This window comes from Venturia canescens, chromosome 1, assembly GCF_019457755.1.
Source record: "Venturia canescens isolate UGA chromosome 1, ASM1945775v1, whole genome shotgun sequence".
Lineage (NCBI taxonomy): Eukaryota > Metazoa > Arthropoda > Insecta > Hymenoptera > Ichneumonidae > Venturia > Venturia canescens.
This window is the reverse complement of record NC_057421.1, coordinates 38,792,565-38,860,168: the sequence shown is the minus strand read 5'-3', so window position 1 is coordinate 38,860,168 and position 67,604 is coordinate 38,792,565. Positions and strand designations below refer to the sequence as shown.

At 38.3% G+C, this 67,604-nt stretch overlaps 3 protein-coding genes across 3 annotated transcripts in view; 1 reads left to right on the top strand and 2 right to left on the bottom strand.

Annotated features, from left to right (window-relative positions):
* The window catches only part of LOC122412556 (uncharacterized), a 3,249-nt gene extending 3,153 nt beyond the window's left edge, over positions 1 to 96 (bottom strand). Inside the window, exon 1 of the mRNA XM_043422230.1 lies at positions 1 to 96. This exon is cut by the window's left edge and continues 3,153 nt beyond it. Coding sequence (XP_043278165.1) covers positions 1 to 96 — 96 coding nt within the window.
* Positions 97 to 27,385: 27,289 nt separating this feature from the next.
* LOC122412499 (uncharacterized protein K02A2.6-like) lies at positions 27,386 to 32,580 on the top strand. Its single transcript, XM_043422103.1, has 5 exons — positions 27,386 to 27,775; positions 28,771 to 29,137; positions 29,393 to 29,517; positions 29,860 to 30,265; positions 30,308 to 32,580. Exons 1-5 carry the CDS (start codon positions 27,386 to 27,388, stop codon positions 32,578 to 32,580), a joined length of 3,561 nt encoding a protein of 1,186 aa, XP_043278038.1.
* A 16,148-nt stretch (positions 32,581 to 48,728) lies between these two features.
* Positions 48,729 to 50,803, bottom strand: LOC122411280 (uncharacterized). The gene is made up of 3 exons (XM_043419997.1): positions 49,777 to 50,803; positions 49,597 to 49,697; positions 48,729 to 49,524 (listed from the first exon to the last, which is right to left on the bottom strand). The coding sequence occupies exons 1-3, from the start codon at positions 50,306 to 50,308 to the stop codon at positions 49,114 to 49,116; spliced, it is 1,044 nt and encodes a 347-aa protein (XP_043275932.1). The 5' UTR covers positions 50,309 to 50,803; the 3' UTR covers positions 48,729 to 49,113.
* Between the last annotated feature and the right edge of the window lie 16,801 nt (positions 50,804 to 67,604).

Sequence of the window (67,604 nt, the reverse complement as noted above, 5' to 3'; positions counted from 1 at the left end):
GATGATCGGTATTACCGATGCTTCCCGGTGAAGCTTGAGTTGCTGCACGAGAGAAGCAGTGATGAATGTGATCTCCGCGCCCGTGTCGATCAACATTCGTACCCGGTGAGAAGCCCCGTGTGGTGTGATGAGGTTAGCTTGACCCGTTGCGAGAAGAACTGCCGGCCTGGCAGCTCCCGAGGCGGACAAAGTTAATGCCCCGTTGTCTCATGCGGAGCTTGATGAGGATGGTCCCGCCGTAGAGGCTCCCGATGCCTCGCCCGACTTGACCGAACGTGATGGTGCAGGAGTGCTCCCGTCCCGACTCCACCCGACGTGGATCATGGTGTGATGCTTCCGTTCGCACTCCTTGCACTTCGTCGTCGTCTGGCACGACGACACGTTGTGCCGACCCAAGCAATTAAAGCACAGCCGCAAGGACTGCACCTTTTCCCGCCGTTGCTCGTTGGTGAGCTCCCGAAATTTGGGGCAGGCGACGATGAAGTGCGCCTGCTGGCAGAGCGAGCATGATTGCTGGCTCCCCGTTGTTGCCGCATGAGCCCTTGCTGACGGCCTTGAGGATGTACCCGGTGCTGATTTGCCCGATCCCGTGTTGCTTCCGCTCCGAGAGTGAGGAGGACCCGTGGAGACAGCAGAGCCCTCAAGAGCCCGAGCCCGATTGGTGAGGAACGCCCGTAATTCTGCCAATTTTGGCTGATTTGGTGATTGGCCCGCTTTTGTTTCCCAGGCGACGCGACTCGAGGTGTCGAGACGTCGCGTGATCGCATACTCGAGAACCCAGTCCCAGTAGTCGATAGGTGCCCCCAGAACCCGGAGTGAGTTGTACGCCTCCGAGACGTCGTGGATGAGAGTGCGAAGATCCCGTGCAGAGTTTGGTGAGATGACCGTTGTGCGAAAAATGCTGTCCAGGTGAGAGCGGATGAGCACCCGTGTGTCGTTGTACCGATCCGAGAGAATCTCCCAAGCCGTTGCGAAAGATTCGGCTTCTATTGCGAGGCTGGCAATGAGTTTGGCCGCCTCTCCCGATGTGGCCGTCCGCAAATAGTGCATACGCTCGACATCAGTGAGTGATGCGTTGTCCCGAACCAAAGATGTGAATAGATCCCGAAATGAAATCCAGGCTGAGAAGTCCCCGGTGAATGTGGGTAGAGAGATCTTCGGAAGATTCTCCCTCCCGATGGCTGCAGCGCCGCCCGATGTGGAAGCTCCCGTTGAGGAAGGCTGAATCTCGTCCCGAAACCGAGAAAGGATTGAGGTGATGCGCTGGTGCAGGTGGAACGCCTGCGAATATACGTCCCCGGTGACGTATGCTCCCGATAAGAACGCTGGCGTGCACGACTCCGAGATCGCGTCGTGCACCTGTGAGAATTTGCTCCACAGCTCCGTCGACTGCACCCGCAAATTGTCGAGCTGCGAAGGGGTGAAATCCCGTGCGACCGCCTGAGTCACCGTAGTGAGCAGTGACTCCAGGAGTTTTACCCGAGCGTTCTGTGTAGCCACCTTGAGCTCGAGCGGTCCCGTTGCCCGATTACCCGCTCGAGGTGGGTTCCGTGTGCCCGGTGACGGTTCCCGGCTGCCCGATCGAGAATTATCCCGTGAGCGTGAGGCCAAATCCCGATTGCCCGCGTCCAGCTCCTGGAGTGAGGCTGCGGGGGAGACGTCCCGCCGCGGTGAGGAGGATTCCGGTGGTCCCGTTGGAGGAGCGACCCCGTGTCCCGTGGGGACGAGGAGAACCCGCTGCTCTTCGCCCGGCTCCGCTTTTGGGTGTGAGGATTCCCCGTCCGACATGTTACCTGTTGAGCGCAACCGAATGATAGAACCGTCCGAAAATGCGAGGTATCCGATCCAAATGAGAAAGGGACCCAATTGCTCCCAAAGAATTGCGTGGAGCCCAATAACCGACAAAAATCCCCAAAAAACCGGAGGATATTGTCCCGTAGTATGAATGCTGCAGCCCGTAATTTTTGTACAAGCCCGAAATGCTTGAAGAGACGAGGTGGCCCCGAACCCGCCCGACCCGCGCCACCTGTCACCGTTAATCCCGAAAGTGCACAGAATACCGATAAAGCACCCGCGAATTTGTCCAAAATTCGATAACGGAACGTCACTGTAAACCCGAATGCGAAGTGTCACTAATCACTGATAGAACCCGTGAGAAATGTCCGTTGATTTTGCCCGAAGTCACTGGCCACTCCCGAAAAGTACCCAAGATTGCCCAAAAAGGTGTGAAAAACCGAGTAATTGCCCGTAACGGTCGTGAGAATTGTCCATGCATTGAGTTTAGCCGATGAGTTGCCGCCGAATGTCCGAATCCCGTGGAAAACCGATAAATTACCGGTGCGCGGTAATGTGACCGTTACTTTACCGCCCGTGACCCGACGCCAGTGACTGATTACCGACTGCGCAGCGCCGCGCCGCGCCGCGCGGTGAGCGTCCCGAGAATGAGAGCCGAGATCGACGCCAATGTTCCCGCGCGCCGAGAGTGAGAGAGAAAGCGCTACCGCTGAGCCCGCGACCGCACACTTGCTTCACTTCCCGCACTGATGTCCATTTTCCCAAATAAATTGATGAATAAAGTTTGCGAAAAAACTCACCCGATGTGAAGACTCACTGAGAACAAACCCGTTGAGATCGAAGAATCGATGAGAGTGCACGGTCGATGACCAAGATGGCCGCCCGTTGAGCTCGAACCACGTGCGAACCACGCCGTGGAGACGAGAATGTTCGAAGTCCCGTTGAGATGCGATGCGCCGTGAAAAACCCGTTGAAACCGTTCTCACTGAATTTTCACTCACCTTTTACACCCACTCCGCGCGCACTTACCACCAGATCCGGCTCGAAGGACCAAAATGTTTTTGCAAGGAGTCTGGTGTAGGTGGTAAACGAATAATAAGTACGCCGGTGGTGCGAGAAAAATAGTGAGGAATTTATTGTTCCGCTGTTCTATCGTAAGTACAGTATTTGCCCGACAATTAGTGCGATTAAGCCCGATGATGGAAATGGCGAGTTGACCCGGTGTTCGTCGAGCACGTGCGAGACGAACAAGATGGACGATCGAAGCGTGCTCGTGAGAAAGAACCCGATGATTTTTTGAGATATTCCGTTAAAAATGAGTCCGAGAGAATGTTCCGTTAAATGCGCAGAGTCCGTGTAATGATTTGAACCGAAAATGAATAAGAGAACCCGAATTTGATACCGAAAACTGGTAAGAAGGTGAGATGCAGTGATTAGCCGTATTGCACGCTTCAGCGACCGGATCAAGACTGAGGCATCAATCATGGAGATCGATGATGAAGCCCCGCGCACATGCGCGGTGTGCTTCCCCGGTCCCGTGCTAATTACTGCCCAGGAGGTGGCGACGCCCCCCGTGAGCGCGTGAAACGAGCACCCGGCTGCTCTAATTGCACGCGCCCAAAAATGTCCGAACCCGCGAACTGGCGACGCCAGCGGCGGAGCGCGAGAGCCCGGCCCGAATTCTCTCGCGCTACCGTCGAGGCCCCGCTCAATCCTGAACAGTCGGTGAAAACTGTTACATTCGCGATCTTTCTTTTACATCACGGAAATATATAGATATATACTTGTACTACAGAGAACTGTCAAACGCGATCTTTATAACCTCATTCATTTAACAACACACCATACGTCATATCACTAAATATATATAAGTATATACTTGTATTATGGCACCAGAAAAAAAATATATAGGTATATAAAATGTATTATGGCACCAGATTTGTCACTAAAAAAAAACAAATAAACATCAAAAATGTGTGCGAAAATCCGACCCATTTTTTGATGCTATTAAAAAATAAATAATTAATATCTCTTCAACGCGTTAAGCTACAGAGTTCGAAGAGGTCGCGATCGAAAGAAAAAAAAAATAAAAAATACGTTAACTTATAATATTCTCTGGAATACTATAGTTAATTAATTATTAAAGAAACAAATTTTGAAAATTTTCGAAAACAATTGGAAACGCTATCGCTCCGGTAAAGAGTCTCTGGCAGCAACTCGTCATGTCATGTTGTTGTTATAAATGTACTTGTCTCAGAGTCGCTGCCGCGACTCTAGATTACGGACCTCGGCCAAGCGAGGGCCCCACTCGTGGCCACCATACAGGCACACGTTATTATACACCTGTAAAAGAACAAAAAGGTACATGAGAGCATTATTATGGGATATACTTACCATAGTCGCTCCAGGGAATCCAAGCGGTACTCGCTGCCTTATATGCTCGGTCAGCCGTGACTCCGCACACGAGATCTCCACTAGCCAGATCGCCATCTATCGGCGCGCGGGACTTTGAATGTTTGAGCTCAGTTTGGGTTTGAGCTCAGTTCGATGTTTGGGTTTGAGTAGGCGTCCTTTTTTACCCACGTTTGGGTTGTAAACAATGAACCAGTCAACCGCGTTGACTATTCCGATTTTTTAACTATCCTAACTTTTTCGCTAGTTAACGATTCCGATAGTCGACTCGAAGTATTTCAATAGTTTACCGAATTCCATCGGGTTGCCGGTAATGCAGAACCGCCGCACGTTCGAGAATCTGCAGCTCTTTGAAAATCTGCATTACCGACTGTTTAGGTTTGAGCACTCGGTTTGAATCGCCATTGCGGCTGCAACTCCCGACAATTGGCCATCCTGATAGTTGCCAGCGGCTATCCTGACGCCCGTCGAAGCGGTCTCGCGAGTGTGTTTGGGAAAACTGCCTTAATGACTGTTTGGGAAAACTGCCTTAATGACTGTTTGGGAAAACTGCCTTAATCACTCATTGGGTTTGTTTGGGTTTGAGCTCAATTCGATTACATGTTTCGGTTTGTTTGGGTTTGAGCTCAGTTCGATTACATGTTTGGGTTTGTTTGGGTTTGTTTGGGTTTGAGCTCAGTTCGATTCTATGTTTGGGTTTGTTTGGGTTATAGGGGCCATTTTTATTACCGACCGTTTGGGAGGCCATCTTGATTACCGACCGTTTGGGTTTGAGCTCAGTTCGATTACATGTTTGGGTTTGTTTGGGTTTGTTTGGGTTTGACCTCAGTTCGATCACATGTTTGGGTTTGTTTGGGTTTGAGCTCAGTTTGATCACATGTTTGGGCTTGTTTGGGTTTGTTTGGGTTTGGGAGGTCATCCTTTTTACCGACCGTTTGGGAGGCCATCTTTATTACCGACCGTTTGGGTTTGGGCGGCCATCTTTATTACCGACCGTTTGGGTTTGTTTGGGTTTGTGTGGGTTTGGAAGGCCATCTTTATTACCGACCGTTTGGGTTTGTTTGGGTTAGAGAGGTCATCCTTTTTACCGACCGTTTGGGTTTGGGCGGCCATCTTTATTACCGACCGTTTGGGAGGTCATCTTTATTACCGGCCGTTTGGGTTTGTTTGGGTTTGAGCTCAGTTCGATCACATGTTTGGGTTTGTTCGGGTTTGGGAGGCCATCTTTATTACCGACCGTTTGGGTTTGTTTGGATTAGAGCAGGGAATCTACTTTACCGCCGGTCGGTAAGGTGCATTCCTACATGGTGGGGAACCGGCCTAGCTGTACTACTCATCTGACCCAACATTACATCGACTGTAAAGATTTTCTGTGCGTTATTTCATGTTTTCAATTGTCAAATCGTTTGAATCCAATTCGGTTTGTACGAAAATCAATAAATGCGGATTTGATGAAAGCTTCATCAAATTACACCGGCATACAAAAAAAAAGTTGTCTGCGGATAGAACCGGACTCAACAGTCTCTACGTATTTGGGCCCGCTGAATCCGCATCCGGTGTTAGATTGGCCAATACACCTCCAAAATTTTGAGTTAATTTCAAAAAACCGCAAAAATGGCGAAAAATCGCTGTTAAAAGCATGATAAAAGTTGTCTTTGACCTCACTCGGGGGGTGATTTTTATGAAATTTGATGCGCTGAATCTAAATCCAAGGTTAAATGCGCCGATACATCCCTAAAATTTTGAGTAAATTTTAAAAAACCGCAAACATTGCGGAAAATCACTGTTAAAAGCATAATAAAAGTTGTCTTCGACCTTACTCGGGGGTGTTTTTTATGTAATTTGACGCGCCGAGTCTGAATCTAGAGTCAGATTGGCATACCCGCAAAATTTTCAATAAACTGCAAAAATCGCTAAAACTGGGTCAAAATCGCTACCATGGGTATGTGAGAGTTTCATTAATCTAAATTGAGTACGCTGTTTTTCTATTTTGATGCGCTGAAACCGAAACCGGGCGTCTATTTTAACTCGTACATCTATAAAATATTGCTTCCCTGGAAAAAACCGGCTAAATTTGTTCTTTACGAATTTCGAGCAGCTCAGTCCGAATCTGGTAGCTAGTAGTCCCGAGCATGCATACTTCCGTCGAAGATCGTGAAAAATAACAAAAAATAGAAAAAAAACGCCAAAAAATATCGAAAAATACTATAGCGACAAATAATATAAGAGATAGTCATGGATGTTGACGAGATCTATCAAGCGTAAAGTTCCGAGGATGACGATTACCTCCCTGAGTATGAAAGCAAAGCTCCCCAAACCTTCAACCAAGAAGAATTTAATGATCCTATACGAGATGTAGGACTGCCGAAAAATGGAGCTGAATAGTTGGCGGCAACATTGAAAAAGAAATACTAGCTATCAAAAGCAACATCAACTTACTTTTATCGTGACAGGAAAAATGCATAAAATACATAAAAATTACATAAAAAACACCCCCAAGTAAGGTCGAAGACAACTTTTATTATGCTTTTAACAGTGATTTTCCGCAATGTTTGTGGTTTTTTGAAATTTACTCAAAATTTTGGGGATGTATCGGCGCATTTAACCTTGGATTTAGATTCAGCGCATCAAATTTCATAAAAAACACCCCCCGAGTAAGGTCAAAGACAACTTTTATCATGCTATTAACAGCGATTTTTCGCCATTTTTGCGGTTTTTCGAAATTAACTCAAAATTTTGGAGGTGTATTGGCCAATCTAACACCGGATGCGGATTCAGCGGGCCAAAATACGTAGAGACTGTTGAGTTCGGTTATATCCGCAGACAACTTTTTTTTTGTATGCCGGTGTAATTTGATGAAGCTTTCATCAAATCCGCATTTATTGATTTTCGTACAAACCGAATTGGATTCAAACGATTTGACAATTGAAAACATGAAATAACGCACAGAAAATCTTTACGGTCGATGTAATGTTGGGTCAGATGAAACTGATCCATCGGGTCGTATAGAATGGAAAAAATTAAGCGTTCTTTCTTCATCTAAATTGTGTCCATTCGTTGCATAGCAATGTTCTGTTACGATTAATTTGAACCAGGAAAAAAATTCTATAGAAATAATAAACGCAAATTGAAAAGTTCACAAAAATTCAACAAAAATAAAAAACAATCGAAAAAATTCTGTAAAGAAAAATAAAAAATTTTCAAAAAAAATCATAAATATTGAACAAATTGAAAAATGTACTATCCAAGTTACATGCAGTATAAAAATGTATGATATCAATTGGAGGCCAAGTTTTTATTGATAATTTGGAATATTTATCGAAAAAATTGGAAACTGTAATGAAATTCATGATAATTATTTTCACGAAAAAAGTTAATGAAAAAAAGTCATAACGTAAGTTACGTGCAGTACTAAAGTGTATTATATCAATTCGAGGTCAAGTATTCATCAGTTATTCGAAATATAATCTCCGGCGACAAATGAGCGTTGAGAATCCTTGTCGGGCTCACAACGTTTTATCAAAATTACTAAAAAATTAATGGAAATAAAAACATTGAAAATTCACATGAAAGTCATTCGTTACTTCAACAAGGTACACACTTTAAAGAATCGATTCCCCTCCGACTTTCAGGATCCCCTGGTATTATTCACAACATTCAACTTCGATTGGATCGGTACGAATTATGTTCAAATACGTCTTAAACGTACTTGTCCGGCCCATCACTTTTTATTCAAATGGCTCATTCGAAAATAAATCAGGGCTATAATGACAAATATAAGAAAATGGAAAGAAATAAAAATAATATCTCCAAGTAATTTGAACTTGATTGTTCGCAAGTCCGTATAGCAATATCCACTTCTCATTTTCTTCAGTGAACACATACCATTCGGTAAGAACCAATGAAAATGAGAAATAATCAAGCACATTACTAGAAATTTTCGAACCTACTTAGCCATGCAATGTTTTTTCTTCTATAGTCACGTACACATTTTGATAAATATCACTAGTCGAGTACGACACGTGGATTCCTGGAATTTGGGGAAAAATGATTTTGTTTTGAATTATGACTCCATATAATATAAATAGATTAATCAACTTCATCTTTCATTTTCGTTTCATTTTGACAAGAGCGATTCAAAGGAAAATTATTTTCTCGGGAATTACTGTTCCTTAATATTAACACATGCATTAACTTCGTTTTTGATTTGTTTTCGAATGAGCAATTTGAATAAAAAGTGATGGGCCGGACAAGTACGTTTAAGACGTATTTGAACATAATTTGTACTGATCCAATCGAAGTTGAATGTTGTGAATAATACCAGGGGATCCTGAAAGTCGGAGGGGAATCGATTCTTTAAAGTGTGTAACTTGTTGAAGTAACGAATGACTTTCATGTGAATTTTCAATGATTTTATGTCCATTAATTTTTTAGTAATTTTGATAAAACGTTGTGAGCCCGACAAGGATTCTCAACGCTCATTTGTCGCCGGAGATTATATTTCGAATAACTGATGAATACTTGACCTCGAATTGATATAATACATTTTAGTACTGCACGTTACTTCCGTTATGACTTTTTTTCATTAACTTTTTTCGTGAAAATAATTATCATGAATTTCATTAGAGTTTCCAATTTTTTCGATAAATATTCCAAATTATCAATAAAAACTTGGCCTCCAATTGATATCATACATTTTTATACTGCATGTAACTTGGATAGTACATTTTTCAATTTGTTCAATATTTATGATTTTTTTGAAAATTTTTTATTTTTCTTTACAGAATTTTTTTCGATTGTTTTTTATTTTTGTTGAATTTTTTTGAACTTTTCAATTTGCGTTTAATATTTCTATAGAATTTTTTTCCTGGTTCTGAATCTTTTTTCTATGTCATCCAGAAACAAGAGACCATCAATGTACTTATCCCAACCTTTTTTTCCTTAGGGCAAGTTTATGGTTTAATATCACGCCTTTTTTCTCAAAAGTTCCTCATTTATGTTATGACAGTTATAGGATTTTAGTATAAATTTCTATGAATTATTTGCTTAGTACATTTTTATAGATTCCATTCTCATACGAACATTTTTTATGGGATAATCTTTTTCATGAAATTATCAGCAAATAAGGGACCATCAATGGATATTTCCCAATCTTATTTTTCCTGGGTATGATGTTCGGCTTATAAAGTTGGTTTCCACCACAAACGACCACTTTTTCGTAAAAATTGCAGTGAAAATATTTCGTCACAAGTCTGCCTTTGAACTTTGGCGATTTTCTTCTTTATACTTTAATATGTTATGCCTATTAGGAACTCAACAGCATGGAGGAATCCGGGATGAGGCCCGAGAAATGAATTAATTTCGGTTTATAATGTTGGTTTCCACGTAAAAAACCAATTTTTCTTCAAAATTGTACTAAAAATATTTCGGCACTGGTTTGGTCTTGGACTTTGATGATTTTTCTCCTTGTCTTATAACATGTTTTGTGTAATAGGAACCCAAGAGAGTGAAGAAATGCGTCTCGTGGGCTGTAATATGATTTTCGGCTTATAACGTTGGTTTCCGCGATAAAAGATCTGTTTTTCGTCAAAATTGTACTGGAAATATTTCGTCACCTGTTTGTCCTTGGCTTTTGGCGATTTTTTCCAAGTCTTCATACTAAAAGAAAGGACTGACGTAAAGATTTCCTTAATAGAACAGATTTTATTTATCCCTTTTCTTCAAAATTCAAATGAAAGATAGATCAAATTCAAGACACGAAAAATTCAACAGATTTGCCCACTTTAAATGTCGCTTTTGCATTCTGAATCTAGAGATTTCATTTCATCCAAAACGTGCCCCCAATGAAATATATTTCCAAAGTTTGCAAGTGGCCGCAGAGGTCCAATTATCCACAGTTTGATAGTTGCTGAAAAAAAGTACCCGAAAACTTCTAACATCAAGAGACTCGGTAGAGTCTCGGGACAGGTACATTGACAGCCCTGTCGTCTGCTGGCCTGAGGCTCTCGCCGAGACTATACTTTCTCTGAATAAAACGATTCGCGGTGGTGGGGGTAAAATTCGCTTGTGATTTTCTTAAATTACGAAACTCATGAGTTATGTACGGCTTTGAAAATTAAACTTTTAGCTAATTAAGAAGTTCTCTGTCGAATGAACCCAAAATCAGCATGATCAGTATTGTAATTTCTGAGAAAAAACTTTGCACGGGCTTAAGATTATGCAAAAGTTACTAACACATTCATGATTTGACGCATCTGTATACGCGTACTCCAACCGCTACAAACATAGGCCCCTTGGCCCCCATGATCACCAATCCCTGGTGAGAGAAATTTTGCTGCAACCAATGAAGGGTGAGAGAATTTTTGAGCCAATGACATTCAATAAAAAGAGCAAGGAAGTTTGGCGGAAAGCTGAGGAGCTCGAGAGCTCGAAATCACTAATCACTCGAAAGTCACCAGCCGAAGTTTCACGTCGTGTTGACGTTTGGGGTTATGATGTTAAAAAGTGCGTGCGGGAAAATAAAATAATTTTCGCGTCATCTAACAAATCTATACTAATATTTATTTTGTCAAAATTTATGGTATACTAAACTGGTATAAAAGCGGCCGCGTAAATGTAGACTGTGATCTGTGTGTGAAAATGAAAAATATAAAAAAATGCGCGATGCTTATGTCAACGAAACTTTTAAATATTTCATTATTTCGTTCGATTGGAAATAAGTGTCAACTGAGATAATCTTTCAATTAAACCAGAATGCGCGGAATATTTTCAAGTGTAAATATATCGCGGTTGCGTGATTATATATCATGTGTAATAATGTAGGTTATATATGCGAGTTCCCATTGATAGCTGTGTCGTAGCGAACCGGCCGGAGTCTGACGTTACGAATAGTGCGGGACAAATGTAACAAACGTTCGCACAGTTAGTGAATAATAATATAAATAAGGCAAATCAGTTTATCCAAAATAGGTCTGGAAGTTGTAAGGACAAATGGTAAATATTATGGTTGATAATTAATAAAACAAGAACACACGGAACTGTTAGTATATAATGTAAGAAACTCCAATTGAATAAATGTTTTCTAATTTATTTCTTGTGTCATCATTATTTTTGAATATTCCCATATTTTGCTTCCTATTGAGTTTGGCTCTGCTCTTTCCAATCCTTGTTTTTTACTCCATTGTTTGCAGCGGATCGATACATATTATTAATTCGTTGCTTGAGATGTGTCCTCTGATTTTCTACTACTTCTTCATGCTGATTGTGGTAACGTGATTCAGGAGGTTTCCAACTATGATCATCAATCGCACATTTTTTATATCAGATTCTCAAAACAGTTTCTGGTCTTGATATAAGTGTAGTTATTCTTTTTCCACCTGGTCTGTCGAGTAATAAAGTTTGAAACTTGTTCCAAAAAGTCTTTTGATGCTTTTTTTGCTGATGATATGAAAAGTCGTATCTTAGGAATGTGGTATGCAAACACAAATTTTGATAACAAAACTTATAGAATGACATGTATGTTGAGTATTTCCACTTTGCAAACTACAAATATGGAATTATTATAATAAAAATTCATTTCGATAAGTCTACTGTTGCTCAGTTTTGGATGCGATCAAATATAAATCCATAAAAAAAACTTTAAAAATATTTTCTTTTTAAATTGTCAAAAAAATGATTTTATAAAAAAAAATACAGAACAATTCGAAAAAATTTGCACAAATCTTGAAAAAACATTATCTGTAAAAAAAACTAATCTGTATCTATTTTTTAAAGTGTCAAAAGAATCAAATAACAAGTAAAAAATAAAAAACCGAAAAATCGCGCTTGAAATCATTTTGGAAACCGATGCCTCATTCTTCTTATTTGATTCGAACAGCTAAATCAATTGAAAAAAATTCCATCTATTTTACGTGCAGCATTAAAATTTATTATATCAATTCGAGGCCAAGTATTTTCTAATGAATTGAAAAAAGTTACCACTTGAGTTACATGCAGCACTAAAATTTATGATATCAATCGAAGGACAAGTAATTTATGAGTAACTCCAAATTTCAACATTATGGAATTGTTCTAAGAAGCTTTTAAATCCAAAAAAATCACATGCAAGCTAGTCATTTCTTACTCTATGGTGGCAAAGACTTATAAGAAAATCGATTCTTTTCAGACTTTCAGGAGCTTCTGATATTATTCACAATATTCGACGTCGATTGGATCGATACAAATTATGTTTAAATATGAGTTAAAAGTACTTGTCCGGCCCATCACTATTCATTCAAATAAAAATCAATCATAAAAAAACGAAATTGTACGGCAGAATCCGGTTAAAAATTTATTGACATGCGATTTATTATTAGTTTAATGTTCTTAATAATAGTATAGGTTAGTTATACCGAATGAAATTCGTTCGCTGGATAAAGTGAGAAGTAAAAATTGCCGTCATTCCAATACCAACTGGGGAGTTATTTTTGGAAGCTTGAACATATTTAATGTGCAAAATGTTTTTTATTTATCGATGCACAATAACATCCCTTGTATAGTACAGGACAATTCGTTTCCACTCTTATTCAATTAGTGCAATTAAGGGAATATTACTTGAAGATAACTCTCTAAATTCGCTCTGCATGAATATTTGTGCTCGATCAGTTCTAGAGAAGCCCTGATTTTTATTTGAATAAACAATTTTAATGGAATGTGATGGGCCGGACAAGTACTTTTAACTCATATTTAAACATAATTTGTATCGATCCAATCGACGTCGAATATTGTGAATAATATCAGAAGCTCCTGAAAGTCTGAAAAGAATCGATTTTCTTATAAGTCTTTGCCACCATAGAGTAAGAAATGACTAGCTTGCATGTGATTTTTTTGGATTTAAAAGCTTCTTAGAACAATTCCATAATGTTGAAATTTGGAGTTACTCATAAATTACTTGTCCTTCGATTGATATCATAAATTTTAGTGCTGCATGTAACTCAAGTGGTAACTTTTTTCAATTCATTAGAAAATACTTGGCCTCGAATTGATATAATAAATTTTAATGCTGCACGTAAAATAGATGGAATTTTTTTCAATTGATTTAGCTGTTCGAATCAAATAAGAAGAATGAGGCATCGGTTTCCAAAATGATTTCAAGCGCGATTTTTCGGTTTTTTATTTTTTACTTGTTATTTGATTCTTTTGACACTTTAAAAAATAGATACAGATTAGTTTTTTTTACAGATACTGTTTTTTCAAGATTTGTGCAAATTTTTTCGAATTGTTCTGTATTTTTTTTTATAAAATCATTTTTTTGACAATTTAAAAAGAAAATATTTTTAAAGTTTTTTTTATGGATGGAATTATCAGCAAACGAGGGACCATCAATGTACTTGTCCCAACCTTTTTTTTCCTAGGGGAAGTTTATGGTTTGATATCACATCTTTTTTCTCAAAAGTTCCTTATTTATGTTCAGTTGACTATAGGATTTTAGTTTAAATTTCTATGAATTATTTATGATTTTCGTCTTATAACGTTGGTTTCTACGAAAAAAGACCTAATTTTCGTCCAAATTGTACTGAAAATATTTCGTCACAGGTCTGTCCTTGGACTTTGGCAATTTTTTTCTTCGTACTCTAATATGTTTTGACAATTAGGAACCAAAGAGCACGGTCGAAAGCGGGTTGGAGGCCGGGATATGATTTTCGGTTTATAACGTTGGTTTCCACGAAAAAAGACCTAAATTTCGTCGAAATTGTACTGGAAATATTTCGTCACAGATCTATTCTTGGACTTTGGCGATTTTTCCCCTTGTCTTCTAATATGTTTTGTCCATTGGGAACTCAAGAGCATGTAGCAATGCGTGTTGCGGGCTGAGATATGATTTCCGGCTTATAACGTTAGAAAAAAGAAAGGAAAAGAGGAAAACAGATCAAATTCAAGACACAACAAATCCAACAGAATTGGCCATTTTTAAATGTCGCTTTTGCATTTGGAATCTAGACGTTTTCGTGTCATCCAAACATGCCCCTGATGAAATATATTTCCAAAGTTTGCAAGTGGCCGCTGAGATCCAATTATCTACAGTTTGATAGTTGCAGATAAAAGGCACTCGGAAACATTTATTATGTCAGAACTTAAAGAAGCAAAAAAAACTGAGCGCACTTAATTCAACAGAGCAACGGAAATCAAAGACGATTAAGGTACCTGCATTGGTTGTGGAGGAAAACAATTTCATTTCAGGATAATTTAGAAATAAATTTAGAAAATCAGAAATTTAGCATGGAATTTAGGAAAAGGAAAATTAAGTTAAATAATAAAGATGAAAACTTTTGTGATGAATTTTTGAAATTACATGTTACGTTGGAGTAAAAAATTAAAATGATTGGCACACATGCTGCGACACAAAAATATCAAAATTTGAAGGTATTCGCTCCATACCGCAGTAATACAAACTTCAATACTATTTGAAAAGAAACACTTTAAAACTTGCTGAATCAAGTTCCATTACATATTACCATAATTAAAGATAGGAAGTGATAATTAGCACATATATTTATCCACAGAAATTTTAAAGTTCGCAGCTATCTGCTGCAATTCAATGTATCTGCGCAATGAGTTTCGAAAACAGCAATTTCAAATCATTTTCATTCAATTTCAAATCAAATTTCAAAGCATTAATGAGCAACTGAAGACTTTTCTAATGAATTTTTCACTTCATATTTATGTTGCAGTGAGAGTCAAAAAGTAAAATGAATGGCAAAGTATATAAATTTTATAGTTTGCAGATTTTTGCTGTATTTCAATGGTCCAAATCTATATAGTATTATAGTGAAAAGTTGTTCAAAGTCATGATGTTACATTAAAATGACATAGCGCACATAACATTCAGAAATTCTGTAGGTTTCCATAATGTTGGCAGGCATTATACTCAATCGCATCCAAAACTGAGCAACTGTAGACATATCGTAATGAATGTTTTCACCAATAATTCCACATTTGCAGTTTGCGGAATAGGAATACTCAACATACACGTTATTTCATAAGTATTGTTGTCAAAATTTGTGTTTGCCTACCGCATTCCGAAGATTCAACTTTTCATACTATCAGCAAAAAAACATCCAAAGACTTTTTGGAACAAGTTTCAAAATTTATTACTCGACAGATCAGATGTAAAAAGTATAACTACACTTATATCAACACCCGAAACTGTTTTGAGAATCTGATATACAAAATGTGCGATTGGTGATCATAGTCGGAAACCTCTTGAATTACGTTACCACAATCAGCATGAAGAAATATTAGAAAATCATAGGACACATATTAGGAAACCAATTAATAATATGTATCCATCCGCTGCAAACCGATGGAGTCAAAACAAGGATCGGATAGAGCAGAGCCAAACTCAATAGGAAGCAAAATATGGGAATATTCAAAAATAATGATGACACAAGAAATAAATTAGAAAACATTTATTCGATTGGAGTTTCTCACATTATATATACTAACAGTTCTGTATGTTCTTGTTTTATTAAATATCAACCATAATATTTCAGATCGCAAAAAGAAAATTTGACGTTATAGGTTGACGAACATTTTTTCTTACAACTTCCAGACCTATTTTTGATAAACTGATTTGCCTTATTTATATTATTTACTAACTATGCGAACGTTTGTTACATTTGTCCCGCACTTCGTAACGTCAAACCCCGGCCGGTTCGTTACCACACAGCTATCAAAGGGAACTCGTATATATGACCTACATTATTACATATGATATGTTATCACGCAACTGATGATATATTTACACTGGACAATATTCCGCGAACTCTGGTTTAATTGAAAGATTATCTCAGTTGACACTTATTTCCAATCGAACGAAATAATGAAATCTTGAAAAGTTTCGTTGACATATGCATCGCGCATTTTTTTATATTTTTTAGCACACACAGATCATAGTCTACATTTACGCGGCCGCTTTTATACCGGTTTAGTATACCACAAGTTTTAACAAAATAAATATTAACCACTTTTCACTAACCATTTTCATTTATTAATTAGAGTCTGCACAACAGCACTTTGGGGATTATAACCTCACCTGTCAAAATGACGTTCAGTATGAAAACAAGTTTCAGGTGGTTTCGGATGTGCGTATCGATGTATTGATATCATATAACCTATTTACAAATGATATAAATGATAAACTTATTTTCAGTCAAACGAATTAAGGAAATCTTAAAAAGTTTCGTCGACATGCATTTCATTTTTATTTTATTCTTTTTTACACACGACAGATCACAGACTACATTTACGCGACTGCTTTTATACCGGTTTAGTTTAGCATTCCACAGGTTTTAGTACTATGCACTTCGTTAGATGACGAAAGTTTTTTTTATTTATCCCACACGCATTCCATAATGTCAAAACTCCGTTTGTTTATACGATGATCGAAAACTGGCACATGGTTTATATATATATATATATATAATATAATATTCACGGAGTCTGAGCGCGGTCGGGGTAAGACTCAAAAGTTAGAAGGCCTAAAATGGCGAACAGGCATTCTGTATAACGCATATATAGATATACAGAATGCCTGTTCGCTATTTTAGGCCTTCTAACACTTGAGCCTCACCCGCGGTCGGCCTAGCAGCTGGAGGAGCCGACATCGTTGAGCCAATCAGAATGCGTAGAGGCAACAACTCTACTACCACTAACTACGTCAAAACGCGTATACGTATACGTCGAACTCGTGATGTGTCAGTAACTTTTGCATAATCTTGAGCCCGTGCAAAGTTTTTTCTCAGCAATTACGCCACCGATCGTGTTGATTTTGGGCGCAATCTAAAGAGAATTTCTTAATTAGCTGAAAGTTCGATTTTCAAAGCCTCAGATGACTCATAACTTCGGTAATTCAAACAAATCACTTGCCAATTTTACCCCCACCACGGCGAATCGTTTTATTCAGAGAAAGTATACTCGGCGAGAGCCTCGGGCCAGCAGACGACAGGGCTGTCAATGTACTTGTCCCGAGACTCTACCGAGTCTCTTGATGCCTACCAACATGCCCAGAAACTTACAGAATTGCTGAATGCAATGTGCGCTATGTCATTTTAATGTAACATCATGACTTTTGACAACTTTTCATTATAATGCTGTAGATTCGAATCATTGAAATACTGCACAAATTTGCAAACTATATAATTTAAATACTGTGCCATTCATTTTACATTTTGAGTCTAACTGTAACATCTATATTATGAAGTAAAAAATTGATTATAAAAGTCTTCAGTTGCTCATTTATGGGTAGATTTAAAATTGCTGTCTTCGAAGCTCATTGCGCAGATACATTGAACCACAGCAGATACCTGCGAACTCTGAAATTTCTGTGGATAAATATATATGCGACGGATCACCCCTTATCTTTGATTATGGTAATATGTAAATGGAACTTGGTTCGGCAAGTTTTTAAGTGTTCCTTTTCAAATAGTATTGAAGTTTGTATGACTGATATACAGCGAATACTTCCAAACTTTGATATTTCTGTGTTGCAGCGTGTGTGCCAATCATTCAAATCATTTACTCCAACCGTATCATGTAATCTAGAAAATTCATCACAAAAGTCTTCCGCTTTTCTAAATACTTCAATTTTCCTTTTTCTACTCCATTGTGAGTTTTCGAATTTCTAAATTCATTTCTAAATTGTCCTGAAATGATTTTCCTCCAAAACCCATGCAGGTACCTTAAACGTCTTTGAATTCTGTTGCTCTGTTGAATTAAGTTCGCTTAGTTTTTTTTGCTGCTTTGAGTTCTGGCTTAATAAATGTTAGAAGTTTTCGGGTACTTTTTTTCAGCAACTATCAAGCTGTGGATAATTGGACCTCAGCGGCCACTTGCGAAATTTGGAAATACATTTCATTGGGGGCACGTTTTGGATGAAATGAAATCTCTAGATTCAGAATGCAAAATCGACATTTAAAGTAGGCAAATCTGTTCGATTTTTCGTGTCTTGATTTTGATCTATCTTTCATTTGAATTTTGAATAAAAGGGATAAATAAAATCTGTTCTTTTAAGGAAATCTTTACGTCAGTTCTTTCTTGGTATGAAGATTTGGAAAAAATCGCCAAAGGCCAAGGACAGACAGGTGACGAAATATTTCCAGTACAATTTTGACGAAAAATAGATCTTTTGTCGCGGAAACCAACGTTATAAGCCGAAAATCATATTACAGCCCACGAGGCGCATTTCTTCACTCTCTTGGGTTCCTATTACACAAAACATATTAGAAGACAAGGAGAAAAATCACCAAAGTCCAAGACCAAACCAGTGCCGAAATATTTTCAGTACAATTTTGAAGAAAAATTGGTCTTTTACGTGGAAACCAACATTATAAACCGAAATTCATTTCTCGGGCCTCATCCCGGATTCCTTCATGCTGTTGAGTTCCTAATAGGCTGTAACAACGATTTTCCCGTGAAGGTACGATCGAGTCCCTTCTCGGCTCATCCGCTTCTTCCCGTGCGACTCTCCGGCTTCGAGAATGAACTGGGCGCCAGGTACAAAGTACCGTCGAATTAATCGACTTGATTTTTGTTCATTCTCGGGATGTTATCACAGCGCAAAATTATCGATTAGAGTGCACGAGGGAAACGAATGACCGAGGACGGTCCGACTACTCAGCTCATCTGAGATACAAAAGGTAGAGGGGGGGATCCTTGGGGAAAAATAGCAATTCGCAATGCAAACCAAAAAAATGTAGCCGACACAAAACAGAAGATTCAGAGAAAGTTTCACAATTTATTCAAAAGTTCGTCAATTAAACAGAATTACAGAAAAAGATAAACGAGCGCGATAGGTGATTCTATACAAGAAGAAAGTATAAAAGGAAATTAAATTTATTAGTCGCTAATTCGCAGGGCCGATACGGATCGAACGGTGCCACGGTATTCCGGGCGCGACTTGCCCGAATTCGTCAGGTAATCACGGTAATAAGTAGCCGTGTCGCGAGATCGCGGGTGTCGTAGGTAATCGACGACCGATGAACTGGCATTGCAGGTAAAAGGTAATCAGCGATCTGACGAGCAGATGCCTTAGGTAAAAGGTACTAGGTAACCAACGCCAGAACAAACGGTGTCTTAGGTAAAAGGTAACAGGTAATCGACACCAGGTAATTCCCTAACCGAAGTCTCACTCGTGAGAGACTCGGAGTTACGCGGCGAAAGGTAAACAAAGGTAATATAAACGAATTTCGCTTAGGCGCCAGGTAACATCGAGATTCCGAACGATAGGTAAAACCATACGAGCGTAGTGATAGTAGAAATTAAATTATTGAACGGAGGGAGATAACATCGAAGTAATATTTGACCGAATAACACAAGTAATTAAAGAATGAGACCTGATTATAGTGCGCAATCAGGTGACAGAAAATGAGGTAAGCGTCACACGAAATAGCGAAAGAAAAATAAAGACTAATGTAAAAGGAACGGCTGAAAAATACGCAATACAAAAGATAGAAGAGAATGCCGTATAAACGATACGCGACAATGTGAGCGAGAAGGACGGAACGAAAACATCGCGAGAGCGAACGTGCTCGCTAGAGCCTCAGCGCGTGCGGTGAGAGAGAGAGAGCGACATACTTTACGGCGTGGACCATTCCAGCGCCTACTACGCAAAATTAACGAAACTCTAACTCGATATTCGTAATAATTTGACCAAACAATACATTATGAAAGAGACCAAATTAATAGCGAGCTCAATAATCAAGCCGAGCCACGCAAAACTGAACTGTAAAAGACTAGGAACACGGGAAGTATCGGCCGCAATCTCGCTCGATATTCTTACCACGTGTTTCACTAAATCGTCACATAAACTCTACTAAAGCAAAAACCGGAACTGTATTCCGAAACAAAAGAAGGAAAAGGCTCGACTCGATTAAAGAATTCAATGGAGAAATAGAACTGGACTTACCGAGGAACGCACTCGTCGCACAAAGGAGAAGATCGGGGCAGTTCGGCCGCAGACTCGCCAGTACGATGCTCAGACCTCGACTAATTGTCCGTAGTGCGTACGAGTGGTCCTCGAGATTCGGCGCTCTCCCCACCACTAGGCCCCTGTACGGCAGCGCTCACACGCTAGGTGCGAACTAGAGCCCGGGCTCTTGGCTCGCGCTTTCGCGGGATGTTTGAACATGGAGCATGTAAGGAGAGCAATCTCCATTACGCCTTTTTACACGATCTTGCAAATAATTACCCTTCTGCCGCTCTCACCTCTCTCGCTCACTCGTAACACCCCTCTCGACTAGATGGCCGTGATCCGGGTGTCTTTCCTCTTGGGGATCCGGCGGGCAGCTCCGAAGGACAAGGGGAGGCCTCCCTCACGACTCCGGTCGACTCGAAGCCATGGTGGGCCCACAAGATAAACCACCAGGCAAAACAGCACCTCGCCCCCGGAAAACTCCCCCAGACCCCACCTGACGAGGCGCCGGTTCACACGGACTGTGACACCCGAATCCACGGTATAGCGGGCGGTGCAACTCTAGGCTGCTACGGCGGGAAAGACACGGGCGGCGTTCAAAGTATGGCCTATGCCAGCGTGCTCTTTCAACCGCCCGCTGGTCGAGAGTGTTTTTCGATGCTCGTAGACGGTGTGAGAGGAATGATTCTCATGAGCGAGTTCGGCTCGAACAGCAAATTGGAATCGCTAAAATAATGGTTGCGGGGCCAGATAGCGGTGGCGGCAACACCAGATCTCCACAAAACTGTACCAGACTAACAAAATTGAACGTCATTAAAGCTCAAAATAATTAAACTAATATTCTCTCTACTCACTGCACTCGCAGGCAAATAGGTAACGAAAGTAAATATCGACGGAAGGTAATATACGCGAGTTCTAAACTAAAATCCTAAAAATTACGTGACGCTGAGTCTCGTTCCGAACATCGACCGACGAGTCGAGGGGCGTCAAAAATGGGCCGTAAACCCGGTCCACTGGTCGACACGATTCGTACGAGTGGCGGGGCAAAAATGTCACGTCACAAGGCATAACATATTAGAGTATAAGGAAAAAAATCGCCAAAGTTCAAAGGCAGACTTGTGACGAAATATTTTCACTACAATTTTTACGAAAAATTGGTCTTTTATGGTGGAAACCAAATTTATAAGCCGAACATCATACCCAGGAAAAATAAGATTGGGAAAAGTACATTGATGGTTCCTTATTTGCTGATAATTCCATGAAAAAGATTATCCCATAAAAAATGTTCATATGAGAATGGAATCTATAAAAATGTACTAAGCAAATAATTCATAGAAATTTATACTAAAATGCTATAACCGTCACAACATGACGGTTATAGGATTATAGGTTATATATAATATGAGGAACTTTTGAGAAAAAAGGCGTGATATCAAACCATAAACTTCCCCTAGGGAAAAAAAGGTTGGGACAAGTACATTGATGGTCTCTTGTTTCTGGATGACATCGAAAAAAGATTCAGCACCAGGAAAAAAATTCTATAGAAATAATAAACGAAAAATTGAAAAGTTCAAAAAAATTCAACAAAAATATAAAACAATCGAAAAAAATTCTGTAAAGAAAAATAGAAAATTTTCAAAAAAAATCATAAATATTGAACAAATTGAAAAATGTACTATCCACGTTACATGCAGTATAAAAATGTATGATATCAATTGGAGGCCAAGTTTTTATTGATAATCTGGAAAAACCATAAACTTCCCCTAGGGAAAAAAAGGTTGGGACAAGTACATTGATGGTGTCGTATTTGCTGATAATTCCATCCATAAAAAAAACTTACAAACCGATGCCTCTTTCTTCTTATTTGATTCGAACAGCTAAATCAATTGAAAAAAAATTCATCTTATTTACGTGCAGCATCAAGAGACTCGGTAGAGTCTCGGGACAAGTACATTGACAGCCCTGTCGTCTGCTGGCCTGAGGCTCTCGCCGAGACTATCTTTTCTCTGAATAAAACGACCCTAGGGAAAAAAAGGTTGGGACAAGTACATTGATGGTCTCGTGTTTCTGGTTGACATAGAAAAAAGACTCAGAACCAGGAAAAAAATTCTATAGAAATAATAAACGAAAAATTGAAAAGTTCAAAAAAATTCAACAAAAATAAAAAATAACCGAAAAAAATTCTGTAAAGAAAAATAAAAAATTTTCAAAAAAATTCATAAATATTGGACAAATTGAAAAATGTACTATCCAAGTTACATGCAGTATAAAAATGTATGATATCAATTGGAGGCCAAGTTTTTATTGATAATTTGGAATATTTATCGAACAAATCGGAAACTTTAATTGAAATTCATGATAATTATTTTCAAGAAAAAAGTTAATGAAAAAAAGTCATAACGGAAGTTACGTGCAGTTCTAAAATGTATTATATCAATTCGAGGTCAAGTATTTATCAGTTATTCGAAATATAATCTCCGGCGACCAATGAGCGTTGAGAATCCTTGTCGGGCTCACAACGTTTTATCAAAATTACTAAAAAAATAATGAAAATAAAATCATTAAAAATTCACATGAAAGTCATTCGTTACTTCAACAAGGTACACACTTTAAAGAATCGATTCCCCTCCGACTTTCACGATCTCCTGGTATTATTCACAACATTCAACTTCGATTGGATCGGTACAAATTATGTTCAAATACGTCTTAAACGTACTTGTCCGGCCCATCACTTTTTATTCAAATTGCTCATTCGAAAACAAATTAGGGCTGTTCTATAATGACAAATATAATAAAATGGATAGAAATAAAAATAATATCTCCAAGTAATTTGAACTTGATTGTTCGCAAGTTCGTATAGCAATATCCACTTCTGATTTTCTTCAGTGAACACATACCATTCGTTAAGAACCAATGAAAATGAGAAATAATCAGGCACATTACTAGAAATTTTCGACCCTACTCAGCCATGAAATGTTTTTTTTCTATAGTCACGTACACATTTTGATAAATATCACTAGTCGAGTACGACACGTGGATTCCTGGAATTTGGAGAAAAATGATTTTGTTGTGAATTATGACTCCATATAATATAAATAGATTAATCAACTTCATCTTTCATTTTCGTTTCATTTTGACAAGAGTGATTCGAAGGAAAATTATTTTCTCGGGAATTACTGTTCCTTAATATTAACACATGCATTAACTTCGTTTTTGATTTGTTTTCGAATGAGAAATTTGAATAAAAAGTGATGGGCCGGACAAGTACGTTTAAGACGTATTTGAACATAATTTGTACCGATCCAATCGAAGTTGAATGTTGTGAATAATACCAGGAGATCGTGAAAGTCGGAGGGGAATCGATTCTTTAAAGTGTGTACCTTGTTGAAGTAACGAATGACTTTCATGTGAATTTTTAATGATTTTATTTTCATTATTTTTTTAGTAATTTTGATAAAACGTTGTGAGCCCGACAAGGATTCTCAACGCTCATTGGTCGCCGGAGATTATATTTCGAATAACTGATAAATACTTGACCTCGAATTGATATAATACATTTTAGAACTGCACGTAACTTCCGTTATGACTTTTTTTCATTAACTTTTTTCTTGAAAATAATTATCATGAATTTCAATTAAAGTTTCCGATTTGTTCGATAAATATTCCAAATTATCAATAAAAACTTGGCCTCCAATTGATATCATACATTTTTATACTGCATGTAACTTGGATAGTACATTTTTCAATTTGTCCAATATTTATGAATTTTTTTGAAAATTTTTTATTTTTCTTTACAGAATTTTTTTCGATTATTTTTTATTTTTGTTGAATTTTTTTGAACTTTTCAATTTTTCGTTTATTATTTCTATAGAATTTTTTTCCTGGTTCTGAGTCTTTTTTCTATGACATCCAGAAACAAGAGACCATCAATGTACTTGTCCCAACCTTTTTTTCCCTAGGGGAAGTTTATGGTTTGATATCACGCCTTTTTTCTCAAAAGTTCCTCATTTATGTTATGACGGTTATAGGATTTTAGTATAAATTTCTATGAATTATTTGCTTAGTATATTTTTATAGATTCCATTCTCATACGAACAATTTTTATGGGATAATCTTTTTCATGAAATTATCAGCAAGTAAGGGACCATAAATGTACTTTTCCCAATCTTATTTTCCCTCGGTATGATGTTCGGCTTATAAAGTTGGTTTCCACCATAAAAAACCAATTTTTCGTAAAAATTGTAGTGAAAATATTTCGTCACAAGACTGCCCTTGAACTTTGGCGATTTTTTTCCTTATACTCTAATATGTTATGCCTATTAGGAACTCAACAACATGGAGGAATCCGGGATGATAGGCCCGGGAAATGAATTTCGGTTTATAATGTTAGTTTCCACGTAAAAGACCAGTTTTTCTTCAAAATTGGACTGAAAATATTTCGGCACTGGTTTGGTCTTGGACTTTGGTGATTTTTCTCCTTGTCTTCTAATATGTTTTGTCTATTGGGAACCCAAGAGCATGAAGAAATGCGTGTTGTGGGCCGTAATATGATTTTCGGCTTATAACGTTGGTTTCCACGAAATAAGATCTATTTTTCGTCAAAATTGTACTGGAAATATTTCGTCACCGGTCTGTCCTTGGCCTTTGGCGATTTTTTCCAAGTCTGCATACCAAGAAACAACTGACGTAAAGATTTCCTTAATAGAACAGATTTCATTTATCCCTTTTCTTCAAAATTCAAATGAAAGATAGATCAAATTCAAGACACGAAAAATCCAACAGATTTGCCCACTTTGAATGTCGCTTTTGCATTCTGAATCTAGAGATTTCATTTCATCCAAAATGTGCCCCCAATGAAATATATTTCCAAAGTTTGCAAGTGGCCGCTGAGATCCAATTATCCACAGTTTGATAGTTGCTGAAAAAAAGTACCCGAAAACTTCTAACATTTATTATGCCAGAACTCAAAGCAGCAAAAAAACTAAGCGATCTTAATTCAACAGAGCAACAGAATTCAAAGACGTTTAAGGTACCTGCATTGGTTTTGGAGGAAAACCATTTCAGGACAATTCAGAAATGAATTTAGAAATTCGAAAACTCCCAATGGAGTAGAAAAAGGAAAATTGAAGTATTTAGAAAAGCGGAAGACTTTTGTGATAAATTTTCTAGATTACATGATACGGTTGGAGTAAATGATTTGAATGATTGGCACACATGCTGCAACACAGAAATATCAAAGTTTGGAAGTATTCGCTGTATATCAGTCATACAAACTTCAATACTATTTGAAAAGGAACACTTAAAACCTTGCCGAACCAAGTTCCATTACATATTACCATAATCAAAGATAAGGGGTGATCCGTCGCATATATATTTATCCACAGAAATTTCAGAGTCAATGTATTCGCAATGCGCAAAGCGCAATGAGCTTCGAAGACAGCAATTTCAAATCTATCCATAAATGAGCAACTGAAGACTTTTGTAATCAATTTTTTACTTCATATATATGTTAGAGTTAGAGTCAAAATGTAAAATGAATGGCACAGTATTTAAATTGTATAGTTTGCAGATTTTTGCAGTATTTCAATGATCCGAATTTACAGCATTATAATGAAAAGTTGTCAAAAGTCATGATGTTACATTAAAATGACATAGCGCACATTGCATTCAGCAATTCTGTAAGTTTCTGGGGATGTTGGTAGGCATTATATTTGATCGCATCCAAAACTGAGCAACAGTAGACTTATTCGAATGAATTTTTTTTATAATAATTCCATATTTGTAGTTTGCAAAGTGGAAATACTCAACATACATGTCATTCCATAAGTTTTGTTATCAAAATTTGTGTTTGCATACAGCATTTCCAAGATACGACTTTTCATATCATCGGCAAAATAAGCATCCAAAGACTTTTTGGAAGAAGTTTCAAAATTTATTACTCGACAGACCAGGTGGAAAAAGTATAACAACACTTATATCAACACCAGAAACTGTTTTAAGAATCTGATATACAAAATGTGCGATTGATGATCATAGTCGGAAACCACTTGAATCACGTTACCACAATCAGCATGAAGAAATAGTAGAAAATCATAGGACACATATTAGGCAACCAATTAATAATATGCATCGATCCGCTGCAAACCGATGGAGTCAAAACAAGGATCGGAAAGAGCAGAGCCATAGTTAAAAAGAAAAAAGACAGCGCAATTGAAAGAGAACAGAAATCAAAATTGTTTCATGTATCTGTGCATTAGTTTCTGAAGACAGTAATTTCACATCTATTCAGAAATAAGTAGGTGAAGACTTTAGTAATGAATATCTTCGTTAATATATTCCAGTCGGAACCAAAAAGCTAAAAGATTGGCATACCTGCTATTTCACAGAAATATCAAAGTTCATAGGTACTTGCTACGTACCAGTTATACAGACTTTGGTGCTATAGGGAAAAACACTTCAAAATTACATGAACCACATTTTTGAAACTTATTATGACACATTCAAAAAAAAAGTGACAGATACGATGCATGTTGAAACAAGCAAAATGCTGTAATTTTGTATGTCTCCATGGTTATCCGCAGACAAAATATTTGATCACATCCAAAAATGATCAGGTGTAGACTTACAGACATGAATTTTTCAACCCACAATGCCAATCGCAAACATGGTTTGGAAATATTCAATATACATGTCGCTTCATCACTTTGTCGAACTTTAGAGGTGTTCATTGCATTTCGAAGATACAAATTTTGATATCATGAAAATTAAGCACCCAATGACTTATTGAAATAAATTTCCAAATTTATCATGTAACAACTCAAGTGAATATATCTATGAATTTACATGGCTCAAAGATTTTTCAAAACTTGGGTGTATGAACAAGCAAGTATTGTTATGTACGCGTTCGCACTGGACGGTGCTGCCCTCTTTACGTGCGTGGCTAACGCCTTATGATCTCTCTGTTCGTAGTCATCAGCGACAGTTGAATAGCGACCACGCTATCGCTATCATCTAATGTACCTCGCCAAGTCCGTCTATCTATTCAATCATCCATCTACCAAATATATTATTAATTAACATCAAAGTGTGTAACTCTTTACTTCACCCGCACCTATAAAACATTACAGTGGCGACGAGGATAATTTTGGGTAAAGCAATGAAAGGATTGCTAAAAAAAATAGTGGATTCGTTTTGATTGAACACGTGAGTGAAAAGTGTGCGAACGTGAAGATGGCGGAGTCGGCTGAAAAGCTTCGCAAGGAGCTAGAGAAGGCGAGGAAGGAGCTCGAAAAAGAAAGGGCTGAATTCGAAGAGCATAAAAAACAATTGTTACATCAAAGGCAACAATTGGCGTCGGAGATATCTGCACATAATGCAAGAGTGAGTACAGCGGCGTTACAACATAATTCGCAACCTCAAAACCCCTTAACTCCGAGTAACGAAAATCAACCGGTGGTGGCTGGAAGAATTGGCAGCTTGAAGGAGTACAATCTTAAGGATGATTGGAACCATTGGATTGAAAGGTTTGAACAATATTTCTTAGCTAATGGAATTGCTCAGGACAAAGGAGTGGCACTCTTCCTCACTTTAAGGAAGCTCGGTCGCGTAGGGCCGGGTTCTGTGGGTGCATGAACGGGGCACCCCGTTTTTTTTTTAAATGCGCATATTTGCATTACCAGAATGCATTATAAAACGATTATTAATCATTTAAAACAAAAATAATCAGTCACACATCAATAAAAAAAGATCAGAAAAAAAGGTACAGTTTGACGTTACGATCCTGCTCACAAAAAAGTGGCAACGTCGAAATATAGAGAAAATAATTCAACAGCTAAAAATGACTTGATTTCATACAGAAATACTCAACGATCTATTACGATTTTTTTTCGGTCTCATTACCTGTGATATATAACATTATCTATTATTGTTGGAAAATAAGTATATAAATTGTGTTAATCGTTAAAACTTGTCGTTTTTATACAATTAATTCGTTTTTTTAACCTCTATGTACGCGTATACACACGCCCGGACGTGCGTGTATTTTTTTACAAATTTCAGGTTAGACAGTCGATACTTCAAATATCGCGCATGCGCTTCAGCGCTGTGCTGAACATTTGATTTCTGCGACGTTGCGGAATCGTCTCACCGTCACGAAACGTCCCAGAACATCGAGTTTGTAGACATTTTAACAGTCAATATCTTTTTAGTTAGGTCGATAACTCCAAACTTTTTTGATATATTCTGAATCCTTACGATTTGGAGAACAATACTCTATTTTTTTGTTTATTTCTGTTGCGTAAGTGCATATATATCCCTTAGAACACGCGTTTTGAGAGTGACTCTTCCATAAGACCCGTGTTAAAAATCCTAACTTTCACTATTTTTTTCGTTCTTAAATGGTCGATGACCCCATCTGAAATTTCGCACATGTCATTATTGATAATCTAACTATGAGATATTAAAAAATTATTTTTTTCTGTTGCGCAGACATTCGCGACCGAGCCTCCTTAATTGGAAGTGAAGCATATGCGTTATTGCGCAATTTGTGCACTCCGGATTTACCATCGACCAAATCGCTAAAAGATTTAAATGAAATTATGTCAAATCATTTAAAGCCAAAACCCAGTATTATTGCAGAACGCTATAAATTTAAAGAGTGTTCTCAAAAAGACTCGGAAAACATCATGGAGTTTTTGGCGAATCTAAAGAAATTGTCAACGTACTGCGAATTTGGAAGCAATTTGGAATCATATTTGAGAGATCAGTTCGTATGGGGGTTGAGGAATGATCGAATTAAGAAGAGGCTTCTCAGCGAGCACGACTTGTCGTACAAGAAAGCGATAGAGTTGGCTCAGGCGATGGAAACGGCTTCGAGGGACGTGGCTGAGATGGGGTCATCGTCGTCGTCATCGTCGTCGTCGTCGTCGTCGTCGGCGTCAAACCATGGTGATGCAGTGCATTTCGTCGCAAAGAAGACGTTAAGTTCGTCGACAAAGGGGTCCAACGATAGATGTTCGTGCTGTGGAAGGTCGAATCACCGAACAAATGTATGTAGATTTCGGAATTTAAAATGTAACCGTTGTCAAAAGCAAGGACACTTGGCGTATGTATGTAAGTCAAGGAAAACGAATGAAAAGAAGAGTGAGTCCAATAAGGCGGAAAAAGGAAGAAATAGACAAAATTTTATTTCCGATGTTGAAGATATAGAAGGAAATTTTGACTCGCTTTTCCATTTAGACGGAGAATTAGAGAATTCGGTTGTTGAAATTAAATCTACGAAATCAGTTGCTCCGTGGATAGTTGAAATTACCGTCGAAAATTTGAGTTTGAAATTTCACATAGATTCAGGGTCCGAAATTTCGGTAATTTCAGAAAAAGAATTTTATAATCGGCGAAAGTGGAGCACGCTATCCCTCGCAAAAACAGAAAGGAAATTTAAAACGCACCCGGGGCATGAAATTGAGCCACTAGGCATTTTGAACGTTCAAGCTCGTTTTAAAGAGAAGAGGTTGACGCTTCCTTTATATGTTTTGCCCGGGGATGGTCCACCGTTAATTGGTCGTATGTGGATATGCGCGTTGGAAATTCCGGTTGATGAATATACGGTTAAAAATGCGGTTAGTCGTATCGGAATGATTCAAAGTGAAAATCGTATAGATATCGATCAAATTGTTGATGACTTTAAATCGGTATTCTCATCAAAGCTGGGCAGATATACCAAGGGAAGTTTCAAATTAAATCTAAAGGAAAATGCCGAACCAGTATTCCTTAAAGCAAGGCCTTTGCCTTATGCGATGAAAGAAAAAGTAGAAAAAGAGCTGAATCGTTTGATTAAAGAAGGAATTTTGGAAGAAGTCGAGAGTAGCGAATGGGCGACCCCGATTGTTGCTGTGCCTAAAAGTAACGGTGAAATAAGAATCTGTGGCGATTATAAAGTCACGATTAATCCGAAAATCAAAATAGATCGATACCCCGTACCAAGAATCCAAGATTTGTTGGCGAGTTTGAACGGTGGTAAAGTATTTTCGAAAATAGATTTGTCTCAGGCATATCAACAAGTAGAATTGGACGAACAATCGAGGTCTCTCGTTACGATTTCGACACACAAAGGTTTGTTTTCGTATAAACGGCTTTGTTTTGGTGTTGCCTCAGCCCCAGGGTTATTCCAGCGGGAAATGGAAAAAATCCTACAAGGGATAGAGGGGGTAGTGTGTTTCTTCGATGATATAATGGTTAGCGGTCCCACAATGGAAGTACATAACAAGAGATTACAGGACGTTCTCAACCGATTAAAAGATTGCGGCTTGACAGCAAATAAAGAAAAATGCGTATTCGGTAGAGACAAAATTCAATTTCTCGGCTATATGATAGATAGCACGGGCATTCATGCGGCAAAGGATAAAATGGAAGCTATTGTAAAGGCTCCTGCGCCAAAGAATATTACACAGTTAAGAGCATTTCTTGGAATGATCAATTATTACTCTAAATTTATTAAGAATTATTCTCAAATTTTAAATCCATTGTTCAAATTGCTCAAAAAAGGCGTAGAGTGGCAATGGGGTAAGGAGCAGATAATGGCCTTTAATGAAGCAAAGAGGTGTTTGATTTCATCCGAAGTTTTGGTGCATTATGATGCCAAATTACCGATTAAAGTTGCGTGCGATGCGTCTCCTTGTGGTATAGGAGCAGTATTGTCACACGTGTACCCGGACAAACGAGAGAGGCCAGTAGCGTTTGCGTCAAGAGCGTTAACAAAAGCGGAACAAAATTATTCACAGCTTGATCGTGAGGCTTTAGGCTTGGTTTTCGGTATAAAAAAATTCCATCAATACCTTTACGGTCGAGAATTTATTCTGGAAACAGATCATAAACCGCTGGTTTACATTTTTGGATCAAAGAATGGGTTTCCGCAAATGGCCGCGAGTCGAGTACAACGGTGGGCAGTGTTTCTATCTGCTTATCAATTTGAAATCAAACACATTAAAGGTACTGATAATGGTCATGCGGATAGTCTCTCACGTATCCCGTTACCAATCGATATTAAGAATACAAAAGAAATTGAAGAGTTTTCGTATTTAAATTTTGTAATTGACGAAGTGGAATCGATTGACGTGCAAAGAGTAGAAAGGGAAACGGAGAAAGATGCGATATTAAGGCAGGTCAAGAAATTTGCGTTGGAGGGATGGCCTGAAAAAGTAAGTGACGTGCTCAGTGTTTTCAAAAATCGAGAGCGTGAATTGACGGTAGAGAAAGGATGCGTATTATGGGGACATCGAGTTGTGATACCCGTAGGAATGCGTGAAGAATTGTTGCGCGAATTGCATTCGGCACATTTGGGTGTTGTCAAAATGAAGGCACTGGCTCGTTCATATATTTGGTGGCCTAGCATCAGTAGTGATATTGAGAATGTGACGAAAACATGTACAGCGTGTTTAAAAACAGCTGATAATCCACCGAGGTCGATTTTGCACTCCTGGAAATGGCCGAATGGGCCAAATCTCAGAATCCACGCAGATTTCTTAGGTCCTGTCGAAGGAAAAATGTATATAGTAATTATCGACGCTTTTTCTAAGTGGTTAGATGTAAAGGAATTGCCAGATATCACGTCGGAAACCACGATTAAAGCATTTAAAGAGTACATGTGTACATGGGGAATTCCTCTCAAATTAATTACCGACAATGGGCCAAGTTTTTGCTCCGAATTGTTTGAGAGTTTTCTGAAAACGTATGGTATTGAGCACATTTGTACGGCGCCATATCATCCCGCATCTAATGGTGCAGCGGAAAATGCCGTCAAAATTTTCAAAAAGAAATTTAAAACGTTGAGAGAAGCGGGCAATTCGAAGCAAGAGGCGCTGTGGAAGTTTTTGTTTTATTATAGAGCAACGCCTCACTGTACGACAGGCTGTAGCCCAGCAGAGTTGCAAATAGGGAGAAAATTTCGTACTAAACTCGACTTAGTCCGACCGGACGTTAGACAATATGTAGAAAATAAGCAACATATCCAACGACGTTATTTCCATGGAAATAGAAATTTCAAATGTGATACTAACGATACAGTAATGATGAAAAATTATTCAAAGAATAGTAGTACATGGAACACGGCAAAAGTGATTGATCAGTTATCGCCTGTAACTTTTTCAGTGCAATCAGATGACAAGAAAATTCATAAACGTCATTCTGATCAATTACGAAATTGTAATCTTGGAGAGGAGGATAGTGTAATCAGCGCGAGTAAAAGTGTGACACAAGGAAATCTCAGTGCTACGAATACAGCGGAAAATTCAGTGGGCATACCCGAAAATATTTCGGAGTCGCAAAAAGTCAAAACAGTGCAGTGTGTACCTGCGAAGGTGAAAAACGCGGAATTACCAGTGCGTAGATCAAACAGAGTTCCAAAACCGAAGAAAATATTTGATCTTTAATGATACGAAGAGAAATTGTAATTCTCGGTATGAGTGTATAAAGAGAATAAATTGTAATTCTCGGTATGAAGAGTATGATGAGAGAAAATTGTAATTCTCTGGGTGAAGTGTCTGAAGGAAGGAGTAATCTTCAATGTAATCAGATAAGAGGAATTAGGGTATTGTCCTAGCGTTGGCAACGATCATTAAAAGAAAAAAAATTGTGGGGTAATCCTCTGTTTTGGCCAAAGACTAATAAGTTGTACTCCGGGAAACTCCCATGAATTTTCATATTAAGTGGGGGAGGAGTGTTATGTACGCGTTCGCACTGGACGGTGCTGCCCTCTTTACGTGCGTGGCTAACGCCTTATGATCTCTCTGTTCGTAGTCATCAGCGACAGTTGAATAGCGACCACGCTATCGCTATCATCTAATGTACCTCGCCAAGTCCGTCTATCTATTCAATCATCCATCTACCAAATATATTATTAATTAACATCAAAGTGTGTAACTCTTTACTTCACCCGCACCTATAAAACATTACAATTATGAAGGCTTTTTGTTATAAATATTTCAAATTATCTTGCTGAAATTAATATAAAAAAAATAGAAATATGAATATCTCTCGTATTGTCTGGAGAACAAATAGAAATTGGTATGACAATGCACTGTAAGCTAAGGAGGTGGAAAAAAGGGACCGGTGAATACAGCCAAACTAAATGAAAGAAATTATGACAACAATACATTGAATTACTTGACCAAAGTTTTTTAAAATTTATTTGAATTCGTTTACACACAACCATCCACCTCTTTCTTTAATGTAATTACACAACATAGAATTTCTGTTTGGAAAGAACGTTTTAGAGGTTATAATGAACGAACGTTTTTTTTCTCATTGTTATTATTATTATTATTCAACACTAATTAGTCACGTCATTAATAATATCGATTCCTTCCACTTTTCAATAACCACTTTTATTTTTCTACACTCTGCACGCAACAGCACTCCGGCGGTCATAACCTCAAACGTCAACATGACGCGAAATCTCGCAAATTTGCTATCTATGTATATATTACGATATCGAAGTAGAACAGATAATTCTTAATTTTCACGACACACATTATTCACGTTTTCACTTCTCAATATTTTACTCACTCCCAGTACACTGTATGAGATCAATTAATCCACTTTTGAGGTTTTATTTATTATAGATATTATTGTCGTGAATTGGGCTCGAAACTTATTGAAACTTCTTTTATGAAAAAAATAAAATTGATTATATCCACTGCTATTTCCAATAATGTTTTATTTATTTAAACGAAATTTTCAAATCTTGCACCGTTGATCCACGGGGCTACGATCGCAATCACTTTATAATAACATAACAGACGATAACAGACGGTATACAAGAAAACATTGAGGACTATCAGAAACTTTCTCATCGGCGATTGGTCGAGACGAATAGATTCTCACCGGTGATTGGTTATGATGGGCATCAAGAAGCCCTTGTATGTATCGGTCTGAACCCATATACGGATACGTCAGCTGCGTAAATGTGTTAGTACTTTTTGCATAATCTTGAGCCCTTGCAAAGTTTTTTCTCAGCAATTACGCCACCGATCATGCTGATTTTGGGCGAAATCGAAAGAGAATTTCTTAATTAGCTGAAAGTTCCATTTTCAAATTGCGACATAACTCCAGAGCTTCGCAATTCAAGAAAATGTCATGTCGATTTTACCCCCACCACCGCGAATCGTTTTATTCAGAGATAATATAGTCTCGGCGAGAGCCTCGGGCCAGTAGACGACAGGGCTGTCAATGTACTTGTCCCGAGACTCTACCGAGTCTCTTGATCGTGCTCTTTACAAGCAGCGTACAGCGCGTTTATACCAGAATCACCACGAGCAAGACGTTTGATCAATTTCGTACCATGTCCACAATATTGATAGCCCGGTAGATGTAGTTCCACGGGGAGATTGTTGATTATACTGTTTGCCAAACCTTTACCAGGTTTATCATGTAGAATCCTCACTCTGCAGTTGTTACAACTCGACTGACTATTCCAACATTATAAAGTTGCATTTATATGATTTTTTCAATCAGTCGCACGCGAGATGAAGAAACAAGTTTCGAGCGGTCAACTCCCCATGATAAATTTCGATGAATTTATTGTCGGAGCGGGTAGTGTGAAGAAGCGTCGTGGAAACTTACTACCTAACAGCATTCGAGCCGTATTTTGTGGCCCCTCGAATTGTGGAAAAACGAATGCCTTACTCACGCTCCTAATACATCCAAATGGTTTGAGATTTGAGAATATATATCTATACTCAAAATCGATGAAGCAGCCAAAATACCGATTGCTCGAGCAAATGCTTAATCCTGTGGAAGGATTGGAATTTTTTTAATTTAACGAGCATGAACAAGTTGTGGCACCTAGTGAAGCTCGCCCAAACTCCATATTCATTATTGACGATATAGCGTGTGAGAAACACGACAATGTGAGAGCATTTTTTTCCATGGGAAGACACGAGATTGTGGATAGTTTTTATCTCTGTCAGACGTACACTCGTATTCCGAAACATTTCGTGAGAGACAATGCAAATATTATAGTGCTATTCAAGCAAGATGATATGAACCTCAAACATGTATATAATGATCATGTTAATACGGATATGACTTATGCAAGTTTCAAAAAAATGTGTGTCAAGTGTTGGAAATCGGACAAGTATGGATTCATCACGATTGACAAGGACAGTGAATTGAATGCTGGAAGATATAGAAGGGGATTTGATTCTTTCCTCACTGTCGATGATGATGATGATAAATAATTGTTCCCCGGGATTTTACAAGACAGTCTAAAGTCTGACTTACTCGTGTCAACATGAAGCGCAAAGAAATTTTAAAGGAGACGGCTGTATTGAGTGAACTTGCCAAGGCGAGTGATGCAATCAGACGAAAACATCGAATGTTGAAAAGTGGACGTGATAGTGCTCAGCAGAAAATACAAGATGTGTTTAAATCGATTGTAGAACCGTTAGAGGAGTTAGTTTCATATACGAAAAAACCGAAAATTAAGAATGAACGTGTGAATGTTAAGACGGAGGAGGAGGAGGAGGAGGCTGAGGAGGAGAAGTCTCCAAATTTTGGAGAAAATAGCATGCAGCAAGATATTTCTTTCAAAGATGATATTTGGCATGATGCAATTACTGATGAGAATGTCGGTGTACCCTTAACTAAAAATAATGATAATAATAATGATGTTCATGAAGAGCTTGATGATGATGATGACGATGATGACGATAATTTGGAATCATCTGAGGATGTTGATAATTTGATACGTGAATATTTGGGTCTACTGCGTAGTAATAACAAAACAAGATTAGATGGAGTACGAAATCTCGCTCAAAACAGATTAATGATTGGTGATTCACCAATTCATTTCGAACCCGATCATATAGTGGTTGGAGATGAAAAGTATCCCAAAAGTATTGGCTTAGTCGAACTGTTGTTTAAAAAAGAACCCGAACTCAAATATGTAACACCAAATGACTTGGAGAAATATCAGAAAATTGTCATCACAACGAATGCTGAAAAAAAATTTTACAAACGCACGGGTGCAGTACGTCAGGATAAGAATAGTAAATTTAAAAATGATATATCCCAAATGCTCGGTAGCAACGATAAGAAGGGTGGTGCTCTGCCCAAGTATAAGGTAGCACGAAAGCATACCTCTGTCGACTATGTTCATTGGGATGATCCGAATGAACTAGTGGATCGTCTTCGCTTATTGCTCGCATCGCAAGCTGCTGGAAATTCATCACATTCGAATGGAATTATATCGATTATCGAGGAGTTGCGTGAAGCTGAAATCATTTATTAACATGTGATGGCTTGCTTTCATCCACATTCCCAACATGAGCGTCGATGTGTTTGGACGAAAATTGAGTAGACGTGGTGCAGGTCCTCCGGGTAAACCAGGTGCTGGATTCAAAATTACATCAGACGGTCATTACGACTTGGAACGAAAATGACTGAGCAACGTTGGCGAGCCAGTAAATGCTCGAGATGTTGTAACACTCGGTGCATTCAGCAAACACATTCATTATACAAGGTGTCCCATTTTAATCTTACACCTGACTTTTCTCGGAAAATATTGCTCGGATCAAATATTGTGTGGAACAAAACTTTTAGGGGTTGAAGGGGGACGTTTGATAAAAATTGGTTTGTGGATCCAAAATTCAAAATGGCGGCGTTAGAATGGCCGACATGTTTTTTTCGAATGGAAACTGTGACGTGACATTTTGAGCCACGCCACTCGTACGGTTCCGTGTCGACCAGTGGACCGGATTTACGGTCCTACTTGACCGACGCACGCCGACTCACGGGGCTGGACCGATCGGAGACTCAACTGGCGCAGAGGCGTAGTATTTTAGTTGGTTTTAGTTTATTAAGTAGGATTCTGTCTCTTCGACGAAACGCATGTAATTTCATCACGTAACCCGCGAAAACGTGTGAACGCGGTCGAGAGTGTGTCGAGAGAGGAGACTGAGAGAGTTAGAGCCTAATAATTGAATCGTATAATTTTCTTGTTATTGCCCTTTGGCCCATTTCACCCCACGTCGTTGCCCTCGCGCGGAAAACGCGCTAGCGTTTCAGCACTGTTCGTAAAAATATCTTTCTGGGTTAAATCGCGTGCTCGAGTGCGGATCCGTATTCCGGGTTTAGTCATCGAAATCTGTGAGTGGGTGTCAAGGACTAGCGCCGGAAAAAGGCCCATTGTCAGTGGCCGCCCGCTAGTCCTCCTACCGTAGCAATCAAGAGTTGCAACCCCACCATCGTATCCTTGGGAACCGCGGTCCGAGTCAAATCGGCGCCTCGTCTAATGGGGTTCGGGTTCGTTTCCGAGTTGGAGGTGCTGAATTTCCTGGTGGTTTAAGAGTGGGCCCACCGTGGATTCAGGGACGCTTGGATTCATGAGGGAGGCCTCCCCTCTTTCCGGAGACGAACGCCGGATGGCCCTAGAGGAAGGCGACCAAGGAACGATCATTTGGAAGGACCTGTACTCGAGCGCGGGGTTTGAGAACCGTATCAGCCACATCGATCCTCGTTCGCTGGATCGGAGTGGGGATAACATTCCAACGCAATACGCAAAGAACTCCGAAATACCACGTGAGGCGTGAGAACGAGAGAAATAGAGAATAATCCAGTGCTGGGACGCGGGCGCGTGGCCCTTCGTGGGGGGTAATGAGTGGTGGGGATAGCGCGAATTCGGGAGCTCTTGCCTACGAACGAGGCGAGGGATCACCAGTCTACGATCGATAACCGGTGCCGTGAGTCAAGTGTAAGTGCCCTTTTGGATTACCTTGCTGGTCTTGGCTGATTCGGAGGAACTCTCGGTGAGCTCGTTCCTCTTTTTCTCCATTGTCGTGTTCGACCCCGTGATTCTCCAATTATTTGTCGTTTTCCTCTAGAATTACTGTGGCGTTTGTTATATTTTCTTTGGCGAGCCACGCGATCATGATCTGTTGCGATAGTCTCGCGTTCATCTCCGCGTGGCAATAATTATGAGTTTGGAGAATCACGGGGGAGGACAATCACGATCCGAATCGGTCCCTCTTTATTCTTAATTATTTCAATACTATTCAAATATTTTGTGTGAGAATTTTGCGGGTATGGTACGATGAATATTGCGTCGTACTTTTCCCCGATTTTGTAGTATCGTGTTTGCGAACCACCGGGTTCGCCTCAGTCTCTCTCTCAGCGCGCGCTCAAGGCCAGCGTCGTCCTCGCGTGTTTACCTTTTTTCTGGCGCTTCGCGCTCGCCGCGCGGGCTATCTCCAAGCCGATTTCGTTATCTTATGCTCCGGCGTATTATGTTCTACATTTTTCGTGGTCGAGAATCCCTGGCGAAACATTATTACCTCGTCGGGATTTATTCTTTTGCGTGCGATTATTACGTTATTATATTTTCTGTTGTAAATGGAATTCGTCAAGTTGCCTACAAGCCACGACGTACCGCTGCTTACCTATCCGTTTCGGACTACCTCGCAGCGGTGATTCCATATTTTTTTTTGTCGGGTTTGATTATTTTGCGTGCGATCATTACGCTATTATATTTTCTGTTGTAAATGGAATTCGTCAAGTTGCCTACAAGCCACGACGTACCGCTGCTTACCTATCCGTTTCGGACTACCTCGCAGCGGTGATTCCATATTTTTCTTTGTCGGGTTTGATTATTTTGCGTGCGATCATTACGCTATTATATTTTTTGTTGTAAATGGAATTCGTCAAGTTGCCTACAAGCCACGACGTACCGCTGCTTACCTATCCGTTTCGGACTACCTCGCCGCGGTGATTCCATACTTTCGCTATCGCGATTTATTTCTCTCGCGTGCGATTACTGCGTCATTATGTCATATTAATTTTGTGTAAATGGAGGCGTCAAGTTGCCTACAAGCCACGACGCGCCGCTGCTTACCTATCCAGCTTGGACTACCTCGCAGCGGCGACTCCGGATTTTCTTTAGCGGAACTTCTTTCCTCGTGTACGGCTGATCCGATAGCCGATCTCGTTTCTTTATTATTTTATTTATCGATTCGCTCGGAGCCAATTTTGTTATTATTTCCTGTATTATTGTTTGCGAGTCACGACTACCTCCGACTAATAAACCGCATTTTTAAGTTGAAATAATTACGCGTTGGGTATCTCTTTTGGACCTTTTATGTTACCCCGTGTTGTTACTCTCATCTTGGGCCAGCCTCTCTACCACTTCGTACCTCAGTTGGAGCTGAGTAGCCGGACCGTCCTCGGTCACCTGTGTCGGGTGGCTCGGAAGGTCGTATTGGGCGAGGTAGGGCGAAAAATAAGTCGGTATTCCGACGGTACCTCGGTACCTGGCGCCCAGCCCGACCTCGCCGGTACGCCGCCACCCTGTAGCGGGTCAGGTGAGTCGAGAAGGGACAGGTTGGACCCTTTGCGGGGAAAAATCTCGTTACAAAACATAACTTTTTTTCATCACCAAACAATTTTTCAGCGCAAAACCAACAACTTTTGTTGGAAAAATTTTTTGATTAAGTTTATATTTTTTAAGTGAGAACATCATTTTCAACTATTTTAGAGGTATCCAGGATGCACCGCGAAGAGATCTTTAACGTACCAAGTGCAAGTGCGTTTGCGTGTGCGTCTGCATATGCGTGCATACGTGGAGGTGCATGTGTGTGTGTTTTTTATTTTCATTTTATTTTTCAACTTTTTTTAAAAAGAGGGGCATGCAATGCCTTTATGCCCATAGGTACGAGCTCACAAGGGTTAGGTCTCTGCGGTTCGTCACTACCGCAGTATTTTCGGACTCCAAACCCTCCTCGTGAGTGTACTCTGATCCCTCCCTAGAGATGTTCAAAGATCGCTCCATTCATGTTTAAACCAGAGATCGGCATCAATAATTTTTTTGCCACTAATTTTGATAATTATTGTCAATTGATTAAAAATCAGTAATTATTTCAAGTTACATTATCAATTGAACAAATAATTAGAAATTGATAGAAACTTTATTGCCAAATGACGATTCATTTTTTAATTGATGGAGGAGATAATACCAATTGACGAAAAATTTCCAATTGATGGAGAAGATATTGTCAATTGACCAACCAATTTCCAATTGATGGAGGAGATATTACCAATTGACGAAAAATTTCCAATTGAGGGAGGGGATATTGCCAATTGGCCAACCAATTTTCAATTGATGGAGGAGATATTGCCAGTTGACTAAAATTTTTCAATTGATCCAGAATGTTCTGTCAATTGACCATATAAAGTCCAATTCTAGAAAAATTTTTGGCCAATTGGTGGATCGTCCATTGGCGATCCGGGCGATACCAACGCCTGATTTAAGCATACATAGAATGCGATACTTCCGTGATCATCTTCTACGACGCTTAGTTCGACGGCTCGATGGTTTTCTATATCTAGCTCGACGGGTCCATAGATTTCGATGTCTAGATATATTTCTCCATGGTTTTCGATGTCCAGACATATTGCTCCGTGGTTTTCGAAGTATAGGTCGACGGGTCCATGGTTTCCGATGTCTAGGTCGAAGGATCCATGGTTTTCGATGTCTAGGTTTATTTCATCATGGTTTAGGATGTCTAGGTATATTTCTTCATGGTTTTCGATGTCTCGGTATACTTCTCCATGGTTTTCGATGTCCAGGAATATTGCTTTATGGTTTTCGATGTCTAGGTATAGTTTTCCATGGTTTTTCATGTCTCGGTATATATCTCCCTGGTTCTCGACGTCTAGGTATATTTATTCATGGTTTTACATGTCTCGGTGGACGGCTTCATGGTTTTCAATGTCTAGGTATACTTCATTATCGAAAACCATGAAAAACTATGCCAAGACATCGAAAACCATGGAGGAATATACCTAGACATCGAAAACCATCGAGAAATATACTTAGAGACCGAAAACCATGGATCCGTCGACCTAGACATCGAAAACCATGGCGCCGTCGACCTAGACATCGAAAAATCATGGCGCCGCCGACCTAGAGATCGAAAATCATGGAGTCTTCGACCTAGACATCGAAAACCATGGCGTCGTCGACCTAGACATGATAAACCATGGCACCGTCGACCTAGACATCGAAAACCATGGAGCCGGCGACCTAGACATCGAAAATCATGGAGTCTTCGACCTAGACATCGAAAACCATGGCGCCGCCGACCTAGAGATCGAAAATCATGGAGTCATCGATCTAGACATCAAAAACCATGGCGTCGTCGACCTAGACATCGAAAACCATGGCGCCGTAAACCTGGACATCGAAAACCATGGAGCCGTCGACCTAGACATCATAAACCATGGCACCGTCGACCTAGACATCGAAAACTATGGAGCCGGCGACCTAGACATCGAAAACCATGGCGCCGTCGACCTAGAGATCGAAAATCATGGAATCTTCGACCTAGACATTGAAAACCATGGAGTCGTCGACCTAGACATCAAAAACCATGGCGTCGTCGACCTAGACATTATAAACCATGGCGCCGTCGACCTAGCATCGAAAACAATGAAACCGGCGACCTAGACATCGAAAACCATGGCGCCGTAAACCTGGACATCGAAAACCATGGAGCCGTCGACCTAGAGATCGAAAATCATGGAGTCTTCGACCTAGACATCGAAAACCATGGCGTCGTCGACCTAGACATGATAAACCATGGCACCGTCGACCTAGACATCGAAAACCATGGAGCCGGCGACCTAGACATCGAAAATCATGGAGTCTTCGACCTAGACATCGAAAACCATGGCGCCGCCGACCTAGAGATCGAAAATCATGGAGTCTTCGACCTAGACATCGAAAACCATGGAGTCATCGATCTAGACATCAAAAACCATGGCGTCGTCGACCTAGACATCGAAAACCATGGCGCCGTAAACCTGGACATCGAAAACCATGGAGCCGTCGACCTAGACATCATAAACCATGGCACCGTCGACCTAGACATCGAAAACTATGGAGCCGGCGACCTAGACATCGAAAACCATGGCGCCGTCGACCTAGAGATCGAAAATCATGGAATCTTCGACCTAGACATTGAAAACCATGGAGTCGTCGACCTAGACATCAAAAACCATGGCGTCGTCGACCTAGACATTATAAACCATGGCGCCGTCGACCTAGCATCGAAAACAATGAAACCGGCGACCTAGACATCGAAAACCATGGCGCCGTAAACCTGGACATCGAAAACCATGGAGCCGTCGACCTAGAGATCGAAAACTATGGCGCCGTAAACCTGGACATCGAAAACCATGGACCCGTCGAGCTAGATATAGAAAACCATCGAGCCGTCGATCTAAGCGTCGAAGAAGATGCTCACGGACGTATCGCATTCTATGTATGCGTAAATCAGGCCCTGGTATCGCCCGGATCGCCAATGGATGATCCACCAATTGGCCAAACATTTTTCTAGAATTTAATTTCATATGGTTAATTGACAGAACGCTTTAGATCAATAGAAAAATTTTCATTTGGCAATATCTCCTCCATTCAATGGATATTGGTTGGTCAATTGGCAATAACTCCTCCACCAATTGGAAATTTTTCATCAATTGGTAATATCTCCTCCATCAATTGGAAATTGGTCTGTCAATTGACAATATCTTCTCAATCAATTGGAAATTTTTCGTCAATTGGTAATATCTTCTCCATTAATTAGAAAATGGTTAATCAACTGACAATGTAATTTGTAATAATTAATGATTTTTAATCAATTGATAATAATAATTTTTGCAATGTGCATTTTTGATCAATTTAAAAATGAAAAATGAAAAATTTTTTTTTGCCGATCTCTGGTTTAAACATGCCTGAACTCTTCTCTCAAAACCATCAACTGTGCGTAGGAGAACATCTCTCGGGATCGCACGGCAGGCAGTTCTTATCCGCTCCTTCATGTTCTCTCGTGTTGTTGGAGCTTGACGATAGACACAAAAAGAAATCAGGAGACGTAAGATCTGGTAACCTTGGAGGCCAATTTACAGGACCGTCTCGACCAATCCACCGTTGACCAAATGTTATATCCAGATGATTTCGAACAACATGAGCCCAGTGAGCGGGTGCACCGTCTTGCTGAAACCACATCTGTTGACGTGTTTCCAAATCCAGATCTTCTAGCAAAAGAGGCAGTTTATTTTGTAGAAAATCAAGGTAACGGACAGAGTTCACATTTCCCACGAAAAAATGGGGACCTATTAATTGCCCGTTTACAATACCACACCATACGTTCAAACTCCATCGATGCTGGTGATCGATCTGTCTCAACCAATGTGGATTCCGATCAGACCAATACCGAAAGTTCCATCGGTTCACTTGACCACGGTTGTTGAAAGTGGATTCATCACTGAACATAACGTATCAAAAAAAGTTCCTTGATCGCTCGATTTGTCTCAACGCCCACCGACAAAACGCCACCCTTCGCAACGGATCTGGATTAGGAGTGTCTTGGTGGAACTGTAGTCGGTACGGGTGAAGTTTCGCACCTCTCAATACACGGTGCACTGTCGATTTGGGAAACCCCAGTCGTTCCGAGATCACTTTGGCACTCAAATGAGGATCAATTGCTATAATGGCTAAAATAACCATGTTTCGGGCTTCATGCAATTCACCAAAATTATTGACGTTTGGGAAATGTCAACGGTGGCGGATCATCCGACCTGCCCTCGCTCGCTGCTCAAGGGTTCGGATTGTCTGCCGTGATGGGTGACGACGATCAGGATATTCACGTCGATACAAATTTTCAGCTCGGAAGTAATTGCCCCGACACCTCCCTAAAATAAGGAGCATATCAACGATTTCGATGGGACTGAAATCAGCCATTGTTGCTAATTTTCAGAATTTTCCTGTATTTTAAGAACTTTTAAAAATTTCGAGAATCAAGAATTTTTCTCTGATTTCAGAACCTTTACAAATTTTCGATTTCGTCTCTTGCTAGTGGCTGCGGAGTCAGAAGATAAACGTTTCAATCAATTTTTCATCCGTGGGCGATCACAATGACTTCTAAAATAAAAAATTCTTCTCTGATTTACAACTCAAAAGTAGGCGTAAGTCTCGTTTACGTGAACTTATCTTTAAGCGTAAGCCTCGCTTGCGTGTACTTATCTTTAAGCGTAAGCCTTGCTTACGATTAAAGGTAAGTTCACTTTGTAAGAGATTAAAGAAAACATCATTGGTAGTACTGACGTAGTTCTCTTACTTTAGAGTTTTAAATCAGAGAAGAATTTTTTATTTTAGAAATCATTGTGATCGCCCGCGGACGAAAAATTGATTGAAACGTTTATCATCTGACTCCGCAGCCATTAGCAAGAGACGAAATCGAAAATTTGTAAAGGTTCTGAAATCAGAGAAAAATTCTTGATTCTCGAAATGTTTAAAAGTTCTTAAATTAGAGGAAAATTCTGAAAATTAGCAACAATGGCTGATTTCAGTCCCAACGAAATCGTTGATATGCTCCTTACACGCAAACGCACTTGCACTTGGTACGTTAAAGATCTCTTCGCGGTGCATCCTGAATACCTCTAAAATAGTTGAAAATGATGTTCTCACTTAAAAAATATGAACTTGATCAAAAAATTTTTCCAACAAAAGTTGTTGGTTTTGCGCTGAAAAATTTTTTGGTGATGAAAAAAAGTTATGTTTCTATTCGAAAAAAAACATGTCGGCCCTTCTAACGCCGCCATTTTGAATTTTGGATCCACAAACCAATTTTTATCATACGTCCCCCTTCAACCCCTAAAAGTTTTGTTCCACACAATATTTGATCCGAGCAATATTTTCCGAGAAAAGTCAGGTGTAAGATTAAAATGAGACACCCTGTATAACTCATAGTGTGACTCATACAACGAATCAAAAGTGTTAATCGAATGTGGCGGCTGCAGAAAATCGTGTGAGAACCGAGCTCGCCCATCTCCGTGAAAAAATTGATAATATAAAGAGAGAAATCTCAGAACTTCATGATGATATGAAGCTTTTACGAGATCATCTAATGATAAGTCAGTGAAAAGTCCTCCAGACTCTTATCTTCTGCAATTGATGAGGACCGTGGGGGAGAAGAAAAAATGAGTGAAAAGAAGCTTGCGGTGGTTGAAGAACTGCATAAGCCAGCTCGGCGGAATTATTCACGTCGACATGTGGATATACGTGGCCTGGATGAGACGTGGCAAGCTGATCTTGTAGATATGTCTGCATATGCACAACACAACTCCAACCATAAATTCCTCCTCACCGTCATCGATATATTCTCCAAATTCGCCTGGGCCGCACCGTTGAAGAGTAAAAGTGGAAAAGATGTGAGTGCTGCAATGGAGTCGATTCTCAGCAAAGGACGCATACCGAAAAATCTTCACGTCGATCGAGGAAAAGAATTTTCTAATACGAACTTAAAGGCTTTGATGAAAAAGTTTAACATACACTTGTATTCTACATTTAGCAACCTGAAAGTATCAATTTGTGAGCGCTTCAATCGTACACTTAAAAATAAAATGTGGATTCAATTTAGTTTTCGCGGAAACTGGAAATGCATCGATATTCTCGATACATTAGTTATAAAATATAATGACCTAGGAAAAAAAAAGGTTGGGACAAGTACATTGAAGGTCCCTCGTTTGCTGATAATTCCATCCATAAAAAAAACTTGAAAAAAATTTTTTTTTTTAATTGTAAAAAAAATTATTTTACATAAAAAAATACAGAACAATTCGAAAAAAATTTCTCAAATCTTGAAAAAACATTATCTTTAAAAATAACTAATCTATAACTATTTTTTAAAGTGTCAAAAGAATCAAATAACAAGTAAAAAATAAAAAACCGAAAAATCGTGCTTGAAATCATTTTCGAAACCGATGCCTCATTCTTCTTATTTGATTCAAACAGCTAAATCAATTGAAAAAAATTCCATCTAATTTACGTGCAGCATTAAAATTTATGATATCAATCGGTGGACAAGTATTTTATTAGTAACTTCAAATTTTGACATTATTAAATTGTTCTAAGAAGCTTTTAAATCGAAAAAAAATGACATGAAAGCTAGTCATTTGTTACTCTATGGTGGCAGAGACTTATAAGAAAATCGATTCTTCTCAGACTTTCAGGATCCTCTGGTATTATTCACAAAATTCGACGTCGATTGGATCGATCCAAATTATGTTTAAATATGTGTAAAAAATACTTGTCCGGCCCATCACTATTCATTTAATAAAAAATCAATCATAAAAAAACGAAATTGTACGGCAGAATCTGGTTAAAAATTTGTTGAAGTGCGATTCATTATTAATTTAATATTCTTAATAATAGTATAAGTTAGTTCTTATTCCGAATGGAATTCGTTCGCTGGAAGAATAAGTGGGAAGTAAAAATTGCCGCTATTGAATATAAACTGGAGAGTTATTTTGGAAGCTAGAACATATATAGTATGTACAATTTTTTTCATTTATCGATGCACAATAATATCCCTTGTATATTGCGAAACAATTTGTTTCCGTTTTTTATTAAATTAGTGCAATTAAGTAACAATTACTTGAAGATCATTCTCTCAATTCCCTCTGCATGAATACTTGTGACTCATCAGTTCTAGACAAGCCCTGATTTTTATTTGGATAAACAATTTGAACGGAAAGTGATGGGCCGGACAAGTACTTTTAACACATATTTAAACATAATTTGGATCGATCCAATCGACGTCGAATTTTATGAATAATACCAGAGGATCCTGAAAGTCTGAGAAGAATCGATTTTCTTATAAGTCTCTGCCACCATAGAGTAACAAATGACTAGCTTTCATGTCATTTTTTTTCGATTTAAAAGCTTCTTAGAACAATTTAATAATGTCAAAATTTGAAGTTACTAATAAAATACTTGTCCACCGATTGATATCATAAATTTTAATGCTGCACGTAAATTAGATGGAATTTTTTTCAATTGATTTAGCTGTTCGAATCAAATAAGAAGAATAAGGCATTGGTTTCGAAAATGATTTCAAACACGATTTTTCGGTTTTTTATTTTTTACTTGTTATTTGATTCTTTTGACACTTTAAAAAATAGATATGCATTAGTTATTTTTAAAGATAATGTTTTTTTAAGATTTGAGAAATTTTTTTCGAATTGTTCTGTATTTTTTTTTGTAAAATAATTTTCTTTACAATTAAAAAAAAAAAATTTTTCAAGTTTTTTTTATGGATGGAATTATCAGCAAACGAGGGACCTTCAATGTACTTGTCCCAACCTTTTTTTTCCTAGGGGAAGTTTATGGTTTGATATCACGTCTTTTTTCTCAAAAGTTCCTTATTTATGTTCAGATGACTGTAGGATTTTAGGTTAAATTTCTATGAATTATTTATGATTTTCGGCTTATAACGTTGGTTTTCACAAAAAAAGACCTATTTTTCGTCAAAATTGTACTGGAAATATTTCGTCACCTATCTGTCCTTGGCCTTTGGCGATTTTTTCCAAGTCTTCATACCAAGAAAGGACTGACGTAAAGATTTCCTTAATAGAACAGATTTTATTTATCCCTTTTCTTCAAAATTCAAATGAAAGATAGATCAAAGTCAAGACACGAAAAATCCAACAGATTTGCCCACTTTAAATGTCGCTTTTGCATTCTGAATCTAGAGATTTCATTTCATCCAAAACGTGCCCCCAATGAAATATATTTCCAAAGTTTGCAAGTGGCCGCTGAGGTCCAATTATCCAGTTTGATAGTTGCTGAAAAAAAGTACCCGAAAACTTCTAACATTTATTATGCCAGAACTCAAAGCAGCAAAAAAAACTAAGCGAACATAATTCAACAGAGCAACAGAATTCAAAGACGTTTAAGGAGGTCGTAGCAGAAGGTCAATTATTAGACACAATATTAAATTTTAAATATGTTGTGGATTGAACTCTCGATTTTCATCTGGAAAAAATTTGGAGCAGCTTATCGACAATCAAAGCAAGAAATTAAATTCCAAAATACGTTACTTTAACCCGTTGTCTGATGACGTCACCCTTCGGATCTTATTTCGATCGTATATTTCATGCATTTAGATATTAGATAGCCATAAAATTTTGATCCCCAGTTATAAACGAATAATCAGGGATTAATTTCGTAGCATAAAAAAAACGGGTTATCGAATTAGTTTTTTCGATTTTTTTAGTTGAAGTTGCAGAAAACGAAATAACCTCGTTGAGCCGTTCGATCGGTCCGCGCTGAAAAATTCTTAGAGTGAGCTGGCAACGCTGCATACTCTCAAAAGCCGTAACATAACCTACGATAGGCTTTGCTGGTCAAATGTGCGATCACGGGCATGCGAATGAACAGTTTAACTAAGATCGTAACCGTTTAATACCAGTTTATTTACAAACGAAAAAGTGTTTGTAAATAATTTATTAATATATTCAGTGATTGAAAGTTCTTTTACGTGTCTGTGATTGTTTCAATGGAGTGAAAAAAACTGTTAAACTAGTCCGTGTAAAATTATAACAAATGCAGTTGGAAAGGAAGTAGGAAAAGATCATGCAAATAATTTTTGAATAAATTGTATTGTTGCAGAAGTTGAAATGTTTTTATTCGTTGTTTTCCATTTTTTTTACAACTTTTGCAATTATCGAAGCGTTTTTGGTCACTCGAGGTTTTCCGGATACATCCTCTGCCAATAAAATTCGTATAGCATCCTGACCACCATCAGTATAGGTTTTTTTTAATAAATCCAAACTTATGCCCACTTGAGCCATTTTTGAAATCATCCCCTTCGAAATTTCAGGTGCAAGGCCCTTCAAAGAAGCTTTCAGATTAGTTCGATGAGCTGTCAGTTGTTGTTGCCAAATAAATTTCCGTACAGAGAGAGATGATTTTCGGAAATGTTCTTCTGGGATTTTTAATGTTTCAATTAATTTTTTTAATATATTGATATCAGTCAAAGCATTATGAGCTCCATCAGCTGCTGTTCCTCCAAGAAAGTCGTTTGCTAAAGACGTCAGAGAAAAACTCTTTTTCTGGTTAGCTCGATCCTTCAGCTCATTTCTAAAAATGGGCAAAGTATCTGAGAAACCACGAGTAATCCTTTCGAATTCTTCAAGAAACCCGTATTTTTGGAGATATCGCAGAATAATGGGAGCATCAAACCTATGGGAAGTGATGGAAATGTTTCAAAATATATACTTAATGAATGTTTATGAGGAGATATTGTTTTTATGTACTTCAGTCCATTGTGAGCAACTAAAATAACTCTATTTTGAACAGAGCGCAAAAAACTCATGAATTTGTCGAATGCAACTCGAGGTGGTAGAGTAGGCAGTAACACATTATGTAAGAACAGATCGTTGTTTTCAACATGCAACCCTGTAACATTTGTTGCTTTCGGAGCTATACTTTTTGGAACCATATACACGTTGAACTCATTTTCATCATGACGTGCTGCAATCTGCAAAAGATTTATACAACTTGTACTCTATATAGTCACCACTATACGTCATTAATAATTTAGAGTGATTACCTGACATATTTCTGCCATATTTCTGCTCAGACTACTAGTTTCGAGATCGAATAAAATCAACGTTGAATCATCATCATCATCATTATCAGCAACGTTTTTTTCTGAAGTGATAATCATATACATTTGCGATAACAAACACAATAACAATAATAAATATCAAAACACTGCAATTTAACTTACGGTGCGATTGAACTAGCTGGTCGAAGGAAAACTGTGTTCCTGCTGACATTGCATATTCCGATTCGTATGTGATTCCCTCTTGTTTTTTAGCGCTAGCATTTTGAGCTGACCTCTTTTTCTTGCTAAAAAGTCGCTGTTGCTTGAAAGCAATGCTGCGTCTTTTAATAGCGTTTTTCGCCCTTTCTGCATCCTTGGCGTGCCGAAACGGTTCAGTATTTTTCCCAGGCGATAGGCAAAGTTTTTCATATACTTTGAGGATATATGATGTGCCGTAGTTTTTTTGGCAGACCGCAGCAGCTACTCTGAAGGGCATTGACTCTAAGGCACCATAGAATTTATTTTTAGGGTGTTTGCTGGCCACGATGCTGTTAAACGACTCGTTCGGTTGGGAAGAACCACAAGGTGCTAATTTATTTGCATTCTTTGCATACTTTTCGAATATAGGTGTCAATTTAGCACGTAGATTCGGATCGGTAAGTGGCTCCCCATTTGGTAATCCATTGTGGACGTAAAGAGTTTCGTTTTCCTCCATGTTCTGAGACCGACACCAATCGCCGCATAGTTTATGATCACCGTACGCATGATTGACAATGTTTAGTAACGCAACTTTTGTTTCCTCTACTTTATCCTTGTTTTGTTGCAGAGCATAGGTAAAGGCTCTAGTAAAGTAGTCAATCAGTCGTTTAGGTAGAGAAATCGCGTACAGATTGTTACTTAGGTTTTTTTTTGCGTGATTGATATCAGACCATTTTTCAATCGTGTATGTCACTTCTTGACGTATAGCCGCAATAGACGAAGCATCATCATCACCGATGAGAATTGAAATATAGACATTTTCTTCTTCCAAAAGGTGATTTTTAGCAACGAGCTTCTACCGCCATGTCAGGCTCCATAGCTTTCGAGCTTCGATCGAAATTTTTCCGACAATCATGTGACGATTTAGGATGTCCTTTCTCGCACTTTAAGCAACGCTTTGAACGGACTGCATATGATAATACTTTGCCAGTATGATATCCGATCAGTGAACCATGAGCTGAAAGAATCATTCGAAAATGTAGACTGTGCTGTTTCAATGAAATATCATACAATTAATGCGAAATTGTACCTGTCATACTATTGTAAGAACGGCCCGTACCACGTGTTTGCCATGCACCATCGAAACTGCCGATTATGCCTACTTTGTCCACACGATTTGAAATGGTAGTCCTGTCATCGCTTTTAGGTTCAGTCAAGGAATCGATGTTACCTCCGCTTTCGAATTCTTCGATGACATCCAGACGTGCAAAAACGCTGAAATGTTGTTTCAAACATTCGCCACTTTATAAATCGAAATTTTTAATGCCAACACAAATTCACAGATATGTTGATCCATCATAAAAAATCAGCCAGATCGTTGTTGAATAGTCCATTGAAGATAATGATGTTTAATGGTCATAATGGCGATTCCCAATAATCCAACGATATATGAATCCACAGGTTTTTTTTAGCACCGGAAATTGAATGGGCAGCCTCCAGTTTTTGTTGGAAGAGTGAAACACTTAAATCTGTAATGGAGATCCTGTGGATAATTTTTCTATTAGTCTTCGCTCATAAATAATTCACACTCCATCAAACACAATGAATGACATTCCAGATGGGAGGATCTTCAAAGAAAGCGCCTCGTCCGTAAAATTTTTCTTATTCGAACGAAAACAGTGCATGGATAAAAAAAAATAACAAAGCTCGATGACAATTGGATCCACAGGGAAAGCTATGAGCAGACCAGGTAACCATTACGGAGGAAAAATACACTGCAAAGATCATAGAATTATGTAGTGAATTATAGTTGATCGACTGAGGATTGAAAAAAATTGCATGCAGAGGAATACCAATTGTTAGTGGAAAAAATAGGATTTGAATTTTGCATTATTGTGACACACAGAATTTTGTATCGAATCAAATTTTTGCAGTTTTTAAAATAATTGTAATTTTTCCAACAGATTAAATTTCCACTTTCCTTATAAAGATTGTCGTATGAAATAAACTCCAATGAATTTCATTTTCATTAAAGGTTTTTCAATTTTTTTTTAAATTCCAACTTATTCACAGTTAACACATCAAACAAAACTTGAGGTTTTCTGCAACTAGACAATTTTGTTGCATTACAACAATGCCAACTCTACATTATTCAGAAAAATAGCTGAATATTTAAAATCATTGCTTAAATAGAAAAATCTTTTGTTCACCTCTCTGCATTAGATTGTTTTTCTCCAAGATGTTCCGCATTCAATAGAGGCATATCAGCGGCTTGCTGAGTTAACTTTTTTTCCATACGGATGCTCTCTATGCAACTTTCTCTAGCAAGAGATTCAATCTCAACGCCCACAAGACGTTCATATCGTTTAAGTAACGACTTGCTAATTATTGGAATATTTAGTGCCGATAGAATAATATTGATTTGTGCCTCTCCGACACCAGCATCCAAGAGAGCTACAAAATAGCAAACCAAGATAGATTACAATTTATGCCCTTGCATTTTTTCTTATAGACAAGTATTAGAATTTTTGTAAATTATTTATCAAAAGAGATAATTTTCCTTACCCACTGTAAGCTTCAAATTCACATCGAAAATCGGGTGGCCGGACGCACTGACTCGATTTTTACAACTTTGCACTTTTATTTCACAATTGCAATTGTTACAACGAATTTTGAATACTGCTGCAAGACCGATAAATTCTTCACTTTGGGTGTCTCGCAAGGAAAGTGGAAGATTGCACTGATGACACCACAACATTTCTCCGAGGCACTGTGGCTCAAAGACAAGTCTACCTCTAAAAATGTATGCGTCATCGCGCGTTGTTTCGTCGATTTTCTGTTTCTTTCTTGACGCCAAGACATTTTCTCGCCAACACTTTCTTTTTTTCGAAATAAATCTTCCTTTATCTCTTCCATGTTCTGCACGAATATTGTGTGTTTCCTCCATGACATAAAATTGATCGTTGTCAAAAGAGGTTATGTTTACACTGCCAGTATGCAGCGTTGCCAGACGCTGCATGAAAAATTCATAGACCACAACCAGCTGACGACGAGTAGTTCGATTGAGTGATTGAAAATGTGTAATTTCTTAAAATATCACCTGATGGCTCAGGATTTTTAACGTTATATTGGGGATATATAAAAAAAATAATTTCTTGGACACCATCGTATCGGAAATTCGCAGTTAAAAAAAAAAAAAATTCTATACGGTCAATTGACCACGAGGAACCGCTACGACCTCCTTAAGGTACCTGCATTGGTTTTGGAGGAAAACCATTTCAGGACAATTGAGAAATGAATTTAGAAATTCGAAAACTCACAATGGAGTAGAAAAAGGAAAATTGAAGTATTTAGAAAAGCGGAAGACTTTTGTGATGAATTTTATAGATTACATGATACGGTTGGAGTAAATGATTTGAATGATTGGCACACACGCTGCAACACAGAAATATCAAAGTTTGGAAGTATTCGCTGTATATCAGTCATACAAACTTCAATACTATTTGGAAAGGAACACTTAAAAACTTGCTGAACCAAGTTCCATTTACATATTACCATAATCAAAGATAAGGGGTGATCCGTCGCATATATATTTATCCACAGAAATTTCTGAGTTCGCAGGTATCTGCTGTGGTTCAATGTATCTGCGCAATGAGCTTCGATGACAGCAATTTCAAATCTATCCATAAATGAGCAACTGAAGACTTTTATAATGAATTTTTTACTTCATAATATAGATGTTACAGTTAGAGTCAAAATGTAAAATGAATGGCACAGTATTTAAATTGTATAGCTTGCAGATTTTTGCAGTATTTCAATGATCCGAATCTACAGCATTATAATGAAAAGTTGTCAAAAGTCATGATGTTACATTAAAATGACATAGCGCACATTGCATTCAGTAATTCTGTAAGTTTCTGGGGATGTTGGTAGGCATTATATTTGATCGCATCCAAAACTGAGCAACAGTAGACTTATCGGAATGAATTTTTATTATAATAATTCCATATTTGTAGTTTGCAAAGTGGAAATACTCAACATACATGTCATTCTATAAGTTTTGTTATCAAAATTTGTGTTTGCATACCGCATTCCTAAGATACGACTTTTCATATCATCAGCAACAAAAGCATCCAAAGGCTTTCTGGAAAAGTTTTCAAATTTATCACTTGACAGACCCAATGGGAAAAGAATAACTACACACTATACCAAGACCAGATTTTTTTTTGAACATCTAATTTACAAAATGTGCAATTCAAGATCATGGTTAGAAACCTCTCGAATCATGTTACCACAATCATCATGAAGGAGTAGAAAATCATAGGACACATATTAGGGAACGAATTAATAATATGAATCGATCCGCTGCAAACTGATGGGGTGAAAACAAGGATCGGAAAGAGCAGAGTCAAACTCAATAGGAAGCAAAATATGGGAATATTCAAAAATAATGATGACACAAGAAATAAATTAGAAAACATTTATTCGATTGGAGTTTCTCACATTATATATACTAACAGTTCCGTGTGTTCTTGTTTTATTAATTATCAACCATAATATTTCAGATCGCAAAAAGAAATCTTGACACATTATAGATTGACGAACATTTGTCCTTACAACTTCCAGACCTATTTTTGATAAACTGATTTGCCTTATTTATCTAGAGACGCGGCAGCGTCTTGACGCCAAGTATTAAAAAGAAGTTTTGTAGGCAGAGCGAGTCAAGACGACCGTGTATCTTTACTTGAGATTGGTCGATTTCCCCTGACTCTTGAATTTGAAGTGGCCATCATTTGTTGGAAATTAGTCGGATGAAAAAAATAACAGTGGGACATGATAATGTGATGTATGCGCTTGGTATGATGAAAAAATTAGATTGGTGTGACATTGGGAAAAGGGTTAAAATGCAGTTATGAAAATTAGGGGGTGCAATTTCAGGATCGAAAATTTTCTTCAACATTATATATATGTCTACTTTCCGTTCCCTTTCCATGGGTGAAAATTTGCTTATCGGGATAAATTCTTGGAATTGGAGCTCGAATTGGGTAGCAAAAAATTCTCAGAGTTCGAGCTCGAATCGGTTAGCAAAAATTCTCGGAATTGGAGCTCGAATCGGGTAGCAAAAAATTCTCGGAATTGGAACTCGAATCCTTCTGAGCTATAATCTTGGAGGTTAGACCAACAAACTCATTTATATGATAGGCATATAGAATGCCAACGCGGGCAACGGGGGTCCAGAGGGGCAGAGCCCCCTGGCGGGGGACCAGGAGGCGGAGCTCCCGGCGCCCCCCCCCCGGGGGTGGGGGGGGGGGGGGGGTCCGGGGGCCGAACCCCCCCGAATAAAGGCGAATAAAATTTTAATTTGACTATCCCAAATAATTCGTCCACTACATTGTCACCCCGCGAAAAAATGCGAAAAACTGCGAATACATAAAAACGCGCATACAGAACGACTCCACGGGTTCCGAAGGTTTATATCACGACAAATCGGTCTCATCTTAAACTTCGCATCACCGCGTGCCATGACCCAGCAGAACCACGAAAAATCGCGAATACAGAACGGGTAGGGTTCAAGAGACGCGGTAGCGGCTCGACGCCAAGTATTAAAAGGAAAAACTGCAGCGCAAAAGAAAAGCCAGCGCGAGCCCTGCCGCTACTCTTATATACGCGAATATGCCGGTTTTATGACGTCACAGAATTTTCAAATGGCTCTCACAAATAAACCATTTCATAAAAGAACTTGAAAATTTGTGACGATTTTTTTTCGATTTTTCTCTTTCCATTGGTCTTTGTTGCAAGTAAACCCGTCCAGTAGATCCTGAGATATGTAACGTTAGTGATTTGAAATCCATCATTTCGGGATTTTCATTTTCTTAGAGACAGAGGGGCGTAAGTTACGCTTGTTTACATTTGGACTTACGTCCTTTGCACGATTTCTTACTTTTGTCACACTCTACGTCACGCACTACGCTGAACGCGGCTACCCCCTCTCCTTCTGCGTCGCCGAGCGAGAGAGACAGAGAATGGGCGCACAGCGGGGGCAATACCATCTCCTGGTTTGCGCATAAAATATGTATATAATTATATAATATATATTTTATTTATTAATATTAATTAATAATAAAATATTATTATAATAAATATTTTATTATTGCTAATATATAATATAATATATAATATAAAATGATAATAATATAAAAAAATAAAAAAATTGAATAATACGAATAACATTAAATAATAAATAATAAAAATAAAAAAATATAAAATTCTGGTCGACGCCGCTGGATTTTTCGAGGATGTCTAGGGCGATAGCTCATGGGTTTTGGAGGACTAGGTTTAGGTACATTCTATCGCGATTTTCGATTTCTAGGTGGACGACCCCATAGTTTTTTATGTCCAGATATATTCCTCCATGGCTTTCGTCGTCTAGGTATGTTTTTTCATGGTTTTCGAGGTCTGGGTCGACGGCTCCTTAGTTTTCGATGTCCAGGTATGTTTCTCCATGGTTTTCATGGTTTCGGATAATTCCTCCATGGATTTCGATGTCTAGGTATATTCCTCCATGGTTTCTGATGTGCGAGTGTATTTCTCCATAGTATTTCTCTATAGTTCTTGATGTCTAGGTATATTCCTCCATGGTTTTCGCGATCGAGGTTGACGGCTCCACAGGTTTCGATGTCCAGGTATGTTTCTCCATGGTTTTCGTGGTCTCGGATAATTCCTCTAAGGGTTTCGATGTCTAGGTATATTCCTCTATGGTTTCTGATGTGCAGGTGTATTTCTTCATAGTTTTTAATGTCCAGGTGTATTTCTCCATAGTTCTTGATGTCGATGGTATATTTCTCCATGGTTTTCGTGGTCTAAGTATGTCTCTTCATGGTTTTCGCGGTCGAGGTCGACGGTTCCACAGTTTTCGATGTCTAGGTATGTTTCTCCATGATTTTCGTGGTCTAGGATAATTTCTCCATGGGTTTTGATGTCTAGGTATATTCCTTCATGGTTTTCAATGTCTAGACGTGCTCCTTCATGGTTTTCGTGGTCCAGGTATATTCCTCCATGGTTTTCGATGTATGGATATGATTCTCCATGGTTTTCGTGGTCTAGGTACAATCCTCCATGGTTTTCGTTATCTAGGTACGTTTCTTCATGGTTTTCAATGTCTAGGCATGTTCCTTCATGATTTTCGTCATCCAGGTATATTCCTCCATGGTTGTCTCGGTGTAGGTAGATTCCTCCATGGTTTTCGTGGTCTAGGTATGTTTCTTCATGGTGTTCGTAGTCGAGGTCGACGGCTCCACAGTTTTCGATGTCCAGGTATGTTTCTCTCGGGTTTTCGTGGTCGAGGATAATTCCTCCATGGGTTTCGATGTCCAGGTATATTCCTCTATGGTTTTCGTGGTCTGGATATGTTTCTTCATGGTTTTCGCAGTCGAGGTCGACGGCTCCACAGTATTCGAAGTCCAGGTATGTTTTTCTCGGGTTTTCGTGGTCGAGGATAATTCCTCCATGGGTTTCGATGTCTAGGTATATTCCTCCATGGTTTTCAATGTCTAGGCATGTTTAATCATGGTTTTCGCGGTCGAGGTCGACGGCGCCATAGTTTTCGATGTCCAAGTATGCTTCTCCATGGTTTTCGTGGTCTAGGATAATTCCTCCATGGGTTTTGATGTCTAGGTATATTCCTTCATGGTTTTGAATGCCTGGACATGTTCCTTCATGGTTTTCGTGGTCCAGGTATATTCCTCCATGGTTTTCGATGTATGGATATGTTTCTCCATGGTTTTCGTGGTCTAGGTACATTCCTCCATAGTTTTCGTGGTCTAGGTAGATTCCTCCATGGTTTTCGTGGTTCAGGTATATTCCTCCAGGGTTTTCGATGTCTGGATATGGTTCTCCATGGTTTTCGTGGTCTAGGTAGATTCCTCCATGGTTTTCGTGGTCTAGGTATGTTTCTTCATGGCTTTCGCAGTCGAGGTCGACGGCTCCACAGTTTTCGATGTCCAGGTATGTTTCTCTCGGATTTTCGTGGTCTAGGATAATTCCTCCATGGGTTTCGATGTCTAGGTATATTCCTCCATGGTTTTCAATGTCTAGGCATGTTGGTTTTCGTGGTCTGGGATAATTCCTCCATGGGTTTTGATGTCTAGGTATATTCCTTCATGGTTTTCGATGTCTGGATATGTTCCTACATGGTCTTCGTGGTCCAGGTATATTCCTCCATGGTTTTCAATGTCTAGGCATGTTGGTTTTCGTGGTCTGGGATAATTCCTCCATGGGTTTTGATGTCTAGGTATATTCCTTCATGGTTTTCGATGTCTGGATATGTTCCTACATGGTCTTCGTGGTCCAGGTATATTCCTCCATGGTTTTCAATGTATGGATATGTTTCTCCATGGTTTTCGTGGTCTAGGTACATTGCTCCATGGTTTTCGTGGTCTAGGTAGATTCCTCCATGGTTTTCGTGGTTCAGGTATATTCCTCCAGAGTTTTCGATGTCTGGATATGTTTCTCCATGGTTTTCGTGAACTAGGTAGATTCCTCCATAGTTTTCGTGGTCTAGGTAGATTCCTCCATGGTTTTCGTGGTCTAGGTATGTTTCGTCATGGCTTTCGCAGTCGAGGTCGACGGCTCCACAGTTTTCGATGCCCAGGTATTTTTCTCTCGGGTTTTCGTGGTCTAGGATAATTCCTCCATGGGTTTCGATGTCTAGGTATATTCCTCCATGGTTTTCAATGTCTAGGCATGTTTCTTCATGGTTTTCGTGGTCTAGGATAATTCCTCCATGGGTTTTGATGTCTAGGTATATTCCTTCATGGTTTTCGATGTCTGGATATGTTCCTACATGGTTTTCGTGGTCCAGGTATATTCCTCTATGGTTTTCGATGTATAGATATGTTTCTCTATGGTTTTCGTGGTCTACGTAGATTCTTCCATGGTTTTCGTGGTCTAGGTATGTTTCTTCATGTGTTTCGCAGTCGAGGTCGACGGCTCCACAGTTTTCAATGACCAAGTATGAAGGACCACGAAAACCATGTTCCTTCATGGTTTTCGTGGTCCAGGTATATTCCTCCATGGTTTTCAATGTCTATGCATGTTTCATCATGGTTTTCGTGGTTCAGGTATATTCCTCCATGGTTTTCGATGTCTGGGTATGTTTCTCCATGGTTTTCGTGGTCTAAGTTGATGGTTCCACAGTTTTCGATGGCTAGGTCTGAGTTTCCATAGTTTTTGTTCTCTAGGTATATTTCTTCATCATTTCCGTGATCTAGGTCGATGACTCCATATTTTTCGATGTCTAGGTATGTGTCTACATATTTTTCAATGTCTTGGTATATTCCTCCATGGTTTTGGATGTCCAGGTATATTTCTTCATAGTTTTAAATGTCTGCGTATGTTCCTTCATGGTTTTCGTGGTCCAGGTATATTCCGTCATGGCTTTTGATGCTAGGTCAACAATTCCATAGTTTTCGATGTTTGGTTATGGTTCTCCATGGTTTTCATGGTCTAGGTCGACGGCTCCATTGTTTTCGATGTCTACGTCGACAGCTCCATGGTTTTCGATGGCTAGGTATATTTCTCCATGGCTTTCGTCGTCCTGGTATGTTTTTTCATGCTTTTCGAGGTCTAGATTAACGGCTCCGTAGTTTTCAATTCCAGGTATGTTTTCCCATTGTTTTCGTGGACTAGGTTGACGACTTCATAGTTTTCACTATCCCGGTCGATAGCTCCATAGTTTCCGATGTTAAGGTGAATTTGTCCATGGTTCCCGATATGAAAGTCAACGGCTCCATAGTTTCCGATAGTGTGGTGAGTTTTTTTAAGGTTTTCGATATCTAGGTCGTCGGCTCTATAGTTTTCGATGTCTAGTTTGGCGACTATAGGGTTTTCGATGTCTAGGTGGATGCCTTCGTATTTTTCAATATATATTCGACAATTTTAAATTTCCCGATATTTAGGTAAACGGTGCAATGGTTTACGATATATTTCCTCATAGTTATCGATATCTAGATCTGCGATTTAATAGTTTACATTGACGAGGCAGGTTCAGACGTTACAGAAGACAATGAAAAAATATCACTGGACACCAATAACCATAAAGCTGTGGTCTTAGACATTGAATACCATGGAAACATCTCCTTGGACATTGCAAACCATTGACAGTATCCATGTCAACATGGAATCCATGAATGAGAAGAAGATAGTTTCAAAAATCATTTTTCCAAGTAAACAAGTGGAGCTTTTCAAAAAAAGGAATAGAAAATGAAAATATCATCCCATTGCATAGGAATTTCCCAATCTTTCATTGGAAAATTCGATTTGCTGAATGGATAATCAAAATCGTCACCATTATTGCTTGTAAAAGGTTTCAACTCACATGAACATAACCGCACAGTTTTCGTCCGTCTACATAGAAAAATTGGGTGTGTCGATTGCTTTTGCCACATAGAGAAAAGCACTCAACTTGAAACAAATCGTTTTAAAAATTTTCGTCGAAGACGAGGAATGTATTTTTTTTCTTAAGTAAATATTGTCACGCCTCTAAAAAATAAACTAAATCAGAAAAAAAAATAATTGACAAAGTAAAAAAAGAACGCCAATTATTAAAAGGTCGCGACCGTAGTTTCCAATAATTTTCTATATTTGCATTATCAATAAAAAACTTCAAAATATAAAAAAAAAATGAGATCGTTTTCTGAAGTTGACAAATATAGTGAATGAAATACGATTCCTATATAGTTGTCACGTCTCGCAAAAAGAAGTGAAATCAGTAAATATTAAAACTTCAAAAAGTAAAAAAGGCACGCCAAGTATTAAAAGGTCGTGACCGTCGTTTTAAATGATTTTCTATATTCGCATTGTCAATAAATAAATTTTAAAAAATGTTTAACTGTGAAAAAATATGAGATCTATTGTAACATATACAGTGAATGAATTACGTTTCCTGTAGGAATTCTGAATTTTGGAAATAAAAAAAAATGAGATCATTTTCCAACGTAGCCAAGTACAGTGAATGAATTAGGGTTCTTGTGGAATTCATTCGTGTACACTTTTAGCCCTAATCCCTCACTTATTCAGAAAAATTTTCCAGCAAACGTCACAGAGCAACAAAGGTTTCTCGAATGATTCTGCAATTATTAAGAGATTATCATCTGTTTTTATGCTAGCTCGGGTTATAAACTTAAAACAGTTTACGCGTACAAGTGCATGCATTGTATCTATACGATGAACTGCACAAATTCATTTTCAACATTACACACAAGCTTGGCGTGCATGGTTTTCAATCGGAAGCTCGGCGAAGGAATGCCTCATCCGTCCATATATTTGAAGAAAACTTGATGATCCTCTCATGTAATTGTTTTTTAATTTGCCATCCCTTTTCCATCCAACTATTTTATTGAGTAGTTCGACGTGAGATCCCGCGCTGTGTACACAAAGAAAAATATCTATTCTTGACTAGTTTGACTGATAAATTCATTACTCCAAATGTTTCGTATTCAACGCGTTTTCTTTTCTCAAATCAATGTTTACACAGCTTACTTCTTTGTTCATCCATTTCAATACTTGTGTAATTCATCCAATCATCTGCCTATTTGGTAAAAAAAAGAGTGTACGGACAAACGAGTGAAAGTGACGCGTGGATAAATTAAAATGCGTATGGGCATGAAAGAATGGCCGTATCTATCCGTACAAGATAAAGACATATAAAGGGATTGATTGATTTCATTTCTTTATCCGTTCGTTTAATTGTTCAATTTTATCCACAAATTTCACCCATCTGTATTGTTTACCAAATCATTATATAACAGGGCCCCTCTTATTTTATTGGGGGATCGGTTTTTTTCACACTCGTTCATACAATTCTAATTAATTATTGTTTTCATAGTAAATTTGAACAATTGTCTCTTCCCGAGCTTCCGATTGAAAACCATGCACGCCAAGCTTGTGTGTAATGTTGAAAATGAATTTGTGCAGTTCATCGTATAGATACAATGCATGCACTTGTACGCGTAAACTGTTTTAAGTTTATAACCCGAGCTAGCATAAAAACAGATGATAATCTCTTAATAATTGCAGAATCATTCGAGAAACCTTTGTTGCTCTGTGACGTTTGCTGGAAAATTTTTCTGAATAAGTGAGGGATTAGGGCTAAAAGTGTACACGAATGAATTCCACAAGTCAATATATAGGGTAATGTGGAGCTAAATGGACACTTAAGGATTTAAGCAAGTTTCATTGATGAGCATATGGTCTTTCAACTATTTTTGAGTCCCAAAATTGATGCCCAGTCCTCGTTTTCCGAATTTTGTAAAAAAAAAATTCCGGGGCAAAACGGACACAGCCTCCACGAGGCATAAAAATCGAAAAATCGACATCGGTCTTTGTTGCAAGTAAATCCGTCCAGTCGATCCTGAGATATGTAACGTTAGTGATTTAAAATCCATCGTTTCGGGAACTTTAATATCTTAGAGACAGACGGGCGTAAGTTCAGCATGTTTACAATTTAAAGTATATAATTAGATTTGAATGTCCAGTTACCATCTGAAATAACTGAGGACATAAGTGAGGTACGACGCTGAAGTTTGCAACGTTGGAGTTCAACGAAATGAACGAAAAAAAAAATTTATAATTCATTATTTTATTATTTTACGAATGATTGATGTTGCTTAAAAAATTACGAATGGGAAATTCGGCAGGGAACAAAATTGGAGATTTACTGGAATTATTTGAGAGTTTTTTAGATCATTTCGTTGGACTCCAACGTTGGAAACTTCAGCGTCATAGTAAGGTTCTGTCTGATGGTTATTTATCAGTACTATTAAAAATGTTTCTGAAGCCATGTCAATATCAACTTTATATATAATATGAGTGTTCATAACTTTCTTTTTAATTCTTCCACCAATTTTATAATATATGATTTTTTCAATAAGGTTTTTATTTCGCTCTAGATTCCACTGAAGCATAATTTATTTGATCGATTATGATCAAATTCATCATTCCATCATGACTTTCCTCATTGACCGTCCTCATTAATTAACCTATTGAGCCATGAACTTGATTGAATTAATGACAATGGTCTAGTATTATACAACTTGATGTTTGTTAAATATATTTATGTTTTTATTGCCCAATTCAAAAAGAAATGATATCCCCATAAAAAACTTTTTAAAAGTAAAAAAATTACGCCAAGTATTAAAAAGTGCAACCTTGTTTATAATAATATTTATTAGATTTTTCCCTCTAATTATTTATTCTGTTTCTTTGGAAAAATATAATCATATCAATTTAATCAAGCCAAGTGATGTTTGTTTTTTATTATTTGGATTACAAATTTAGAAAAAAAACTCAAGCTTTTGAACAAAAACTTGGCGTGCATGGTTTTTCAAACTAATAAGTGTTCAAAATAATTTCTATAAATAAACTCTTCATAGGCCTGTGCTAGCAGCGATTTTATTAAGCTTTCTATTCCATTTAAATGAACGTTAAATTTAGAAAAATGAAAGTTAAATTCAAAATATAGTATAGTAAAAACGAAAGTAACCAAATATTATATGATAAAAAAGAACTCCCTTCAAGTATAAGCAGAAGTTTGAATATCCAAAAAAAAACTAATAAACTTGTTTTAATCGGCGTACTATTTAGTCCTTAGATTTAAAAAATCACAGACACGAGGTTAGATGCATGTATATACGTGTACCTATATATGTAATTGAATTAAAGTTTCTTTCAATTTGCCTCCGATACAGGGTAATGGAAAGCATCCTTACCGAACTTATTTGGATTGGAAGGAGCAAGAGCAACAAGAAGAATGTAAAATAGCTAAATTCGAGAAACCAGTGTACATGGTTTACTTGGGTGTATACTTCGGTCTATTTTGAACAATGAGAGGATTGGGAGAAGCTAGAAAAACAAGAAGAACGTAAAATAGTAAAAATTTGAATACTGGTGTGCATTGTTCATTTAAGTACTGAGACACGATCCAGACGGGTCGATAAAATAGTTATCGGACGTACCGATAAAGTAGAGCGCGGTGCGACAATCAATCAATCGAGGCGCCAGCGCCTGGGCTCGCGTATCGACCCACCTCGCATCGATCATACACGTTAACTATCTCGTTAAAATTCACTTAAATAAATTCAATCGTCTGACATGAAAATATTTGAAACTTAAGAAAGAATTAGGGAAAATTAGGAAGGTGGAAATCTCACAGTAAAAGCACTTACAAATTGAAGAAATTTTACAATATCAAACAACTCGGGTAAATTCAAATTCAAATGTACTTCGCGCGCTTCAGAGAACAAGCGCACATTCGCCAATCAAAAGATCCGACCAATGCGAAACTTTCAAGAACAACGAATTAAAAAATCATTCACTGATAATTGGCACAACGAAGTGTCGCGTTTGCGCGTCGCTGAAACTCCGAAAAAAGGCATTGGTTCGAACCAATCGACCAATAGCAAAGAACATACGACACAAAATTTAACCAATCGGGTTATTTAAGAAGGTTTGAGATTAACTTGATTGGTGAATGGGCGTAATTGTCGCAACGCGACAAAATTATTATGATGGTTGGTCGTTGTTTCGCGCGAGTATAAAGAGGCCATGAAAACTGATCTCAGGAGCCAGTCTAGTCCTCATCACGCTAGACCCGCTATCACTAGCCGATCTCGAGACTCGCAACTCGGATCCGCATTACGCAAACTAGCCGACTCTGGCCTAGGAAACCAGAGCCCGCTTTACGCATAAAAAAGAAATATCGCTCAGGAAGCACCCTTAATCATATACCACCGACTCATGCTGACAGGGTGGGCCCCATTCGATTTCGTTTGGGTTCAGTATTGTCAGTGTGGGGCACCGATCTAGTCAGGAGGGCGGGGATGGTTCGATTTCGTTCCGTCTGAAGATTTCTGGCTAGATTACCTATTCCTTGTCTGCCAAGAGGGAGGTGATCGTTCGACTTCGTTCGATCAAAAGATTCTTGGTGGATTCCTCTCACTCATGCCAGGAGGGCGGGGACAGTTCGATTTCGTTCTGTCTGAAGATTCCTGGGTGGGTTCTAATCCTTAAAAAAATCTCTTTTTGGCTTCCTGAGCTCAAGTAGAGTCCATTTAAAAGTTATTGAACAAACATTTTTTACGAATCCAAATTAATTTGCGAATCAATCAGAACTATCGAATCATTTTGCGAAACACTAAATTTTATTTTCGAAACACTAAATTTTATTCTCGAAACACTAAGTCATTTAGGAAATATAAATTGTATTTGCGAAACACTTAATCATTTGCGAAACACTAAACTTCATTTGCGAAACACTAAATCATTTACGAAACACTAAATCATTTTGCGAAATATCACATTTCATTTGCGAACATTAAGTCATTTTGCGAAACACTAAATTATCTTGTGAAATATAAATTATGGTGTGTAATATAAATTATTGTTCAAGTCACTATGCGAAAGACTGAAATATTATGATATTCATTTGCGAAACCCTGATCGAGTTATATTGCGAGACATCTGATAGTGTGCAGACTTAGAATCATTTGCGGTAAAAGAAATTAATAGAAAATTATTTTGCGAATCTAAGAATTATTTTAGAAATCATTTAGAATCTATTGGCGAAACATAAATTATCAAGAGCGATTGATGAGGACCAAATTAAATTTATGGCGAACCTTTTTGCGAATGAATAAAAAACATCAATGCGGTCAAATTATTTTGCGACATTTGAACTAAAAGTAATTGCGCACTAGAAATCAATTCTTTCATTTTGTTAAATTATTAAACGAGGCAGACCTATTTGCGAACTATTAATTTGGAAAGACTTCAAAAGGAAAGGTGCTGAGATTTTGTACTCAAACAAGACATCGAAAACAACAAACAAACATTGAATAAAAGTTTTTTTTGGTTTATTTTGACATCACTTTGAGTTGACTCTTGTTTTTCTGTCATACCTGCTCCTTTTATTTATAAGAAGCTTGAATTCACGCGTAACGGGGTGTTCTGTCACCATCGTACCGTTACAATATATACTTGTACTACAGAGAACTGTCAAACGCGATCTTTATAACCTCATTCATTTAACAACACACCATACGTCATATCACGAAATATATATAAGTATATACTTGTATTATGGCACCAGAAAAAAAATATATAGGTATATAAAATGTATTATGGCACCAGATTTGTCACTAAAAAAAAACAAATAAACATCAAAAATGTGTGCGAAAATCCGACCCATTTTTTGATGCTATTAAAAAATAAATAATTAATATCTCTTCAACGCGTTAAGCTACTGAGTTCGAAGAGGTCGCGATCGAAAGAAAAAAAAATAAAAAATACGTTAACTTATAATATTCCCTGGAATACTATAGTTAATTAATTATTAAAGAAACAAATTTTGAAAATTTTCGAAAACAATTGGAAACGCTATCGCTCCGGTAAAGAGTCTCTGGCAGCAACTCGTCATGTCATGTTGTTGTTATAAATGTACTTGTCTCAGAGTCGCTGCCGCGACTCTAGATACTCGTGATAGCGTTTGAGTTGAAGAGAAAAAGTGAGGGGCGTTTAGCGTAATGCTAGGACGTAACAACCACACAGCTATCAAAGGGAACTGGTATACATAACCTACATAATTACACATGATATATAATCACGCAACTGACGATATATTTACACTGAACAATATTCTGCGCACTCTGGTTTAATTGAAAGATTATCTCAGTTGACACTTATTTCCAATCGAATGAAATAATGAAAATCTTGAAAAGTTTCGTTGACATATGCATCGCGCATTTTTTATATTTTTTATGTGCACACACAGATCACAGTCTACATTTACGCGGCCGCTTTTATACCAGTTTAGTATACCACAAGTTTTAACAAAATAAATATTAACCACTTTTCACTAACCATTTTCATTTATTAACTAGAGTCCGCACACAACAGTACTTTGGGGATCATAACCTCACCTGTCAAAATGACGTTCAATATGAAAACAAGCTCGGGTGGTTTCGGATGTGCGTATCGATGTATTGATATCTTATAACCTACTAACAAATGATATAAATGATAAACTTATTTTCAGTCAAACGAATTAATGAAATCTTAAAAAGTTTCGTCGACATGCACCGCGTATTTTTTTATTTTATTCTTTTTCACACACAGATCACAGACTACATTTACGCGACTGCTTTTATACCGGTTTAGTTTAGCATTCCACAGGTTTTAGTCCTATGCACTTCGTTAGATTACGAAAGTTTTTTTTATACATCCCACACGCATTCCATAATGACAAAACTCCGTTTGTTTATACGATGATCGAAAACTGACACATGGTTTATATATATATATTGTAACGGCACACTCGGTGCCAAAGCCCCAACTGACACCGCCGATGCCATCTACCAATAGACCTGGGAACAAAATAAACCATATTAACCCTAGAACGCATGACTGGGGTGTGAGCACACCCCACGCGAACTTCAAACTACGCTCCTGTCCCAACAAGCGACATTATCGAATGATTATCGACGGTTTTTTTTATATATAGATTCAATTGAAATTAGTTTTATCGTACATCATTCTTTTCGTTATAAAAAAACGAAGAAAATGGTGTAGGATAAAGTCAGTTTAGCATCGTAGGACCGGATTTATAACCAGAAAAAGAGTGGGGTGCGTTCAAACCCCGGTCATGAGGTTGAGGGTATGAAAAAAGGCACATGAGGTGTAGGGTTAATAATAATCATGATATCAACAAATTATTTAGTTAATAAATTAGCTGTAAGAGGGCGAATTTAAACAAAGCTTGC

Excerpts from the sequence above, each read along its gene's own strand:
- LOC122412499 (XM_043422103.1), top strand. The coding sequence starts at position 27,386 with ATGGCGGAGTCGGCTGAAAAGCTTCGCAAGGAGCTAGAGAAGGCGAGG. Across the intron at positions 27,776-28,770 it reads GTCGCGTAGGGCCGGGTTCT|CCAAAACCCAGTATTATTGC; the intron begins GTGGGTGCATGA and ends AATCATTTAAAG. Across the intron at positions 29,518-29,859 it reads ATTCAGGGTCCGAAATTTCG|CTGGGCAGATATACCAAGGG; the intron begins GTAATTTCAGAA and ends TTCTCATCAAAG.
- LOC122411280 (XM_043419997.1), bottom strand. The coding sequence starts at position 50,308 with ATGGAGGAAAACGAAACTCTTTACGTCCACAATGGATTACCAAATGGG. Across the intron at positions 49,698-49,776 it reads CCAGCTAGTTCAATCGCACC|AAAAAAACGTTGCTGATAAT; the intron begins GTAAGTTAAATT and ends TTATCACTTCAG. Across the intron at positions 49,525-49,596 it reads ATATGGCAGAAATATGTCAG|ATTGCAGCACGTCATGATGA; the intron begins GTAATCACTCTA and ends AATCTTTTGCAG.